The sequence below is a fragment of the Schistocerca cancellata genome, chromosome 2 (assembly GCF_023864275.1).
Source record: "Schistocerca cancellata isolate TAMUIC-IGC-003103 chromosome 2, iqSchCanc2.1, whole genome shotgun sequence".
NCBI classification, from domain to species: domain Eukaryota; kingdom Metazoa; phylum Arthropoda; class Insecta; order Orthoptera; family Acrididae; genus Schistocerca; species Schistocerca cancellata.
Window position 1 is genome coordinate 572492353 of NC_064627.1, and position 72089 is coordinate 572564441.

Genomic DNA, 72089 nt, shown 5'->3' on the forward strand with positions numbered 1-72089 from the left:
TCGTAGCTTGACGTCTGCGCCCTTCCTCCGAGTAAAAGTGACAGATTCCGTGCAATATTCTGTGTCATCCTACACTATTGTTCGGAGACTACCTCCAAACGGCTGGTTTTGAAGTGGCGCCAGGACCGAGAAGCATGGACTACTGATGAACGACGTGCTTCTGCCCTACACTAGACGAAAGTCGTCGGCAGATATAGCGGTGACCTGTGGGAGGTGGATTCTTTCAATATTTTGGAGAGGCGCAGCATTGTTAGTCCCCGCGTCGTAGAGTAGGGAGCCATCAGGTTTGACCTCAGACCACCACTGGCAGTGTTTGAGGAAATTCTACCGGCAGAACAGTATGTTACGGACACCCTGAATTCTCATGTGTTACCTCCCATGCGACAGTGTCGCGGCGGCTGTTTTGAATCGGGCGATGATTGTCACATTCGCGGCTATGAACAGTATTCAAGCTTTTGAGGTATTCCCGTAGTCATCGGCATCCTTGCATCTGTCCCCAATAGAACAGAAACGGACTGGACAAAAATATGGTAACATGTGACAGGTGCATGATTTACCATAAATGAAAAATGAAGCCAAGCCTGCTGGATGCGCTGTTGTATTTGACCACGAACGGCAGCCCGTCCAATGTCTTCAATACGTCGCAAGTGTAGGTCGTGGTGAGAAGAGTGTTCTGTGTAGTTGTGAGAGAATGATGACGGAGCTAACTGAATTGAAACGTAGGCCCATTGTTACTGTGGGTGCTACCGTAACCAAGGTAGCCGAAGTGTTTCGTGCTTCAAGGTTTATACCGCATACAGGGAAATCATCTGCTATGTCACAATGCCACTGGTAGTTTGTGTTAAGTGATCGTGACGAACGGTCACTGAAGAGGATTGTGACAAAAAAATAAGAGAACGACTGCTGAAAAAGTGACTGCACAACTGAGTGCGCGAACCCAGTCAGCACCAAATGCGGGTGGAGGGGGGAGGGGCGGGGGAAGGCGTAGAGTGTGCGGCAGCATGGCCTCCATATTAAAACTCCTTGTTAAAATAGCAGCCAGCATCAACTAATAATCTTCCTATGTAGACGTGGCAGTTTTATGTTGCTAGGCGATATAGTTGGTCAATGGCGATTCGAGCTCACCCATATGTCAGTTATTCATCTGACCCTTGTCAGGATGCAATATGTCTGTTTCGTGACAAAGAGAATGCAGTAATTCATGCTTCAACATCCACATCCATCATAGTTACCGCAACTCGCCACTATTTTGCGACAAGAATTGTTAAGATTCCCTTGATAAACATACAGGACTTGTATTTATCCATTCTGTGACGACTGGAAGCTGTTTTTGAATGCCAAAGAGTTACCATATTGGGCTCCATATTTCCGTCGAACGCCCTGTATGTGAGGGCAGCTCGGATGCGAACCCTGTCCCTGTGCCAGTGCTCAGGGTATTATGGACCAGCTGCTGCAGTGGCGGACCAGTTAGGCTCAGGAGAGAGTAAAACTGCTTCAAGGCACACTTTCCAACTGAAACGACGCTGGCGTCCGGCCCAGAGGTGCCATACTGATAAGTGGGTTCATATTACCAAGATCTTCGTAGATTTGTCTCGATTTTGTAAACAATGAGTTGACACCAAATGCTCTCTCCACCCGCTCGTCACTTTCTTGCTGCTTCACTTTATTTTGGTAAAGCAGTGTACTTCTTCATACAGGTTCCACTTCTATAATTTTTTCTTTCTGTGTAGCCAAATTCATAAAACTTGAGATTATTAAACAGAGGAGCACCCATGTATTCACCTCATAATGTCATACGGGATTTGTAAGCTGACCAAATCTACTGGGGGGAGGGGGGGGGGGGGCGCAAATTCCATAGGAGATGGGCTTTCCTTGAGCAGTGTATATTGTGAGTTTCTCGGTTTGAACTCGAAGAATCTGTAGTGGAACAGAGTTTCATTTAATATTAGTGATGATTAATTAACGCAACAGGCAAAATGTGGAAATGTGATGAAAGGAAGTATATTGTTTAAGCAGTTCAGAGGAAACATAATAATAAGAAGTCATTAAGGAAGTTTCGTGCAAATCTGAATAGCAGAGATGTAGAAAGTTAAATTTCGCTTGTACTCTATGAGAAACAGTCATAAGCATGTAGACGTGAATATAAGTAGAAACTCAGTGGCATTCTGTTATTAAAAGGGAGCAGAATGGAACTAGCGGCAAGACTGCAGTAATATACTACGCGTTTACGTAGAGCAGCAGGTCTCCTCAGCAGTATTTTGCCGTTTGCTATTGTTTGCAGAAATTTATGGTCAAAGTCGTGGCCGTAACTCAGAGCGCCAGGCGAGTGGGAGCAGGTGGCGTGGCGACTGCGGACTGTTAATTACAACGGCGGCCGATTCGGGAGAGGACGACCAACTATTCCAATCAAGAGGCAGTTAGTTAGCGGGCGCAGTGTCTCGGCCGCCGCAGGTAAGCAGATGGCCGCTGCTGGCGCATTCGTCAGCCAATAACCAACGGCGCGGCTCACCCGCCACAGGTGGCCGCAGCCCGGTAGCCTAGACCCTGCGCAAAGTGGCCCCAGTGCGGACGTAGCCGCGCTGCTGGCTGGCTCCAGTACCACCATCGCGGGGCGCGCACAGTGGCGTAGAGCAGGGTAGTGAAGCGTAGCGCAGGAAAAACTGTGCGACACGGTGCGGGCGCGCATAGAGGGGGACACTTTCTTAGGACGCATTCACACAATATAAGTGACGTCACTGGTCATGGCAACGTAAGATACTGTAAACGTAGGATTCCGCCGCTGTTGTTACAGTCAAGAACATTCTTTAGGGTTTGAGTTCGCATTATCAACTATAAAATTCCGACGATTCGACTACTGTTGCAGGCGTCTTCCTCAGGGTGTATAGCTAAATGCTGAATGTCGAATGAGCACTAGTTTAGTTACTTATATGCTATGGAGGAGTGCTGTCAGTAGACTCTGGGAGTCCTTTTGCTTTCCCCTCCACTGCCTTCTCCACTCCTCGCGTCCGCTCTGCCTTCCCCCCCCCCCCCCCAATCATCTTTTTCTAAGTCCGCTCCCTCGATCGGCTCCCCCCTTTTTCCTTTCCCTTCCTCCTCCTTTCCACCCCCCTTCCCCTCATCTGTCCGGGTCCTTCCCCTGACCCCATCTGCCACCTTGTCGCCTGTAGTGCTGCTTTCAGTGAATGTTCAGTGTTGTGTTTTTTATCTCGTGCGAACAGACGCCAGAGTGTCAGAGTGTTTCTTAATTGTGCCTCTCTACTTACTATGTGTCTTCATCCGCATCGTCAACGCCACGTTATTGTACACTACTGGCCATTAAAATTGCTACGCCAAGAAGAAATGCAGATGATAAACGCGTATTCATTGGACGAATATATTATACTAGAACTGACATGTGATTACATTTTCACGCAATTTGGGTGCATAGATCCTGAGAAATCACTACCCACAACAACCACCTCTGGCCGTAATAACGGTCTTGATATGCCTGGCCATTGAGTCAAACAGAGCTTGGATGGCGTGTATAGGTACAGCTGCCCATGCAGCTTCAACACGATACCACAGTTCATCAAGAGTAGTGACTGGCGTATTGTGACGAGCCAGGTGCTCGGCCACCATTGACCAGACGTTTTCAGTTGGTGAGAGATCTGGAGAATGTGCTGGCCAGGGCAGCAGTCGAACATTTTCTGTATCCAGAAAGGCCCGTACAGGATCTGCAACGTGCGGTCGTGCATTATCCTGATGAAATGTAGGGTTTCACAGGGATCGAATGAAGTGTATAGCCACGCGTCGTAACACATCTGAAATGTAACGTCCACTGTTCAAAGTGCCGTCAACGCGAACAAGAGGTGGCCGAGACGTATAACCAATGGCACACGATACCATCACGCTGGGTGACACGCCAGTAAGGCGACGACGAATACACGGTTCCAATGTGCGTTCACCGCGATGTACACCAAACACGGATGCGACCATCATGATGCTGTAAACAGAACCTGGATTCATCCGAAAAAGTGACGTTTTGCCGATCGTGCACCCAGGTTTGTCGCAGGCGCTCCTGTCTGTGATGCAGCGTCAAGAGTAACCGCAGCCATGGTCTCCGAGCTGATAGTCCATGCTGCTGCAAACGTCGTCGAACTGTTCGTGCAGATGGTTGCAAACGTCCCCATCTGTTGACTCAGGGATCGAGACGTGGCTGCACCATCCGTTACAGCCAAGCAGATATTATGCCTGTATTTCTCGACTGCTAGTGATACGAGGCCGTTGGGATCCAGCATGGCGTTCCGTATTACCCTCCGGAACCCACAAATTCCATATTCTGCTAACAGTAATTGGATCGCAACCAACGCGAGCAGCAATGTCGCTATACGATAAACCGCAATCGCGATAGGCTACAATCCGACCTTTACCAAAGTCTGAAACGTGATGGTACGCATTTCTCCTCCTCACAACAACGTTTCACCAGGCAACGCCGGTCAACTGCTGTTTGTGTCTGAGAAATCGGTTGGAATCTTTCCTTATGTCAGCACGTTGTAGGTGTCACCACCGGCGCCAACCTTGTGGGAATGCCCTGAAAGGTTAATCATTTGCATATCACAGCATCTTCTTCCTGTCGGTTAAATTTCGCGTCTGTAGCACGTCATCTTCGTGGTTTAGTAATTTTAATGGCCAGTAGTGTATTTTAGATTCCGCAACTTTCCGCCATTTTAGTGTTATTGACAAAGTCACCGTTTTATCGCCTTTTTTATATTGTTTGTTATCTTACCATTGTTTGTTTTAAAGGAAAAAGAATGCTGTCATTGGATATGAGGGTGAGCATTGGGTATTGCGTATTGTCATTGACAGAAACAGGCGTTTTCCGTTGGAATTTACTTTATTGCTTGCCATTGGTGGAAATCGGCGAATAGTAAATTGAGAGGCGACTGCAGTGTAGTTCCGGCCGGGGTGGCCGAGCGGTTCTAGGCTCTACAGTTTGGAGCCGTGTGACTGCTGCGATCGCAGGTTCGACTCCTGCCTCTGGCATGGTTGTGTGTGATGTCCTTAGGTTAGTTAGGTTTACGTAGTTCTAAGTTCTAGGGACTGATGACCTCAGAAGTTAACTTCCATAGTGCTCAGAGCCATTTTTTTGCAGCGTAGCGTTGTTTACTGCCTAGTATATCAAAGGGCGCGTTAGTACTCTGTGTACCCTCCTTCGCTGTGGCCTATCGCGTGGCTGTTGCTTTGCGAGAGCTGCCCTTCCGCAAAGCTGTATTTGCCGGCAGGCAAGACGCTGGAAGTCGGTACCCGTCTTCTCTATTCATATTGTCGGGTCGCTTGGCTATTTCTATAGCCTCTCTAATCTTCCTCTTCAAACTAAACGGCTGTTTCGCCAGTACGCGGCCCTCTCGAAATTCGTTCTTCATCCTGCAATATTCCTGCTGCCTCTGATTCGTTGTATTGTTTGCGGCGGATATTTCTCTCGTGTTCAGTTAACGTAGTGCTTATTGGACGCCCAGTTTCACCCACATACACCAGTCCACATTCGCACCCAATTTCATAAACTCCGGTGGCACGAAACTTGTCAATTGTATCTTTCGTCAAGCGCAGAACGCCTAATACCTACCCGACCAAGAATTATGCCCTGGCGTTCAGTAACCCCATGTACGTATGGTAGCAGGACGATGTTCTGTGCTTGCCCTCCTGACAACGTAAACAACGTTTCACACTTGACGCCACAAATTCTACACTGTGACTGCTGAGTTTATTTGTGAGGATAACAACGTTATAGGACTGACACCTTTCTGTGGTGAGGAGGTTTTCGCGTCCTGTCATAACCTGAGAGCTATGCTGGCTGAAGCTTAAGCCCCTTGAAGGGACACACGAGCTAGCGACGCCGAAGTGTTAGGGACAGACGAAGAGCAGGCCACCACGAGGCTTGATATCAGACGGCCTCTAGGAGGGCTCAGACGTGGTGCAGGTAGGGCCCTTCGAAATGGTGAAATCAATTTTCCTAGGGGAAATAAGCCAGAAGAAAAATTAAACAGCTGTTGCCTTTCAGTCTAGTGATTGCCTTACCAAAGGCTATAGGAAATAACCTTGATGAGAATTTACTGGCAAGTCATGAGCCAAAAGGTGGCAGCCCCATCGTGTGTTTTGCCCGGTTACGGTTTGGCATCTCGTACCAGGGACTTCCTTTTTATTTATATTCTTCAGAGTAACCAGCTGGAGGTATGAAACAGAATACGACCCAAGCAAGAAAACGACACACTATTCGTAATAGTGGAAAAGCTCAACATTGCGACTTGGAATGTGAGAAGCCTGCACCTAAGAGAAACAGAGCTATTTGAAAAACTGAAGAAGAAACACTAATCTTGCAAAAATTACAGAAACAAAGAAAAAGCTGAGAGGAACATAAATACCTAATGATTTACAGTGGTGTAACAAGTGACAAAAGGGCAAGTAGTGGAGAACCGATATTGGTAGATAATAAATGGGGATCTAAAATTGAAGATTTTAGGTACATAAATGACAGAATCATAACATCGAGATTCAGAACAGATCGAGGACATCTAACAGTGGTTGATGTTTACGCTACTGAAGATGGAAAAGAAGAAGAGACTGAAGTCTTTTAAGAAACCATATCAAAAGATTGGCAATCAATGCTGTACAATCGCAATAAAGTCATGAGATGTTCAATTGACTCTTTTATTAGAACATGTAACGCGTTTCGGGATTACGCCCATCTTCAGACAACACAAGCTGCTTGTGTCGCAATCATATGTTATTCGACACTTTCTTTGAGTTGTCAAGTCTGTACACCTGGTTGGTTAGGAAGGAGGTGAAGTTTGCGATGTCTGAAGGTGGGTGTAATCCCGAAACGCGTAACATATTCTAATAAAAGAGTCAATTGAACATCTCATGACTTTATTGCGACTGTACAACGTCAGTTGCAATCATTAACATAAAAATGATCGCAGGCTTCAGACGGGATTTTATGTGCTGTATATCATATCAAAAGAAGTATATAAAGACAACAAAACGGCTCATATATTAATCTGAGAAGATATAAATGCCAGATTTAAATGCCGGAATAGCAAGTGTTCCAGTACCTATAAAAGCGGAAATTTTTGCGAACAATACATAAATGATAATGGACACTCCCTTATACATTTTGCTTCAAGTGATGGACTGAAAATTAGTGATTCCTTTTTAAGAAGAGAGATTTACATAAATACACTTGGAGCGCAAGGGGACAGAGATCAGTAGCAGATTAAGTGATGACCATCAGTAACATATGCAAACAAGTTCAGTATGTTCGTGTTTTCAAAGGTAGCGCTGTTTATTTTGGCCACTGCCTAGTCGTACAAACAGCTATGCACGCTAGATGGAAGAAAAAAAAGTGTTGCAAACAACAAAGGGAGAAGGTTTTAAGGTCTATCTGTTAAAGTATGAGAGCATAAAACATCTGTAACAAAACAGACTGAAACTCTGCCTAAACCCACAGATACAAGTGACAGTTTAGACACTGAATAACAAAATATAAAGCTTTGTATTGAAGATGCCGCAAATGAATCTCTGGGTAAAAAAATATAAGCGAAGGAATAAGAAGAGCCTTAGAGTACGGGACAAAGATATCACAAAAGCAAGTGAGGAAAATGAACGAGCATATCCGATATATTTACACGCGAAAACAGAATCTGCGAAACAAGAATACAAAGAGAAAAGAAATAGAGTAAAAACTATTGTCAGCAAAACGAATGAAGAATCGTGGAATAATTTTGTGTGCAGAACTGAACAGTGGAAGAAAGACCATAGCTTACAGTATAACAAAAATTTAAATAAAACTGAAAAAGAGAGAACAAACCTAAATGAAATACCAGAATATAAATGGATAGCACATTGTAAACACCTCAGATGTAAAAAAAATCTACGCATTAGAGACTGACCCACCTGAAATGGATAAAGCATATGACGGCGATCTTATAACGATCCAAGAACTAAACGAGACTGTAAATAAAAAAAAAAGACCCTGAAAGCAACGGAACCGGACGGCATAAAGGCAGACCCGTATCTGAGACTCCGTTTTTTTTTTCATTTACGTAACTATGTTCACACACTTGCCGCCATGTAACTTGTAAGGATGCGAAGACGAGAATGAAAATGTGAAGGTGTGGAATGTATAGGAAAACGAAAAGCAATTCCACCGCGCCATATGCATGACGATGATTACAAAATAAAAGAACAGAAACGTTTTCGGCAAACGCAAATATTGTATCAATGGACGATATTAACAAGTTTGTTCTTGATGTCGTTGTTTGGGCTTATTCTTGGGTCACTTTAGGTCTCGCTTTAATAACGCATCGTCACATAGATCTTATTGGTTGTAGTTCGTTACATGTGATTCATTGCCCTCGACGTTACACTTGACTTTTGCCATCGTGTTTGTTGCAATGTTTTAACATAATTCCTTTTGGCACTACGTGAAAAAATTTCGGCCTGACATTCAGAGGGTACTGATATCAGTGCTCTCTTAATTCTTTTTATAATTATAGATCACGCTTCTCAATGACGTACATAGAGTGTTAATGACATATTTGGAAATTTTTATATATATTTTTTTGTCGTCTTCAATTTCAATGGATAACCTGGAATACCATACTCTAAAGAATTCTCCGCTAATGATTAGCTAGTGCTAATGGTTGTTTATCCACAGGTGGCTTTCGAGTAGTACAAGCAGTCTGCTGCACATAACTAAAAATGGGTGGCTGGATGCATCGGTGCAATAAGTTCCTTGAATATGATATACGGAGGGCACGCCTTAAAACTACAAACACCGACGGTTCGATCGATAAATTATACGATACTACAGTTTAAGAAAATAATTCGGGTAAACTGCAAAGATCACCTCAAAATCTGACCTCACTTAAAATTGCATGTTTAGGGAGAACAGGTCCCCATTACAAGAATCCGAACACCCTAACGACTAAATCATAAGTCAGTAGATAGATTTAGAAATATCTTCAAATTCGTCTAGCTATTCTGATGCTTGTGTTGCTGTGGGTTTGGAAATGGAAGCTTCGTCTTCGGAAACGCAGTTTTAAGGAGGAGAGGAGATTACTGTTTAACGTCCAGTCTAAACGAGATCATTTGAGACGGAGCACAAACTCGGACTAGGGAAGGATAGACAAGGAAATTAAACATCCCCTTTCGAAGGAACCATCCTGGAATTTTCCTTAAGCGATTCAGGGAAATTACAGATAACCTAAATCAGGATGGACGGACGTGGGGCCGGCCCGGGTGGCCGAGCGGTTCTAGGCGCTACAGTCTGGAACCGCGCGACCGCTACGGTCGCAGGTTCGAACCCAGCCTCGGGCATGGATGTGTGTGATGTCCTTAGGTTAGTTAGGTTTAACTAGATCTAAGTTCTACGGGACTAATGACCTCAGAAGTTGAGTCCCATAGTGCTCAGAGCCATTTGAACCATTTGCACCGGACTTGGGTTTCAACCGTTGTCCTCCAGAACACGAGTCCAGTATTTTAACCACTGTACTACCACGCTCGGTGCGTGAGTTTTAATATGGTCAGATCATAACGTGGTTGTTAAAGGATGAAGAGAGGAATATTAGAGTTTAACATCGCGTCGACAATGGTGTCATTAGGAGCAGTAAACGTTTTTGGACTATCCCTCGCTACGCGTTTGAGAAATAGCTGCTGTCGCGGGTGTAACAGGAAACGAGTAAAGCTGATTTTAAATTAATACCTTTTTTTAATATGAGAGCAAGAAACAGGATACATTTATTTAATTTTGCTTAGAATCACAAACGAAAAAGCACACTCAGCAATGCTTGAAACATTTTAAAAGAATTCAGTTAATTTTGTGAGCTTATTTGCTTGTGTGGATGAGATAAGAGTTAACAACTTTACGTCATAAACGGAACAGGAAGCAAAGCACTGGCTTGTGAGCGGACACCATAAGCCAAAAATGGCAGTTCCTTTATTGATCACCAAGAAAGGTGCAAAAGAAGATTATGAATTTCAAAGATTTTCGCCACCCTTCCTGACCCTATAAAATTTAACAAATGAACCATAATTACATCGGAATGTGTCAACTCTACACATATGGTAGTACAAAATCCTGTCCTCAGAAAATGTAGAATCCGAGCTAAAACCATCCCAATATTTCATTAAATTGATTCAGAGGCCATCACTGATTTACATTTTTTTCGAACTAACAGTAATTAAGTAGTATTTTATTTACTTTATCGTCTCACTATGTAAACCTGCAATTTATTGCATTCGTGACTTAACTGACGTGCGACTGCGCACAGTTCAACAAAAAAATTTACATATGATCCGAAACAAATCGGAGAAACCCTGGATTACAGGTTTTAGCAATCCTTGTTTCTCTTTCGCCTTTTTCTTTTACAACTGGTTTATTGAACGAGAAAGTCAATTACATGGAGTCAGCGCTACATACAAGCTCAGTCAATTGAAAACTGTGTATTGACGGAGCGACATCAGCTACTGCATCTGCGTATTTTTCCGTGGATGGAAAGAACAGAAATTATTAAAAACGTTATACATCGATTTACTTCATTATTCGTACTTGAGTGGACGGGTTTCTAATGGAATAGCTAAAAGATTCACTTTTCATTCAGTGTAAGTGTTACTCTGAGATGAAGAGGCTGGCATAGGCGAGGAACTCGTGGCGGGCCGCATCAAAGCAGTCAGAAGGCTGATGAGCTGCGTTCTGCGTTCCAACCTCCCCCGCCCCTCCGTTGGTAGGAAAATTACCTACATACACTTACTTGAAGAAAAATTATCGTATACTTTCGCATTCCCATCCGATCGATATTTGTACACAATCTTGCTACATCTTATTCAAGAATTCAAGAGATGTGAGTGTCGATAACATGTATAATATGCTGCCTAGACTCCACACGGACGGTAAATTGCATTTGGTGTCGCGCTTGTGTCTACCCAGCCCCTGAAGATTACTCGAGGAATCCTGGTACATGATCGTCGGATTGGAAGCACTCTTGTTCGACCTCTCCGTTCGGTAGACTGCGTCTTACATTTAATTGGACCCAGCTTTAAGATACTTGTCACGTGGCCATTCGTGGTTATATTCCAAGTAGTACTTGTTGTTGGCTGATACACTCTTCTGATGTTACAGTCAGGCTTGTCCCCATCCTTGACGCTTCTTATAGAGAGGTGTGGCGCCTTAATAAGACACTGGGCTCATATTTAAAGAAATGTGTTTCAAATCTCAGTCCAGGCATCCAGATATCTGATCCTAGAAACTGCTGAAGATAAATCTTGGGATGGTTCCTTTGCCAAAGACATCCCCGGTTCACTTCCCATCCTTCCTCAGTCGGGCTTATGCTCTACCACTGATGAACTCATCGTCGACGACATGAACATACCGACTTACCAGAGGTTGGGCTACAGAACTAACTAGCTTTAGTTTATCATTAGTGGTCTATTATACCCACATCAAGGGACGCAGCGGCCAAGAAAAATCGAAAAACATGAGCGTGACACCAGTAATATTCCATACTCATAAAATGGAATTCATTCAGCCAGAATAAGTCATTAACTGGTCACTGCTTGCCAGGGTTGTAGGGGATCACTTTAGGGGATAACTCTTTTGTCTTTAGATTACTTTAATGGTGCCCATCATCTTTCTCTATCTTGTGCTAAACCTTCATTCCATCTCAATATGTTTTGGTTATTCTAATCTACGTCTCCTCTTGATATTCTCCCCTATACTGCGACCTGCAATACCATATCAATTTTAAGTTCAAATGGTTCTAAGCACTGTGGGACTTAACATCTAAGGTCATCAGTCTCAATTGTAACTGAGTGAGTGGCTGTATTGGCAGATGTAGTTCGGAAATCCCGTACACTTCAATCATTACCTATTGTTTTTAGTGGCTTTAGTTTCTCCATTTTATGTTACAATTTTCTTCGACAGGACTACAACTGTTGCAACTGGTCATTGAAATCCCTCATACTCTTTCCCACCTGGGTTTAATGTCTGAAGTGGACTCACACTCGCCGGTTTGAGTGGCCGTGCGGTTCTAGGCGCTACAGTCTGGAACCGAGCGACCGCTACGGTCGCAGGTTCGAATCCTGTCTCGGGCATGGTTGTGTGTGATGTCCTTAGGTTAGGTAGGATTAAGTAGTTCTAAGTTCTAGGCGACTGATGACCTCAGAAGTTCCAAGTTGAATAGTGCTCAGAGCCATTTGATTGTTGGACTCACACTCTTTCTGTAGGAGATGGATTTGGGCTATCCTGGTGGCCACTGGGGTACCTCAACACCACGCAGACAGTCCATAGAGACAGGGAACATGTGTGGACGAGCATTGTCCTGCTGAAAAATGGCACTGCCATACTGTCACCTGAGAGATAACACACGAGAACGCAAAGCGTTCATGAAGCATGTTGTGCCGGTAGACCTTCCTCAATCACTACCACATGTGGCCAGAAGTCCTCTCACCATGACGACAGTAGTATCACCGCTGCACCTCTCCAAAATATCGGAAGGACGGAAGAGCGGAAGATAGTAGCCACCATACTCACTAATGATGGTCATTTAAGGTCGTGCAGAGCCGCGATTAATTGCTGAACACAATGCAAAGTCGTTTATCAACAGTACATCATTTCTGGTCACGGCCCCAATTCAGACACAGCTGTCTGCTTTGTGGGGATAATGTTAGCTTACACATGGTACGACAACTCCCTAGTCTCGCTGCTGTTAGTTTCCGACAAATGGTGCGCGCATTACAGAATGTTGGAGGGATCCCTTTCCTTGTTTTCGGATGGCAGGCGCAAATGAGAAGATGTTTCTGACATTAGAAATAGCAGGTCAAAGAAAAGGTTTAATTAAGCAGTACGTGGCTGGCAGGCTGCAGTATGCTGGACGGGCCAGACATACAGGCAATACCAGTCGCGCAGTCCAAGGAGCCGCAGCAAGCCGAACGAGGAAGTGAGTGGATACCTGGCAAGTCAGTAAGCAGACATTGTCTGGGCTTTCCGACGGAGGAAATGGGTGAAACTGAGCCACCGCGTAGCTGTGGAGGCTGAGCAGTATTGCGAGATTGTGACTATATAAAACAGAAACGTATATATTCTCAAAATCACTAAAATCACTTCAATAAATGGTCACCATGTTTGTTCAAGAATAATTGATTAAGTTCTTAATATTTAGCGCTGAAATTATTTCCAACTACAGCAAGAAAAAAAAAAATATTCGACACTCCATCCGATATTTCTTCTGACTATGACAGGTCTATCGAACGGAGACGTCTGGAAACAATGCTTCCGATCCAGCGATCATATGATAAGATTCCTCCAGTAATCGTCAGAGGCTGGGTAGACCCGAGCGCGACAGCAAACACAATTTACGGTCTGGATGGAGTCCAGGCAGCAAGCTAGACACGTGATCGACACTTGACTAAGACGTAGCTGCATTGTGTACAAATATCAAGCGGCTGGGAATGCGAAAGTATACCATAATTCTAATTCAAGTAAGTGTAGGTAAACAGAGTGCCTATCAAGTCCTTCATACGAAGTAGACAGCCACTAGATTGAAGAAGCCGTGCCATTTAGCATTAGATCGGAAAATGAAGCTAAATGCATGAACTAGCTCGTGTCAATGACGGATCTCTATATTCCCTGTTAGATGCGGTTATTATATTTCATTTGTAGGGCAACGGGAAGTGAACGAAGAGAGGGTGGGCGGTGGTCATCAGTCTTCTGACTGGTTTGATGCGGCCCACCACGAATTCCTCTCCTGTGCCAACCTTTACACCTCACACTAGCACTTGCAAACTACGTCCTCAATTATTTTCCAATCTCTGTCATCCTCTACGGGTTTTACCCTCTACAGCTCCCTCTAGTATCTCGGAAGTTATTCCCTGATGTTTTAATAAATGTCCTACCATCCTGTCCCTCCTTCTTGTCATTGTTTTCCATATATTTCTATCCTCGCCGATTCTACAGAGTATCTCCTCATTGCTCACGTTATCAGTCCACATAATTTTCTACATTTTTCTCTAGCACCACATCTCAAATGCTTCGATTCTCTTCTGTTCCAGTTTTCCCACAATGCATGTTTCATTACCAGACTACACTGCGCTCTAAACGTATATTCTCATCCCAAATTGAGTATGCAATGCAGCATTTGTATGGACTCGTGTTGTAGGTGTAGCGTCTTTGAGCAGTAATCAAAATATCCTGTATCAGCGATTCGAATCCATCCACTGCCTAAATCTTGAAAAAAATCCTTCAGCAAAGGCGGCCGAACATTTCAGGCTTAAGAAGTCAACCTCGTTTTGTGAACGGCCTGGTCAAAGAGGCCTAAGACGTGGACAGAGTTTCTTGCACGTGGTGCGCGAAACTCTGCAAAAACGTGTGAGAATCAGCAGTGAGGCTCCAAAAGGGAATGAAAACCACTGCATTAAAGGCACACAAACTGAATCCACAAGACATGTGACCTGCAATTCGAAAAGAATCATGATTATATCTACATTGGCAAAAAAATTTCGATCTAGCCCCGATTAGAATCTGCAGGAGGGACTGTCACCACGTGACCATAAGAAAAAGACTGAATAACCAATGAGTCGGCGCATGGGATGTCGGAAGTCTGAACGTAGTTGACAAGCTAGAGAAAGGGAAATGCATGTGCTCAATATAGATGCAGTGGGTGTCAGTGAAGTGAAATGGAAAGAATATGAGGATTTCTGGTCAGAAGAGCGTAGAGTAATCTCAACAGCAGCAGAAATTCGTGTATTACAGGTGATACCCGTTGCAAATAGGAAAGTAGGGCAGAGACTGAGCTACCGTGAACAGTTCAGAGTAAACGTTGTTCTCGTCATACTCGACAACAAAATAACCCCGACAACAATTGTTCAGCTATAAATGCCGACGTCGCAAGCAGAAGATGAAGAGATAGTGAAAGTATCTGATGATATTGAACAAGTAATACAGTACCTAATGGGAGATGAAAATCTAATAATCCCGGGCATCGGAAGGCAGTCGTCCAGGATGGAACAAAAGAAAGATTACGAGAAAATATGGTCTGGTAGTAAGAATGAGAGAGCAGAAAGAAAAGTGAGATCTGCAATAAATTTCAAATGGTAATAGGGAATACACGTAAGAGGAGGACGTATACATGGAAAAGACCGAAGACATGAGAAGATTCCAGCTGAATTTCGTCGTAGTCAGACAGAGATATCGAAATCGGACATTGGATTGTACCCAGCAACAGATAGACTTAGATCGCAATTTAGTAACGAAGAAGAGTAGAGTGAAGTTCAAGAGAATCTCACAGAAGATTCATTGTGGAAAGAAGTGCAATACTGATGTAGGTGCATTTGAAGTTCGCTAAAGATGTGGATACAGCGATACGAAATACCAGAATAGGCAGTTTGGTTGAAGAGGAAAGAACGTGTCTAAAAAGAGCAATAATGGGCGTTGTACAGTCAGACATTGGCACAAGTAAGTTTGATCCAGCGAAATCTTGGATAGCAGAAGACGTACCAACATTGGTGGACGAAAGGAGGAAGTATAAAAATGTTCAGCAAAAATCACTTACGAAATAAATAAATGGGAAATAAAAGGAAGCTAAGGCGAAGTAACTGCAGGGAAAATGTGACGAAGTCTAAAAACGCATGAGCATCGGAAAGAAAGACTGACACACCATACAGAAAATTCAAAGTAATCATCGCTAAAATCAGAAGGAAGAATGGTAGTATTATAAGTATAAAGGGAATTCCACTGTTAAACGCATAGGAGTGAATAGGGGCAAAGTCAACACTGGAAGCCTCTATGACAGGAAGGAACTGTAGGATAATAGAAGAAGAAATTGGAGTCGACATGGAAGACACGAGGGATACAGTTTTAGAACCAGAGTTTAAAAGAACTCTGGAAGATTGAGTTTAAACAAGGTAGAAGGAACACATAACACTTCATCGGAGTTTCTAAAATCCTGGGGAAGGGACGAGGAATGGGGGCGAAATGGCAACCAAATGACTATTTCTGTTGGTGTGTAGAAGGTATGAGACTAGCGACATGCAATGAGACACTGGACAAATATCATCCACATAATTACGAAAATAGCAAGGGCCGTTAGATGCAAGAACTACTGTACAATCAGATTAACATCTCAGGCATCCAATTTACTGACAAGTAAAATATACAGAAGAACTGAAAAGAAAACAGAAAAGATGTTAGATGACTATAACTTTGGCTTTAGGAAAAGGCGCCAGAGAGGCAGTTCTGACCTTGCTCATGGTAACGAAAGCAAAACTGAAGAAAAATCACGATACAGTCATAGGATCTGTCGATCTAGAAAAAGCGATCGACAATATCAAACGCTGCAAGACGCTCGAAATTGTGAGAAAAATAGGAGTAAGCCACAGGAAATGACAGGCGATACACAAAATGTATAGAAACGAAGAGGGTTCAGGCTACCAGTTGGGTAAGACCGGGATGCAGTATTGAGACCCTACTTTTCAATCTATAAGTCGAAGAAGCAATGACGAGAATTTTACCAAAAGTTTCAAGAGTGGGAGTAAAATTGAAGGTGCCATATTATCAACGATAATACTAGTTTATGACGCTGCTATCATCAGTGAAAGAAGAAGAATTCCTGGATCTGTTGACTGGAATGAACAGTCCAATGGATACTGATCATGGATTGACAGTAAATCGAAGAAAGATGGAAGTGGTGGGAATAGCATAAATAAGTACAGTGAGAAACGTAACATCAGAATTGGTGAAGCAGATAAAGTTAAGGAATTCTGGGACCTATTTTCCGAAATAACCCATGACGAATGGACTAGTGGGGACATATAAAACAGACTATTACTGGGAAAGAGCTTTTCTGACCTAGAGATGAAATTTCTGAGAATGAACGTTTCGAGTACAACATTGTGTGGTAGTGACTAATGGACTGTGATAAAACAACAATAGAAGAGAATCGAAGTGTCTGTGATGTACTAGTGCAGAAGACTGTTGAACGACAGGTGAACTTATGAGGAATGAGGAGATTCTCCTCTGAATCGGCGAAAAAAGGTACATATGGAAAACATTAAGAAGATAAAGGAACAGGATGACAAGGTGTATCAGGAACCAGGATTCCCTCCATGGTACTAGAAGGAACTGTAGGTGGTAGAAACTGTAGGGGAAGACAGAGATATGAATACATCCTGCAACTAACTGAAGACATAATGTGAAAGAGTTACTCCAGAATGAAGTGGTTTGCATATGAGAGAAATTCACAATCAGCTGCATCAAACCAATGTGGAAAAAAACATAGAATAGCATATAAGACTGCACAGAATCTCCCCCCCCCCCTTCCCCCCATCTCTTTGCATCGTTTTCAACTAAATTTGACACCTAAATCATAAAATCACAAACGTCATGAGTTTTAACACTGTGGGGTTTATAACCTTGTAGCTCCAATATAGAGGAGGTACAGGCAAAAAGTATTGTTTCCGCCCTTGTCGGATAAACAGGTCTGTTATGTGGGATTAGTATTGGCCTGCCTCAATGACTTGCTAGGGTAGACTACACATCAGGTGAAGGATAGCGTTGACATCCGCAACGTGTGGGTTACTGTGCCCAATTGTTTTTTGGGTTTAGAATCAGCCCGCTTTGTTGAACTGCTTCTCAGAGCGCTATATATGTCAGAGGAGAGAATCGATTTGATAGCCCCTGGAGTGTAGGCTGCCCTGAATGTGTTACAGGAGTACTGTAGTATCAGCACATTTTATCAACATGATTAGCAGGGGTCACACATGTTCATGGGCATGGCTGAAGGAATGTTGAGATGGTTGGAGTAGGGAATGAACAGAGAGGTGCATGAGGATTTGGATGTGAGAGAGGGGGCAAAAGGGCATAGGAAAGTGAAGGGGCTTGAGGGGATGAATAAGGAGAACAGTGGGAAGCATCAGAGGGACAGAGCGTGGAGGGCATGATCGGGTGGATAGCAGGAAGAGATGAATCGGTAGATGGAGGCATGATGGAGAGGAGACAGGACAAGATGAATATGGAGTGGTGAAAAGTAGCAGATGGATAGAGAGAGGGAGGGGTTGGAGGAGATGGACAAATAGAGGGGGAGAATTAGATGGGATAAGAGGAGATGGGCAGAGGGGAAAGGAGATGGACAGAAGGAGAGTGGAGGAGAGGATGTACAGTTGATGATAAGGAGATGGGTAGTGAGGAGGGGAGAAAAGAGATGGAGATCAGTGCAGAGAGAGAGGTCGGTGGATGGCAAAACGGGAAGAGAGTAGATGGTCAGAAATGGGGAAAGTGCTGGACAGAAACAGGGGGAGAGTAGATAGATGGAGAAGAGGGGGAGGTGATGGATGGAGAGAAAGGGAGAAGAAGGTGATGGACAGAGAGGGAGAGAGGGTGAATGTGAGATGGAGGGGAAATGGAGATGGACAGAGAGAGAGGGGGGGAAAGAGTTCTGCTGTATGGGTATTACCAGGACGGCTTCCTTGCAGGGGCTCTAAATGTGAACTGTCACGGAAGAGCAGGGAGAGAGGGGAGGGGAAGGATGGGGAAAGTTGAGGAAGTAAACAAAGAGAAGGGAGGAGGTGAAGGGCAGTGAAAGAATGAGGATGGTGCTTAGCAGAGAGGAACGAAAGGCGACGTAAAGAGTGAGTGGAGAGAAGAAAAAAATGATTAATAAAAATACTGTGCCACATACGCTTAATTAGCTTCGATAGTATCTCGCCTAGGTACGCCTCTGACCCGTTGCTGGAAGACCAGAGGACGCTTCGCCACCCGCCGGGGTGGTTCTAGGCGCCACAGTCTGGAACCGTGAGACCGTTCGGTCGCAGGTTCGAATCCTGCCTCGGGCATGGATGTGTGTGATGTCTTTAGGTTAGTTTAAGTAGTTCTAAGTTCTAGGGGACTGATGACCTAAGAAGTTAGGTCCCACAGTGCTCAGAGCCATTTGAACCATTTGACGCCTCGCCATACGAGTCTTTGCGTAAACAGCGGCAGACATGTAAGCCCGTCCTCGGCTAGCTACAGAGGTGAGTGGCTGGCAGTAGCGACGGCTGAAGGTCCGTGTTTACCATGGCCGAACATTGCTATAAAGCAGGGGTCTCACCTGTCTCCGTAGTCGAGGTCGCTAAAACATTCCTGTGCAGTGATGCTCGACCTGGCGGTAAGCCGGTTCGAATTCTGGTGATCGATGAAATTTTGAGTGCTGTATTTGACCGTTAAATGGAAGAGAGGTGTTGATTTAAAGTTTCTGATCACCAATCTTCGCACCAATGCCCCGAATTCAGTTGCAAACCTCTCCGCAATTTCTCACGAAGTGAGGGCATGTTACACACTCAGATGGGAGCGTTATGCTCCACGACCCCCTGTTATAGGCTACGTGTCGCCAGCAGGTTTCACCTCTCCCTTCTTTCATCACCACCAACACGAACATGACATGGCACTTTGGACCCACTCATTACAGTCACCTACAGTTAACAGACACACACAGTTCTCATAGTATGCGGAGGAAAGGTGCCTGCGATCAAGAAAGGTTAGGAAAAAACCTTTATAATTTAGCGGTTGATCCTGCCCTTCGGGGTCTCACACCCATTCAGGCCACACGCTTTACTTTACTAATTGGGGTATCGCCCGTGGTGTGATCTCGGCGTCATCACGCCAGTTGGGAATTTAACTCACATCTACTCGATCGTTTAAGAAAGTGGACGGGAAAACTGTTGCCTAGCACTATTGTGAACCGTGATGAAGTCCTTTGATACAGACATCAGTTTTGTGCTTCCTGTTCCTTTCGCGCCTTCCTGACACTTTCGTCTTTGATCAGGAGTGGTATTGCGAGCTCTTTGGTGTTATTCACGTAATACACGCATCCGTAAATTATCACAGGCAAGTTTGTTGTGTATTCGCCACGTTACTGGACGACGTAGGCAGCTTGCAGTGCCTTTAAGGCATTTTTATTGACTTCAGTTTGTAAATTTCTTGCTGTAATTAGTGTCACGCTTGGCAGCTCTCTTTAAAGTGCTTGCATTTTATCGCCTGTTACTTACTGATGAGAATTTTAACGAAACAAGTGTGAAGTAGTCAGTCTCTGCTCGCATTGGCTTTTCATTTAAATACTGCTTAGCCCTTAATGCTGGTCCACTTAATTTTACATTTTGATATACTGAAGCTACTGAAGCTCGTGTGTTATCTTAATCCTATCTACATGTATGTGTTGTACTTTAGCTGTTATTTTATAAGTTATTTGTGAGCGACTTCACTGTGACATTCAGTAAATGGTTTTAGTATATGACTGATAAAAGATATCTATTTTTTGGTAAGTCTACTGGCCAGCTGATTACTTTAAGGCCGTATTATTTCTCATTGGTCACGTTATTAAACTAGCCTCCTGAGTGCTGTTACTTGTCGTGCCTGCTTTTACCTTGCTGCCCACCGGGCCTTGCCGATTCCCTTTGTGTATTTGTTTGACTGCTGCCGTTCTTCGTCTCCTTGTTGGGGGTTAACCTCAGTTGAAAATTTTCAGTTGCCTAGATTGTATGTTATTATATAAATTCCTTTATCAAAATGTTTAAGTAAAGATACCCCATTTAGAGGTGACCTGTAATGTAAGTTCCACCTATTGTATGTTTGAGTATTGTACCGTAAAATTTCAGACAAACCTTGAAGTGCTTTCCCCAATTGTAAACTTGCTTACATGGCCGCTGGCCGTTAATTCAAAAATGTCTTTCTCTTAAAATATTGTTAAAATTCCTTGTAAGATAAAATTTGAGGTTTGTTTCTGGCTGTAATTTTAGTTTTAATATTTACGTTCCTACTTTGTAACTGTTCCCGGTATTCTCACTGAAACTACTTAGTTCGCTGTGACAAGCAACTGGCGTAGTTGCTAAAAATATTTTTGGAATTCTCTTGCACTGTCACTGTATTATCTGTACTGTGCTGTATTGTGCTACACTTATTTTCAAGTTAAAGGTTTTTGGTTTATTGATGAAATATACCGTTAATTGGGCCTTAATTAAAATAGTAGTTGTTAATATTGTCAAACTGTTTAACAGCCATTTTTGAGTAATTGTGGTTTAGTTGGACTGATTTATAACTCATTTTTACTACAGCTGTGGAGGACACTCGTCATTTGCTGTTAAGCCATTTTTATTCATTTATTTTTCTTGACTTGTTACGCTTTGATAATTACTTGTACCCCAAGTTGTTTCGAACTTTCAAAATTTAGTTTCCTTTCGTTTGGTTATTGGTGTATTTTTCTAATTGTAATGATTTTGGTAGTTATTAACAATCTGTTGTCAAAATATACTTCATTTTGTGGTCCCTGTACCTTTCTACTTCCCAACCAGCTCTGTAGCCTTTGTTATATATCTCCTTGTCTTAAAAATCGAATGCGTTAAAAATTTGTTAGTAGATACAAATGGTTGTCTAGAGCTTGTGAGATGAAGTGTCTACTGTAGCAGTCTCGTGACAGAGTTGAAGTGGCAGAAAGCAGGGATGGAAGAGTAGTCTTCTGATGTTCGAAGCTGGTTGGGTAAGTTTTCTGGCAAGAATGAAGTCGGCAAAATGCCGCAAATGTTCATATGTATTCAGGGATAGCAATACTTCGATGTGTGTTTATTAAGGACTTAGTCATTTCTCAGAATATCAGTTTACGATTATGAGACTTTTTAATAGTGAGCGCTAATAGGGTAAAGAATGTCTGAACTTTATTATTATTATTCACGTTTGGGCCCTACTGGACCACGCGAAGTACAATCACGGGGCATTCAGTTATTTTCTTTTAGACTTTCTCTCTGCCCAAATTGTTTTCATTCTCTCGGAATGAGCTCTTTTCCTTTCATCAGACCATGTGGTTCCAGTTTTCTTTGGTTTTTCAGCTTGACCAACTACCCAGTCATGAATTTTTTGCCTAAATAATTTTCTGTCTTGAATTTCATCTTGTTTTATATCTGCCTCTTTCATGTCCTCTTTTATAGCAGCAATCCATTTTATTGTCTCAAATTTAGCTTTACTTCGATTTTCGTAGAATTCCACTACTTGTTTAGTTAGTCTGGTAGCATCCATTCTTTTAATATGCCCATAAAATTTTAATCTGCGTTTTTTCATATCCGAATATATGCTGGTGTATTGTTGAATTTCACTATTTGCTCTTAGCCTGTATGTTCCTTCTTCAGTATATTTTGGACTTAGAATTTTTCTGATTACTTTTCTTTCTCTTTTTTGGATTTCTTGAATGTCCTTTTTTCTGTTTAAAATTAGCGTTTCAGCCCCATAAAGGCACTCTGGTTTTATGACCGTGTTGTAATGTCTCAATTTAGAGTACCTCGAGAGACATTTTTTGTTGTAGATGTCTTTTGTAAGTCTAAAAGCTGTCTCCATCTTTTGACAACGAATTTCATTTCCAATTTTTTCTAGACCAGTCTCTGAGATTGTTTCACCTAAATATTTGAATTGCGAAACTCTTTTGATTTTTCCATACTTAGTTTCCAAAAGTTTGGGTGCCAGTTTGTTGCTAGTCATATACTGTGTTTTTTCAAATGAGATTTGGAGACCTACTCTTTCTGCTGTTTCTTTAAGAATTTCTATTTGTTTCTGAGCAATTTGGATGTCCTGCGTTAGAATAACCAAGTCGTCTGCAAAGGCCAAACAGTCTATTCAAATATTTGTTCGTCCTAATTTCACTGGTTGGTCAATTTTGAACTCCAATTTTCGTTCGCGCCACTCTTGTATTACTTTTTCTAGAACGCAGTTAAATAACAACGGAGAGAGTCCATCACCTTGCCTCACGCCTGTTTTTATTTCAAAGGGTTCTGAAATTTCTCCTCTGAACTTTACTTTTGATTTTGTACCAGTTAGCGTGTCTCTGATAATTGCCGTGGTTTTAGGATCCAGGCCTTGTTCTTTCACAATTTGGAAAAGAGATTCACGATCCACTGAGTCATAAGCCTTTCTAAAATCTACAAAGGTACAAACTAGTTTTTTATTGTAAATTTTTTGATGTCTGAGAATTAGTTTGAGGACTAAAATCTGTTCTGGGCAAGATCTATTTGGCCTGAAACCTGCTTGATATTCGCCAATTTTCCATTCAAGTTGTTGTTGTGCTCGGTTCAGAAGACATTGAGAGAGGATTTTGTATGTGACTGGAAGAAGAGAAATTCCTGACTGAACTTTATTATGATAAAATGAACATTATTTACAGACGTGGGTGAATTTGTTGTGCATTAGGTGTTTATGCAGTCTAGTTTGATTAGTGCACAGCTAAACGCCTGTGGTTCACGACAGCAATTGCCAACGGGAGCTCTGCTTGCTCTGACAGGACGGATATTTTTGATTTCACGCACTGCACTGTGCATAATATTATCCTGTGTAAGGTTCCACTCAAAGTAAATTAGTGTCTTCTGTGAATAAACTGATCGTGGGATCTAATAGTGTGTTTAGCCTATATTAATGTAACGATGTATCATAACCTTTGTTTCCCACTTTCATTTAATCACCTGTATTTATTCATGTGTTATATGTATCATTCACTGACTGTTCCCTTAGGGCTTTCAGATAATTACCAGGTGTTTTCGTTGGGCACAGTGCAACAGACTGCAACCGATCTCATATGTATGTTAACGAGCCATCAAACAGTTTTAAGGTTATGCACTCACCCTCAGGTGGATTCGTAATAGCAAATTAATTCAACTGGCTATTAGTTTGTGTAACAAATAAGCGCACGCTTACTAACCCTTCGTTACGTCGTAGATATCTGAAGACGCCTTCTGGGCTTTCCCTTTTTTATCAGGTAATGTCCTTAAGCTCGGATGATTTAACAATGTGCAGACTTTTGTTCCACCACATATTGTCGAAGCCTTACTCTAGGTCCACAAACGCTCAACGTTACAACTTTATATCTTTAAGTTCCATTACAAAGCACTGAACTGCTACTATGGTATCGTTTTCCTTCTTGAAATCAAAGAGATCTTCGTGCAGTTCATCATGAAACCTCCTTTCCATTCTTGTGTATCTTACTCTTACCGACAGTTTAGAAGCACAACGTGTGAGACTTCCCTTGGAGATAACCAAGGAAATGTCCGCCCCCGGTAGCTGAGTGGTCAGCGAGAAAGAATGTCAGTCCTAAAGGCCCGGGTTCGATTCCTTGCTGGGTCGGAGATTTTCTCCGCTCAGGGACTGGGTGTTGTGTTGTCCTAATCATCATCATTTCATCCCCATCGACGCGCAAGTCGCCGAAGTGATGTCAAATAGAAAGACTTGCACCCGGCGAACGGTCTACCCGACGGGAGGCCCTAGTCACACGACATTTACCAAAGGAATCACACTGTTTGGAAAGTATTTCTAGTCAGTTAACTGGATCTGCTGACTAGGTCCGTTGCTGAATAAAAGGCACCGGCAGCTGCTGATCCACGCTGATGGCTAGCAAGAGGGCCTGATTATCATATTTTTAGTGTTGAACGAAGATCGGATGGACACTTTCCCAGATTTTGAAGGACAATCTCAGGAATGAAAGCGCGAAAATCCAGATTTAATAGTAAATTGTTCCACCAAGAATTTAACATTAGTTTATTTGGCCGTCGGCTCTGTTGTACAAAAAAAGTACTAGTATGACATTATTCAGTGCAGGGAAAGTCTTCCAAGACCTGACAGTTCATATCCAGAAATATGTTATGAAATCTGCTATACCCAACATAGCACTTTCTAGAAGATGATGTAAATCTAAGTTTCTTTGACTACCTAAATCAGAATAAGTAGCAAGCAACTCATACGTAGAACGAAACTTTGTGATAACTTCCTCATGTAAAGAATATCCGAAAGATCAATTTCAACAAGTGATGTATATCGGATATAAGATGAAACAGCGTGTGCATAATAATTAGGTTGGCTAAATAAGAGTTTTCTGTGACTTACCTTAAAATCTGGATCGGGAGAGACCCTCTTGAAAGTGCCTATGATGTAGAGGCTGCCTGAGCCAGTGTCCACCATCTTAGCCTGGGCGCTGTACCTGGAACATCAAACAGAGATACTCAGATGCTATGCGTCAGGAAGTTACTCTAGCGCTCATCACACAATTATGAGTGTGGAATGAATCAGAATCTTCGGTTAAATTCAACTTGGTTCTCGCGAAAATTCGTTGGGTAAATTTAGTGTACTGTAGGATAGTATAATTTAGTGCAGTGAATGAATTCAGAGAACGAAGAACGGTGCCTCCAGCGTGTTTACCACGTGACGGACTTTGTTTAGGCCTGATCCTGATGCTACACCGACATGCAAGGTTATCGGCTGTTACGCTTTTAACTTATGAAGTGTGCACATTTATTTTACTACATATGACATTGCAGTGTATTTTTGCAGATGCCCTGATCGTGGCACCCAAAACCCACTTTACAATAATATAATGGTCAATCTCAATGTGCCTTATATTAGGCGAATTGTGTGTCATGAAGTAATAAAGGAATAAAAATATTCCTGCGACCAGAAATGTTGTTCACACCACATTCTGCATACTGGTTGCTGTACCAACAAGCCACGATGTGGAAATTATTTTACAGAACGCCTAAATTCCATCATAGCACTTTTTTTACCGTGGAGGAATTATCAAGCTGTTGCCTCTGGAACGCTCCAGTATCTGCAAGGCTCCTGAATGCTTCATGGAAATTTGTTAACACCGCGCATAATTGAATGTAGCACAATCTTCACCGGAAGTATTTGGCTTTTAGCCTTATATGGATATAAAACGTGGATGATAAGCAGTACCTACACAATGAGAGTAAAGCTTTTGAAACGTGGGGTTAGGGAATATTGCTGAAAATTATATGGGAAGCTCTAATAATTGAGAGGTACTGAACCGAATGACAGAGAGCAAAACTTTGTAGGAAAAACTGGCTGACAGCAGGAATCGGTTGACAGGACACATGCTACGGGATGGCTGGCTTGGTATGGAGGGAGCATGAGGGTGAGGCAGGTAATAATTGTAGACGGAAAGCCACGCTTCACTGCAGGTAGCAATTCCTAGAGTGTATAGGTAGCAGTAGTTGTTTCGCAGTTGTACAGTAAAGACGAGCGCGGAGAGCTATATCAAACCAGTCTTTATACTTAAGAGCACAGCAACTACCATTAAATAATTAACTCACCAATAATAACTGATAATTACTCTGCAGCACAGCACGATCAGTGCGTAGTCATTTCTTGATTACCGACAGACAAGCTGCTAAGATTACAATATTCACTAAACATTGCACTATCGAGTAATAATTTATAAATGATTCTGTCAAGTATGATATATTCTAGTTGAGTTGTTTTATGAAAGCACTGATACGTATGTGTACAAAACTGAGTGTAATTACGATCATTTTCTTTGTGTGGGATAGCACAGTCGTTTTCCACCTTGGCTATTTCTGGCAAGTAATCACTCTATTACATTTGCAAGACTGGCCAATTTCGGCTGTAATTGTGCAATACAATGATATCTACTGCGCTTGAAAATGCCCTATAAGGACCAATTTTCCAATGCGAGGTGAAATAAAGTGAATACTTATTAAAAACAGTTGAGGTGGAAGACTTCAAAATGTTTCCGACGTAATTAAATGTAGGTTTTTTGTGTTGTGTTCATGAGTGTTACTAGCACTGAAATCTCTATTTTAGTAGCACACTACTTCTAAAGCAGTGAACAGCGATCAGTAGGTCTAGAAATTTTGAGCAGCTGGAGGCTGTGCAGATTTTTATCTACAAGCTGTAAGCTTGCAGTGTAGTGCCTGTCCTGTCATTAACATCTTCTGGGATTCCTGACGTCACGGTGCCCACAAATGCTGTTGACCTGCCTTGTATATCCAAGGACGAATAGCGGATAGAGGCGCAGCCGTCCGTCTTTATGGGGAGGTAAAATGTACATACTGGCCGGTGTGGCCGTTCGTTTCTAGGCGCTTCAGTCTGTAACCACGTGACCGCTACGGTCGCAGGTTCGAATCCTGCCTCGGGCATGGATGTGTGTGATGTCCTTAGGTTAGTTAGGTTTAAGTAGTTCTAAGTTCTAGGGAACTGATGACCTCCGAAGTTAAGTCCCATAGTGCTCAGAGCTATTTGAACCATTTTGTACATACTGGCTGTCCTTTTGCGCGTTAACGGAAGTACGGTGTGTCGTCCATTCGTGGAGATCCGACTGAACCAGCTTCAGGTCAGGATAAATATTTCTACAACGTGCAAAATTTCACGGGGAGAGGTTGCTAGTTATAGTGTATAGACCTATGATGCAAACTAATGAGAATTACATAGCAGAGCATACTCCCCATTGTAGCAGTTATTCTTCGCTTTCCATTCATGTACGTATAAAGCACCGGAAAGAATGACTATCTAAACGTCTCCGTAATTAATCTAACATTCTCCTTGTGTTCCCTACGGAAGCGATGCTTAGGAGTTACAGAAGCCTATACTCTTAGATTCATAATTTAAAGCTGGTTCTTCAAACTCGGTTTTTAGGATTTTTTGAGAAATTTAACTTCTGTTTTCAAGCGTCTGTCAGTTCAGTTACTTCAGCGTTTCCGTGACTGTCTGCCGTGGGTTAAACAAACCTTGGACCTTCCGTGTAACCATTCTCTGTATTATCCCCCGTCCGTCCTACTTCGTATGGGTCCTACTCCCCCCCCCCCCCCCAAAAAAAAAATCTCATATGATCTGGAATAAAATTACAGCAACTATTGCACTTTAAGTTTTGTTTTATGTACTGTGCAACAGTTTCTGTAGTGTTGTTCCAAACAAATACTACAGTTACGAAAGCGCATCGCTACGCTCCATATTCCGGACGAGAAACCGTCCGCAGCTCGTGGTCGTGCGGTAGCGTTCTCGCTTCCCGCGCCCGGGTTCCCGGGTTCGATTCCCGGCGGGGTCAGAGATTTTCTCTGCCTCGTGATGACTGGGTGTTGTGTGCTGTCCTTAGGTTAGTTAGGTTTAAGTAGTTCTAAGTTCTAGAGGACTGATGACCATAGGTGTTAAGTCCCATAGTGCTCAGAGCCATTTGAACCATTTTTGAACGGACGAGAAACCAGTTCTCGGATGGATTGTACGAGTCTTTTCTGAGAACCTTATTTGTAGACTGACTGAATTTCCCCATTATTCTCACAATGTCACCTGCTTCGGCTGAGACAGAGCATATACGATCATTTCATTTCACATACGCAGATACTGTTAACACCCACCTATTTATAAGAGTTGAACATTTCCATTAGTAACTCATTAATATTATTGTCATGGGATACTACTTTTTCCATTTTGTGAAATTCGCAATTTTTCACTCAAGAACAGTTAAAGCCATGTGCCAGTCTTTGTATCACTTTGAAATCTTATCGATTTCCAATGGAATATTTATGTAGTTTTCTTCAGAAAGAAATTCATTATAAATAAATGCATTATCTGATAAATGTCTGCCTTCTCTATTAATGTTGTCTGCAAGGACATACAACTTAAAGAGAAAGGATCCCAACAGAATTCCACGTAGCACACCCACGTTATTTCTGCATCTATCGATGGCTCTCGATTCAAGATGTCATGTTACGTCCTTTCTATCAAAAAAATCCTGAATCTCGCAAATCCTGAATCTCGCATTTTTTATAGTAAATGTGGTACTGGTACTGCTCGGAAATCAAGAAACACTGCATCTACATAATTGTCTTTATCCAAAACTTTCAGAATATCATGTGACAAAAGTGCTAGTTGGGTTTCACATGGCTGATGTTTTCGGAATCCTTATGGCTGACATGGTGGAGAAACATTCTGGTTGAGATAACTCATTATGTCTAAGCTCAGAATGTAATCGATTTCAAGAACATTGGACGGTAGTTTCGTGGATCACCTCTACTGTCCATCTTGTAGATGGGTGCGATCTCTGTGTTCCACCAACTCCCGGGCACAATTTTTTGTTCATGGCCTCTAAAGTATATTATAATTAAAACAGGAGCTAAATTAACAGCCAGACCGGTATAGACACCCAGAGCGATTCCATCGGTGCCTGGAACACTGTTCTATTTTAACGATTTCGGTGGTTTCTCAACACCTGACTTCTATGTCTTTCAACTTTACAATGCCACGAGAATTGAAGTGGATCAATGATCCTGAATTTTACTAATGAAACGCTCTCCAGTTTGTAATTAGAACTTTATGAAGTCCACAGCCGGTTTCGGTCTTCAGATTAGGCCATTTCCAAGTGGATGTGAAACTGCCATTCAAGGAAAAAAAATATGGCTACATAAATATTTTACATAGTAGGAGATGAAATACGAAGCTTAAATATGAATAGTACCGGTACACAAGGAATATATAAGTTACACTGTGCCGCAGAGAAGCAACGTCAAACGGCAAAAATAAAATTCAAGTGTTCTTAAAAAGTTGGTTGGTCGTTGAGACCGTGTGAAAAATAAGCATTTCATGATTACAAAAACTGTACAGTTCAAAGTCCGTAGCGACACGTTTAGATTCCCTGCCTCAGTTTTTTATCTCTGACCGTTTGAGTATATCTCAGATGAACGGCTCATGCACAAACAGCATTACTTTTCTATTCTGAGGCGAGACTGTTCACGGCAACAAAGACGCTGCTTCTCCATCGTGAAGTCCTTTAGAGTTACGGGCAGTCACTCTTCGAAGGCCAAGAATATTTGCACTGTGCTTGTAGTATCGAAAGAGAATTTTGCGAAAAAACCATAATGAATCTGACATTCACACAAATCGTGCTGCATGTAACAGACGTCAGAATAATTGTGAGCTTTAACAGTGTGTCTAGTTGTACACGTATAACCAGCGAAGAGATCTGTTTATGTTACTGTCTGCGAAGTATGTGTCCTACACATTACGGACACAAGCAGTATGCAATAGTATTCTCGAGTTTACTCGGAGATTCTGAAATGTGGAAATTGAGTGGTAAACGGACCGGCACGGATGAAGGGGCGAGGTCAGGGGCTGTTTCACCTGGAAATGACAAGTATTCTGTTACCGAGCGGCTCGGAAACGAGAAGGGAGCCGCCTCAAACACAAGGCCGAACAGACGCAGTCAGATACGGGAATTACTCGGAACCAGTTAATTACGAGGGGCTGCCAGTAATTCCGGCAGTTTCTAAAGCACCTTGCTGAGCTGTCAGATACTCGGACATCGTTTTCAACGATATCTCTACAGAACACAGATAGTCTGGAACTTTGCTACTGTATTCCAGTAAAATATCTATTCTGTCAAACTGATTGCGAAATATGTAAAATGTCTTCCTTGTACTCTGTTGCACAAAGTTGTTTCACTATTTAACAAAAATCTGACAATAAACTTATTTTAGTTGCGACAGGGCCACAATAACGATAAACTTCTTGGAAGAAATTAGTTTCTTACATTGCCTGTTTTTTATACCTGCTTTATACACTGAAGAGCCGAAGAAACTCGTACGCCTGCCTAATATCGTGTAGGGCCACAGTGAGTACGCAGAAGTGCCGCAACATGACGTGCCATGTCTGAAGTATTACTGGAGGGAATTGGCTCCCTGAATCCTCCAGGGCTGTCCATAAATACGTAAGAGTACGAGGAGATGAAGACCTCTTCTGAGCAGCACGTTGCAAGGAGTCCCAGATAAGCTCAATAAAGTTCATGTCTGGGGAGTTTGGTGGCCAGCGGATATCTTTAACCTCATAAGAGTCTTACTGGAACCACTCTGTAGCAATTCTGGACGTGTGAGGGGGAAGGGTGATGCATTGTCTTGCTGGAACTGCCCAAGTGCGTCGGAATGCACAATGGACATGAATCGATGCAGGTGATCAGACAGGATGCTTACATTCGTGTCACCTGTCAGAGTCGTATCTAGATGTATCACGGGTCCCATATCGCTCGAACTGCACACGCTTCACACCATTACAGAGCTTCCACCAGCTTGAACAGTCCCCTGCTGACATGCAGGTTCCATAGATTCATGAGGTTGTCTCCACACCCGTACACGTCCATCCGCTCGCGCTCGATACAATTTGAAACGAGACTCGTCCGACCAGGCAACATGTTTCCAGTCATCAACAGTCCAAACTCATTGTTGACAGGCCCAGGCGAAGGAGAAAGCTTTGTGTTGTGCAGTCATCAAGGGCACAAGAGTGGGCCTTCAGCTCCGAAAGCCCTTATCGGTGGTGTTTCGTTGAATGGCCCAGCACTGAAATCTGCAGCAATTTGCGAAAGGGTTGCTCTTCTGTTACGTTGAACGATTCTCTTCAGTCGTCGTTGGTCCGTTCTAACAGGACCTTCTCCCGGTCGCACCGACGTCGGAGATTTGAAGTTTTACCAGATTCCTGATATTCATGTACTCTCGTGAAATGGACGTACGGGAAAATCCACACTCCATGGATGCTACCATGGAGATGTCTTTTCCCATCGCTCGTGAACCAACTATAACACCACGTTCAGATTCACTTAAATCTTGATAAACTGTCATTGTAGCAGCAGTAACCGTTTTAACAACCAGACACTTGTCTATTATAGACGTTGCCGACCGCAGCGACGCATTCAAAGTATTCAAATGTGTGTGAATACCTACGGGACCAAATTGCTGCCCGCATCTCGTGGTCGTGCGGTAGCGTTCTCGCTTCCCACGCCCGGGTTCCCGGGTTCGATTCCCGGCGGGGTCAGGGATTTTCTCTGCCTCGTGATGGCTGGGTGTTGTGTGCTGTCCTTAGGTTAGTTAGGTTTAAGTAGTTCTAAGTTCTAGGGGACTGATGACCGTAGCAGTTAAGTCCCATAGTGCTCAGAGCCATTTGAACCATTTGAACCAAATTGCTGAGGTCATCGTTCCCTAGACTTACATACTACATAAACTAACTTGCGTTAACAACAATACACACACCCATGCCCGAGGGAGGACTCGAACCTCCTACGGGAGATCGCCGTATTCTGCCTGTTTACACACCTCTGTATTTGAATACGCATGCCTATACCAGTTTCTTTGGCGCTTCAGTCTATGAATGTAGTGTGATCAGTTCCTGGAGGTTCACAAGCCGTCAGTTGCTTTAGCATTATTAGTGACTTCTAAGGAAGTAAAAGTGCTGCGATGTGTGGGTCACTCGATTACTGGAATTTGTGACGTAGCTAACCATTAGTAATAAGGAAGATGGTTAGTTACAGAGTAAACATGCGGAAGCAGTCGAAGTTTCTGATAAGTTAAATTAATGAATTAGTAATCACTATCACGTAACCGGAAATTTTAAGATACCCATCCCAAAGTCATCTATGAATAATTATCGTACAGTCTTCTGGACGGATGATATTCGACTACAGCATTCGGCCAAAGTATATCGAACACAATTCTCCACAATATTCTTCGTGAAATGGCCCCTGAGCAAGCAGCCCCACTGAAAATAATTTATTGCCAGGCACTATCTCACCAATATCACCACGATATTGCGGGTTTCGGACTCATTGACAGTGTGGTTTCCGCATTGGTGGGTGTGAACCACGGCAACTGTCATCTCACTTGATGATGGCCGGTGACGGCCGAAGGCTGTTACTTCATTTTGAAATTTTTGGGGAATGTGCCGGACAGTGAACTATTTCCGAAGCAAGTAATCACTGCCCAGCTAAACTGAAATATTCTTCTCTCCAAAACTTAATCTCATTGTTATGCCAGAGAGGAGGAACGTGTCATTTTCTCGTTCTACAATGAATGGCGATCTAGTGTCTAAAGGGACCATTAATATCTTGACGCATAGAGTGAGCATAGAGGGAGCTAAATTTTTATATAGCGGATCCTATTATCGTTAGTAGTGGCGGATTGATGGCGAAATCAAGATTTAGCATTAGCAGAAATTCGAAAGCCGAAGTCATTTGAAAAGATTCTCTGATGACTTCAGTCTCTAGGCCGAGGTAATCCGATCTTCCCGAAACCATAGCCATCACCAATACGTAGTTAGTATATTATCATTTGGTCGTCTGTATTGCCAGGTTGCTCATACATTCAGCGATGGTCCTGGGAGCCTTAGAATCGTAGATTACTTGCGAATTTTAGATCGTTCGATATTCGTTTACGTAATGGTTCTCTACGTGCTTTCATGGTTAACGATGCAGGCGCGAATAATAGAACGGGGTTCACTCGGCGTCGTGAGGTATAACGAGACGTCCCGCAATAAAACTGAATGTCCAAAATCGACACGCAATATCTAGAAGCTGCATCAGATGGAGAGGCTTGCATGAGCCTAGGAGACGCATGACGGTTTCTTTTGGTTTGTATTATGTCTTTTGTTCTCTGTGACGATGCATAACTGTGTGCACGATACCAGCGCCAACGGAGGATTAAAAATAAATAAGGAATGTTACTGTGGCTATGCGCTGAGTTCCTTCGCCAAACTATGGCCGCCTCCGTGTTTTAGTGCCTAGCGTCGCTAGTTACCAATCCCGAGGATCCGAGTTTGGTTGCCGGCAACCTCTTCAGATTTTGCGGTAGAGGCTGACAAAATGATGGGAGCCCCATCACATTTAAATACAGTATAGTTTGCATAGAAACTTATTTGATAGCAAATATCTCCTTACTTCATTCGATAAAAAAACTTTTTTCAATTTTCTTCGAGTCCATCATTACATACAGATGGCCGAGGGATCTCGACTGTTCATTATAAAATGTCGAATCAATACACTTTCAGCCGTCTAAACTTCCAGTTATTTTATTTGAGCAACCAGTTTCAGTACTACACTATGCTACCCTAAAGTCAGGCCAGATGTGGGATTCTTCCTACACGTCGGTGGAATTTTAGACATCTGAAGGTGTTTTATTTCGATTTTCTTTTCCGGTGCCTACGTCAAGAGAGGAGTGATCATTTCTTTTCATATTAACACTAGGTTTTCACGTGGGCTGCACATTTTCATTTAATATGAGTGTACGTGTTTTGTGAATCTGAATTTGTACCTGAGAAGTACGTTGCCGTGCAACAGCCACATTGTTTCTAAATACTCGAAAAGTCCCATTGCTGTTCGAATGCCCCACTGGAGGCTCGTCACTGGAAACCGTCGCATTTTATACGCATAACATGTTACATTGTAGCCTATATACGCAGACATGTAATGTGGATCGATCGATAAAAGTAGAATGAAATTTTCACTCTACAACGAAGTGTGCGCTGATATGAAACTTCCCGGCAGATCAAAACTGTGTGCCGGACCGAGACTCCAACTCGGGACCTATGCCTTTCGCGGGAAAGTGCTCTACCAACTGAGCTACCCAAGCACGAGTCACGCCCCGTCCTCTCAGCTTTACTTCTGCCAGTACCTCGTCTCCTACCTTCCAAACTTTACAGTGAAAATTTCATTCTTGAAACATCCCCCAGGCTGTGGCTAAGCCATTTCGCCCCAATATCCTTTCTTTAACGAGTGCTAGTTCTGCAAGATTCGCAGGAGAGCTTCTGTAAAGTTAGGAAGGTAGGAGACGAGGTACTGGCAGAAGAAAATCTGTGAGGACGGGGCGTGAGTCGTGCTTGGGTAGCTCAGTTGGTAGAGCACTTCCCGCGAAAGGCAAATGTCCCGTGTGCGAGTCTCGGTCCGGCACACAGTTTTGATCTGCCAGGAAGTTTCAGATAAAAGTAGTTGGAAAGTCAGTTACCGTAAAAATGTACGGTGGTTATCTTCAGTAACTTCAGGTAAGGAGGTAGTACACTCCTTACGTACTGGTCGTCATTCTGGGTGGCCTACCAGAAGGTACGGAAGATCCAAAGGACAGAAGATATTTCAAGAGTTCTCTTCGTCAGTGTAAGGGATTCATCGAGAGTGTCATCGAACTCGATTAAGAGGCATTACTAGAGAGGCTAAGTGCGTATCGTATAGGTTGAAAGGGGTACGTTGTTTCGTACTCGCTTCAAAATTTTATCTTTCCCTGGCTAACTGAAATTTTATTTACTATTTCCGTCAGGTTCATATCACATATCACCTGTCGTACGAGGATGATTAGAGCAGGATTTTCCGATGGATTTTATTTTATTTTTTTCGTTTAGTTATTGGGATCAGCAGCCTCATATGTTTTCCTATATCAAGTCCCTATGAGAAGGGAATATTCCCATCTGGCGAAGTTGCTTCAAGTAAGAGGCATTTTGTTTCTTTCAGTCTCTGCGAGACGAGGGAGCAAGACTCAATGCCTGAATCGAAGCTTCACGCCACTTTTAAAATAGAGTCATTTGACTGGCCCTGTAGAATCCTGTGAAGAACTTTGGTTCAAATGGCTCTGAGCACTATGGAACTTAACATCTGTGGTCATCAGTCACCTAGAACTTAGAACTGCTCAAACCTAACTAACCTAAGGACATCACACACATCCATGCCCGAGGCAGGATTCGAACCTGTGACCGTAGCGGTCCCGCGGTTCCAGAGTGAAGTGCCTAGAACCGCACGGCCACACTGGCCGGCTGAACAACTTTGTACAAATTTCTGGGACTTATCTCTAATTAGAAAATATCCGGGGACAACGACCACCTGTGCTTTCCCAACACCTCTGGTTGACTTAGCAGCCCAGACTTCTTACAGTGGCAGGCTCAGAGGAATTGCCATTTGACGCTCCACCATATTGACATACTATAAACACATAGTCTAGGGCAGGCATGAGAAATCTCGACAGACAGAACTGGTGAGTACACACGTTCTGTTGGAACGAGAAGTTGAATGTTAAGTCGGGTTGAGATTTATAGTTAAGTCGCGTTTAAGCCTGCTGGTATCAGTATCATCAGATTTAGGAAGTGATTGCCTTTACTTGCTTTAGCTCGGATTGGCAGCAATACTTTCTCCAGAAGCATTAGACGCAGCTATGTGGACGTAGCACTAATCCATTTTGCGCTAGATATAGTATTGAATAAATTTGTGACTTAACATGCAGTCAGGCGCCATATTGTTACAGGCACTCCAACACTAACGATAAACCCATTAGATGGAGAGATTTTAAGCTCGTGAGTCCAACGAGTAACAACATTCGTTGTCTTAAGTGAATAAATTTCGAGACCACAGAGTTTATAACAGTTTGGAATGGTAAGCATTCCCCTCTTGCTAATTTCTGTCTGTGAAATTCCTGTGTGCGAGTATGAACGAAAATCCATTCTAAAATAGGTCATCACCACGAATTCCCGATTCTATATTAGGTGTAGGTAAGGGAGTAAAGATTATTTTTGTTTTTCATATGTTCAGTATGGTATTAGGCTTAGTACTGAATAACCAGACTTCCGAATCCAGGTTATTCATCATTCAAGACTCCTATATTTGTAGCTGTATGATGTCAGGATACCGCCAAAAAAAATTTTAAAAAATTGGACAATAAATGAAAGTAAATACACACATCAAAAAAAGTTTTGCATCACCCCGGTACCCAGAGCTCCTGAAGATAGACGTTGACTGTGGATATTGTATCACACAGTCGTTTTGACTGTTGAGAGATGTCACTAAACTCGACCAAAGATGCAAAACAACCAAGCACGAGCAGCGCCTATTAGACGGAGGGGGTCCGACAGCCGACCGGTTCCAGTCATTCCACAAGGAAGGAGGTACACTTCTCGTGTTGTCTGTAGTTCAACCATGCCTAGACGGTCAATAACGTGGTTCGATCGCGTCCGCATTGTTACTTTGTGCCAGGAAGGGCTCTCAACAAGGGAAGTGTCCAGGCGTCTCGGAGCGAACCAAACCGATATTGTTAGGACATGGGGAAGATACAGAGAGAGACGGGAACTGTCGATGACATGCTTCGCTCAGGCCGCCCAGTGGCTGCTACTGCAGTGGGTGACCGCTACCTACGGATTATGTATCTAAGGAACCCTTACCGCAACGCCATCATGTTGAATAATACCTTGTCTTGCAGCCACAGAACGTCGTGTTACGACTCAAACTGTGCGTAACTGGCTGCAAGATGCGCAACTTTACTCCCGACGTCCATGGCGAGATCCATCTTTGCACCCATGACACCATTCAGCCTGGTACAGATGGGCCCAACAACATGGCGAATGGGCGATTGGCATCACGTTCTCTTCACCGATGAGTGTTGCATATGCCTTGAACCAGACAATCGTCGGAGAAGTGTTTGGAGGCAACCTGGTCAGTGTGAACTCCTTAGACACACTGTCCAGCGAGTGCAGCAAGGTGTTGGTTCCCTGCTGTTTTGAGGTGGCGTTATGTGGGGCCGACGTACGCCGCTGATGGTCATGGAAGGCGCCGTAACGGCTGTATGATACGTGAATGCCATTCTCCGACCGATAGCGCAATCATATCGGCAGCACATTGGCGAGGCATTCGTCTTCAAGGACGAGAATTCGCACCCCCATGTGCCAATGTTATGAATGACTTCCTTCCGGATAACGACATCGCTTGACTAGAGTGGCAGGCATGTTCTCCAAACATGAACCCTATCGAACAGGTCTGGGACGGATTGAAAAGGTGGACGACGTGACCCACCAACACTTCTGAGGGATCTATGCCCAATCGCCGTTGAGGAATGAGACAATCCGGACCAACAGTGCGTTGATGAACTTGTGGATAGTATGCCACAACGAATACATGCACGGATCACTGCAAGAGGACGTGCTACTGGGTATTAGAGGTAACGGTGTGTAGAGCAATCAGGACCACCATCACTGAAAGTCTCGCTGTATGGTGGTACAACTTGCAACGTGTGGTTTTCACAACCAATGAAACGGGCGGAAATGATGTTTATGTTGACCTCTATTCCAATTTCCTATACAGGTTCCGGAACTCTTTGAACCGAGGTGTTGCAAATGTTTTTTTGGTGTGTCTAGATTTGCCACTGCGTAGTCGTGCCTAATGTTTGAGTATCCGTTGTGTTTGTTCGTTTTTCCTTTGTCAGGTCAATCAGGAAATGTAGGGCTTAAGTGTTTTGCTGTAACGTGTAAGGATCAAGCACGCCTCTTGTACGCATAGTGAACGGTTTATTCGCCCACAAGATCAACTACGACGAGTGAAATCTTGGTCTGTGTGGTATCTAACGGTATTCACCCTGTTTTCGTAAAAACATCGATCATGATTGACAAAATAAAGAAAGAATATACAGTGGTAAACAAAATGTAAGCACACTTCCAGTTACCGGGCCGTGTGCCTCTGATACAGTCATGAAGTCAGGTGCTGTGGTGCAGCGATGGGACCACACTTACTGAACTGCATACAGCTTTCTTCACTTAGCTGTCTAATGCTCAGCTGTATACATGCTCGACGTTTTCTGATGTGACAAATGGTTTTCATTCCACTATGGTTGGTGAAGTAATAAGTATGCAACTCTGTGAGTGTAATCCTCTCTCTGCACCACAGTTCATGCCGTCGTGACTATATCGGAGTCATATGCCCCGGTAGCTCGATGTGGATGTAGGCTTCTTCCGCAGCATAGTTGTTCTACGAATATCTCTCGGTCCATGGTAATGTGATGATGCCCAGCAAAGACTAAACGCGTGATTAAAGCAATATTTTCGCAATCAAGACTGATTTATTCAAGAATATGGTTCTGCTAGGATAGACCCTTCTGCATGCAGCGACTGCTGATTATTCTTACTTTATTATCAAAGGTAGCTGAGGACAAAAAAAAGATACCCCGCCTTTGATGCAGCGGTCCTGCTAGGGATTCCTTGAGATAAAACAGAGGAGCATCGTAGGTCAAACTATGATATTCCCCTTTCAAGATATACTCTTAAAAGTTTTAAAAGAGTCAAGAAAAGAATTATTACCTCACTTACACCTCACGAAATGAGTACGACGATAAGAAACTTGAGCTTGTACAGTAATTTACGGACTGTCTTTCATCTCGCACATTTAGAAGTAGAATTTGCTCTATATTCTCAAGTAGTATTTTGTTCTGTTATATTTTACACTCCAATGTACTTTCCAGATGCTCTCATCGTATTTTTTAGCATCTTATGACGAAAAAGATGTTGGAAAGATTTTGTGACATCAATTTCAGAGCATGTTTCAGTTGCATCAAAATAATTTTCTCTCGTTGCGATATGTAGGCAGATGCTACGTCGTAGGAGAGATACGGCGCTCTAGTGCATCTGCATTAAATTAAACGCAGTAAAGAACGAAGGCGCCTTTATTCAAGAGCAATAAACCCCTGGGAAATCTAATAAAAGAGAAGTCTTACACACGCTCCACAGATCAACACTGTTAAGACTGTCGTCCCGGCACTTCTCATTTATTTTCTCGGAACTTTATTGCTTTCTTGCCATCACCGAGCTTCTGCCTTGTAGCTCATTTCAAGCATTTGTAGACTAAGAGCATGCATATCAAGTAAAGTCACTACAGCAGTTCTCTCTTTTTTAAATGAGACCTCTTGGAAAAATTCCGGGAAACTTGTGACCTTTGCTCCTTTAGAAGCTGCACGTGTTCCACAACTAGAACTGTGACTGTTACCTCTTCGTTTTCGATTGCAAAAGTTGTATGGACGAGGGACAAATTAAAACTGAATAATTCAAAAGATGGTTTCCAGTTGCAATGGCAACAGATTTTATGCTAAGAGCGTTCGTCGCTGTGTGGAAAATAAAGTGCCTGTTAAGCATTTATCGGAAATGAGACTGGAGAAAGAAAGAGAAGGGATGGGCGAGAATTCGTGACCTCCATCGGCGCTGGGCATTGTGGTGATGCAATGGCAAAAGTTGAAAACTTGTCGTGGACTGGTACTCGAACCCGGATTTACCGCTTCTCACGTGCTGTATTGTCTTGACCGCTTTGACTATATTTTTTTCTTTTTTATCTCATGTTGTTCTATCTTGCTCGTTGAATTTGTTCGGGGCGGACGTCCGATGACACCCGTTCAGGTTTTTCGTTGATCGGTTCTCTCAGTGTCTTTTTTTTTTATTTACTACAGAGGGTAGCTAAACTCTCTGAGCGAGCACGCTGACCTACCGTGCCGGTGCTTTACGGACACAGTCCCTCACGGACTCAAACTTCTAACTTACCGCACGTTGAAATACAGCGTCGCTCGTCCATTAACCCCCTACTCGCAAATTATTGATTCCCGTAGGAGTTCGGGCGATGTTAGGGCATCCGCACTGAAACAAACGTCAGAGAGCCGTCGCCCTCTTACAGAAATGTATATAACCGGTGCCTCTTCTGACGGACATGTCCGACAACACATACACCACTCAAAAATATACAGGGTGTTCCCGTAGCAACACGCAAAAACTTAGCGGTAAATAGAGGATGCTCCATTGAACAATTTGAGGTAGGGAACCTGGACTTGGAGAAACCAGCTTAAGGAGATAATAGGGTTGGGTTGTTTTGGGGAAGGAGACCAGACAGCGAGGTCATCGGTCTCATCGGATTAGGGAAGGATGGGGAAGGAAGTCCGCCGTGCCCTTTCAAAGGAACCATCCCGGCATTTGCCTGGAGCGATTTAGGGAAATCACGGAAAACCTACAACAGGATGGCCGGACGCGGGATTGAACCGTCGTCCTCCCGAATGCGAGTCCAGCGTCTAACCACTGCGCCACATCGCTCGTTCAAGATAACAGGAATAAAATCAAATGACTGTGCACAATTTTATTCGCGTTAATTACAGTTAACTGCAAATACCATCACTCACACAATGAACGTACCATTTTCACTGTATCTTACAAAATGTTCTGAAACTGACGGCCATCAACCTCAGTGAAAGAATAACATCGGCGAACAAGATTCTGACGCACCTTGACAAAGGTCCCTCTTGTGTTTTGAATCACATCACAGGCAGGTACAGTTCTGGCAACAAATTCCATCGCCGTATCCACTTGGGTCTCATCCACAAGTGACTTTAGATATCTCCATAGGAAATAATAAAAAAAAAACTGCAGCTCACACTTCGAGAATATTTTGATCACTGAGCGTATGGACCAGAAATAACTGAAGGGAGACATTACTTCCCCCACTGGCACTACTCAGATATTTCGATTACTCGACAGTTTCACGTTGCGGGAACAACTTTTGACGGACACTATACTGACAATACGATAAACGGCTTGCTGCCTTTTCTAAGGAATTACTATGAAGCGTGGTAACGATTCCTGCAGCTGCGAAATGCGCCCCGCCGCTTATGACGGCAGGCTGAATCGCCCTGTGAAGAGGGAGGCGTTGCCCCTAGCAACGATGCTGGCCACCCTCTTTACTGCTTCCCAACCCAGCTGCCTGCAGGAATGCTATTTGTGCTCGGAGGACAAGCCAGCCATAAAATTACACAACCTGCCGAAAGGCACCAGCAGCTTTGCTGTGGTCTAACGTGATTATTACTGAGTATAAAGTACACTATATTCACGTATTAAATATGCCACGAACTTCTACAGATAAGAACACAATCGTCTACTAGCGTCATAAAACATTAGTTAGTAGTATGAACAAATAATATAGCTCGGCAACTACTACTAAACGAATCATATACCCTAGCAAAATGCGTGTTAACTGTGATATCGATAGCTACGATGCCACGGCGTAGGTAGAAGTTCTTAGGTTGGAACTACGACACACACACCGACGACAGCGCCCTCTAGCCGGCGCTGTGCAGCTCTACGAGCGCCGCTCCGGATTCGGCCCAGTTGATCCCTAGTAGACGACCAAGCAACATTGTTTCTACTTCATAGCGGGCGAGTCACTACAGATTTTGCCTGTGTAACTTTTGTGAGCTTTGATACATCCGGCTTCGCACCTACGTCCTCCTCAGTGCAAAGTTAGGTATTCACGTTATTATGTATTCAAGTTAATATTGTTGTAATATAGTAAAACCATTTCTAAGAGCAGTACCGAGAGATTTTTACCTCACCTGCTCCTACTCGTTTCCTACATTCGGCCTTCACTTCAGTTTACAGGAGCAGACCTACGCGCCGCCGTCCTGGCGGGATACAAAATTAACACTGATATTTGTTGTGTGGGAAATGCACGGAATAAACAATCGTAATAAATTTATTAGATTCGCTTTGTCAAGAAACTTACCAATCTTGTGTTTTAGTTTAACGTGACGATCCTCTGCAGCAAGAGCTGCCTGCCACATTTCGAGGAATTTGTCAAACTGTCGTCGAATTTCGGATGCCGAAATTCTTAAAATCACAAGCCGAGTACTGTCTCCGAGCCCTCGCAGCGTATGAAGATCAAATATCTTTTAGCATCTCCCTAATATCAAAATCATATGCATTTGTACCTGCAGAACGAGCTGGACAATCTATCATATAATTACACTACATACTTGTCTCGATCGCCAGTAATTTTTTCTTTACTTTTAACTTCTCATGACGCTTTTCGCTAGATGTGGACTTCGTAAGGCCTCGATAAACACATACCTCCATGGCTTGGGCATAAGTTTCACGATTTTTACCTCAGATCTTCTTGTCAGCCGTGGGGTATGCTCAGAATTGTGGGCGAAATCTGAAGATCAGTGAGTAAAGTAGGACGCAGAATTGACATACGAGATACAGAACTGGGGTAAAATCGAGAGACTTGTGCTCAACTTTTGTAGTGTTGAACCCGTGACAGACTAAAGCATCGTATTTACGTTGTTCATGGCAATGAAGGAAAGAGAGCAAATCTATTGCAGTCACCATACTGCTCAGAGTTTAATGTAACCATGAAACTTCCGACACCATAAAGAGGATATCCAACAAAGTCAAATTGAAACGAAGTGCACGTACTTGGATAACCAAATGATTGGCGTTTCACAGCAATTGCCGAGGGTAGATAGGAGTAACGTCTACACTCTTTATAGGCTATAATGAAAGATTACACAGCGCGTTTTTCTTACAGAAATCCTCTGACATCATTTTAAAGTTTGTCATGAACTGAAGCAGATCACCACACGACAATGGGCTTACGGCCGAAATGGCAGTTGTGAAATAAATAATTACTACAGTCATTAGTGAGTGTAATGTTATTCTTTGACTCTGTCAATGCGGAAATAGGCGATCTGTTCATTTAAGAAATGTGCGGATAAAAATCTTAGGTCAACATCGCGGATTTTCTTTATTAATTACGGGTTTCGGCTCATTAACGAACCATCCTCAGATCAGTCTAAAATGCTATTCAGTGTATGACAATCATTACAAATAGTCGTGTTCTTTGGCGGCTTAGCTGTAAGAATACGACGATGTATAATGATTGTCACACAGTGATCAACATTGTAGATTCATTTGGCAATGGCTCGTGAATGAGCCGAGACCAACAATCAGTAAAGAATATTGGTGATGTCGACGTAGGACTTTTACCCACACATCTTTTAAATATAATGCACTCTGAAAAGTTCTACATGACTGTAAACCCCAAACACGAGAAATTAAGCACTTTTTTCAGAAGAATACGATCTTATCAGGTGGACGAAGAGAAGCTTCCGGACAACGAACGCTCCCAATACATCCAGAAGAGGTTTTGTGTTACTTCAGTACTCACAAGATCGACCAAAGTGAAAAAAAGTACAGAGACAGATCAGTCAACAACGAAGTAAGATAACTGATGTTATGTAGCGAATGACAAGTTGTTTCCTCATGCCAGGAACTTGCAGCTATAGTTTTAACCTTTATGTTTTATAAGTGGAGAATATCCTTTCTCTCGCCGGTCACATAGATTTTCCCGCAACTCCTAATACGTAGTGGTCTGTGTGACAGCCTGCCCCGCCGGTGTCTCAGCGCTCAAAGTGTCCCATCAGACGCAGTGGCGCCGAAGTTTAACGGCGTCGTAAAAACTTTTACGGAAGCTAAACACAGTTCCGGCATTAGCCTCTCAGATGGCAGTCCTGCGGTAACGGCACCTCCCTCAGCAGTACTTCAAAAAAATTAGGGAGAGCTAGTCTCCTTGCGTTTCCGAAACGTGTGTGCAAGGTAGCGCTGAGACTGTGACAGCTGTTACAAAGAGTTAAACCTTCAAGAAAATGAGGCTCCACTGAACCACCTCAGAGTTTTCAGCTTCCCTCGTTGATCCATCTCCGATAACGTATATACCGTGTATATATAGTGCTATGCAGGGTGTCCGAGAAATATTCACACCCCTCTTTATTTCATAGAGTTCGGGGAATAGTAACAGTATTATTGGTGTCTTTTCTTTTAAGTCCAAGAAATAATTTGACAATGAGGGGATTCAGACCGATGTTTGTGAATGAATTAGCTGATAACGACATGAAGCAGCGTGCTGCGGCTACTGTGCTTTTATACCACTATTCCCCATGTTATGTATCATTCAAGGGTGCAATTTTCCGCTGGAGTGCGATATATCTCAGTTCACACAGGAGGAATGTGGTTTTCTGTAAATTATTTCGAAGAGTTGGAAGGGAATGCGCCTCATGTTGTGATCATATACCAGTTCGGCCACATGATTTTTTATGGGTTCTTGTACAGAAACTCTTATTTCAGCTCATATCAAATGTATTTAAAAACTGAAATACACAGTAGTGATTTTGCTCAGTAACATTTATTGTATAGTTCTTAGTGAAGCAGCTAACGGGATTCTAGGCCATGTTCAAACAGACTGAGACTAAACAGATGGTTCACACAATATCGGCGAAAGGTCATAGCTGCACAAAGATTGTTTTTGAATAGATATATGGCCTTTTAAAACTCTACATCCATACAGAAAAACACAAGTATAATGGAATATACAAAGAAACTCTGAAAAAATAAACCTTTAATTACATTACACTCAAAGACTAAAGATGTATTCACAGTAACAGTACCAATTTTTTTGAATGTGGTGTACCAAGTGGGGTTGGAATGTGGAATGGGGGAGTAGTTTGTGTCCACCCTAAGAATTTTTTTTGTAATTCAAATTTCTTTAATTTGTATTGATCTTTATCTCCAAAATGTATAAAGAGCCATTGATGGCTAATAAAGATCCAGAAACTGTAAATTTGTTTTAGCACCCGCTCCAAAACACTTTATTCATAATTTAAGTTTATTTAGTCATATTTTCTTGATCAGTATCTCTTTAAATTGGTGGGTGAAGTTATTACAGAGTTATTGAAGAATGCTGCGTTGTAATTCAAAGACATTACAGATACTTTAGGTTAAATACAGCAGCTTATAATACAAAGTTTCTGGGATCATTTCTTCATGTCTTTTTTCGGAAATATTTACACCCTTGGAACATGTAACAGTTTTCTTGCTGTGTTTACTGCATGTGTCTCTCTTACAGTTGTTACTGATCATTGTTGTTTCGTTCACTTTATTGTACTTCACTGAATTTGACTGCCTATCACAACAGGAATGAAATCTTCCCCTTCCTCCTTCTGCTTGATATTCCGTCCGCAAATATCTCGTATGGCTGCAAGCACAAACTTATGGAGTCCTCTGATATTCGTATTCCTTTATTCAGTGCATGGTTACGTGAGCTGCTGTCGTAGTTCTTGAAGAAAAAGTCCTCGCTTATTAGATTTTACCTTATTTCAGTCTGTGACTTTGAGTAAACACAACGTATAACCATTTAACGCTGCTACGTCGACGACAGTATAGAAAATAGATAGCGGCCGGCACCTTTTTGTAGCCTTCATAATTGAAAATTTTTATCGATTGTGCCATGACCCGTTTCGTCTCATTATAATGTAAATTTATCACTGTTTTCTTCTTAGTATGAGCAGGTGAACCAATTGCAGCGTCATGATGTTGAGTCAACAGCAACAGAAGGTTTATTCTTTTTTTTTTGGGGGGGGGGTTCACGAGGGATGTAAGAAACCATTATGATTAGGGATATCCTTCCAATTAGCTTGTAATAGTTCCACGAGAATTAGCTTGTGATTCCTCCACAAATCTTCGGACAAATCAACTGAAGTGTAATACACTGATCAGTCAGAACATTATGACTACCAACTCAATAACCGGCGTGTCCACCTTCGGCATGAGTAACAGCGACGACGCGTTGCAGCACGGAAGCAATGAGGCCTTGGATGGTCGCTGGAAGGAGATGCCACAACATCTGCACACACACACATGACACATTATTCAAGTAAATTCCGCGGAGGAGGGCGAGGTGGGAGGCCAGCACGTCAAATGGAACTCGTCACTTTGATTCTTCACACTCCTGGCCTTGGGTCACTGCGCATTATCTTGCTGAAAAGTGCCATTGCCGAAAGGATACATGATCGTTGTGAATCGGTGTCCGTGGTCAGCAACCAATGTACGATAATCCTTGGCCGTCGTGGTGCCTTGCTGGAGCTCCACTTGATCCTTGGATGTCCTCGTGCCACAGAACTGGTGTCCAGGAGCTGTTCCCCTGGAAGACGACGGATTCGCGTCCTCCCATCGTCATGAAGAAGACGTTGTCGGGATTCATCAGGCCATGCAACGCTCTGACACTGCGCTAACACTCAGTGCCGATGGTCACGTGCCCATTTTAGTCGTAGTTGTCGACGTCGTGGTGTTAACATTGGCACATGCATAGGTTGTAGGTTGCGGAGACCCATCTTAACGAATGTTCTGTTCGCTGGGTATTCATACCGATGTGTATTCTGGCCAGCATTAAAATCGCTGCCAGTCCTATATTACCAGTGTTTATGTTGTCCGACATCTGTAACGAGGGTTGACCCACAACCCCACGACGTCTTGATTTCGCCACGTGTTGAAGACACTCACCACGGCACTCCTCGCACGCCCGGCAGGTCGCCCATTTTCCGAAGTGCTCGTGCCAAGCCTCTGGGCCATCACAATCTGACCTCTGTCAGACTCAGATAAACAGCACTTCTTTCTCAGCCTACACACGGACAGCACGCTCACTGATACTAAATGAATCATGCGTGTGTCTGATTAACAGTCATTCCTCGCCATCTAACGCTGCTACCATCTGGACGGTTTTATATTGACAGAAGGTCGGTGGTCATAATGTTCTGGATGATCAGTGTATCTGTCCGTGGTGCCAGTGCGCCGTGAATTATGCATAGCAACAACCAGCCGTCCCATTACAGCAGCAGCTGAATTTGATTGTCGCCGATTATCATTTTTCTTCCCTGTATACGGCTCCATGCTGAGAACACATCTGCTTTTAGTCTGTGAGACACTGAAGGAACACATTCCAAGGAACAATGACAAAATTTCATCAGTAATAGTGTGTGTCGCAGCAGAATAATATCGTGGCATTAATTCATTCGTTTTATCAAATACCTCTCCTACTGCAGAAAACTTGTCATGTTCCCTGTCCTCATTTTGCGTCTGTCATCAAATCTTAATATTTTAGTAAGCTGACGGAATCTAGCTGTACTCATAGAAACATTATAAGCAAACCTTCCGAAAATGTTGGACCTTAAATCAGGAGTAGACTACAACTTACTATCGCCCTCCTTCTCAATAATAATACGTAGTCCGACATACGCCCATCCAAGTCTGTCTGTTTTGGACAAGTTCTGTCTCATTTCTCCTTCATGGATACGCTTTCTTATGATGTTAACAATTTCTGGAAAAAAAATCTTTTCAAACGATTCTTTTATTGTTCCTGCTTAACGTTCGTTCTTATACCTTCCCACACTTACTCTACGTTTTGTGCTAATCGACTTGTGATATGAGGAGATTTGGACGTAAAAAACTTTTACAGTGTTTGTAAAATAATTCTCACTGACCTCACCAGCCGCGTCATCATCCGCTGAGGGTGCCTAGAGTTCGTCTTCAGGGTCTGGTTGTACACCATCACTGTCCACATCCTAGCACACAATGCATTCCTCTTGAACTTCACCCACCACTTCATCACTATCACCAAATTCAATTCCAGAATCTGTAGATTCTTCTGAAATATCTAGTACTTCTCCCTCAGTAATAAAGCGACAGTACATTTCCAGTTGAAGTTGGCACCAATGCTGGACAAAACGGCCCTGAATAAGAACGACCATGAAACAATCAGAAACAGAAGAGAATGGAACCGTTGTTGAGATCATTGTTGCTACCCAACAAAGAAATTCAACGCCCAGAGGGTCTATATTGCTGAAATGTTATAATTTATGCAATAAGACATTTTTGTCAAGTCACATCTACTACCATGGAGGTAGATTTTTTCACTTAAATTAAACAATTAAGTTTAGTAGAGAAAATTATGTACTTATAAAACCTGGTAGATAAAATAATAAAAAGCAATGAATATTTTTAATACAATTTTAAATTATGAAATATCAATCGGAATTAAAATATTTACAAAAGGTGGGCACAAAGTAACCCCTCCCCACGCCTTGTATTGTAAGGGTTATTGTACAATCCCAAACAATACAAAAGCGATTACAGTCACAGACTACTATGTTATGTAGACAAAATAACTGGTGATTGTAAATAATGGTCAGAAAGGGATGGGGTGAAGGGAGGTGGAAGGGTTTATGGAATGTGAATGGGGAACAGTTCTACTATCACAATAAGCGTATTATTTGCCGTGAGAAATGTATCAACTGACTGCTGCTACTTTAACAAGAATGATTGATAGAAATGTGCTTGATGATTAAGAATTAAGTCAGGATTCTATGACTAGTTTTATTGATTAAAACTATTATTACTTGAAATTCTTCTTGTCGCTAAACACCAATCACAGAATCCCGACTTAATCCTTAAGCATCAAATACAGTTCCAGTACTCATCCTTGCTAAAGTATCAGCAGTAAGTTATTATGTTTCTCCTCGTAATATAACATGCTTCTTGTAAATAGTATAACTGGCCCCCACCGACATTCTATTGATTCCGTTCTCCCCTCTGCCTCCACCCTCTCCATTTTATCTACTTATGACATCACCAGTTATTTTGGCTATGTAACATAGTACTCTGCACCAGTACCACATCGTGTATTGTTTTGGCTTGTACATTTATGTATTTTTGGTCTTTTTACTGTAATGTATACTGTAATGTATAAGAATTTTATTTGTTCATATCTTCTGTATGTAGTTCATTATGATTGCGTTTTACTTATACCAATATAGTCATAAAAGGGCACATATCTTGGGAAATATCATATTTGTACAGCTACAAACACTCGCTGAAGTAGCGTGGACTTTCTATTTGGTCTGCCAGTGTTGGTCCACTTTTTATATCTTCCTTGCTACTTTTGGTTACTTTGCGGTCTAGGACATCATCTCCGTGATCACCAATTCTGATATTTAGTTTCTCACTGTCCTCAGTTCCACTACTTCTCGTTACTTTCGTCTTTCATCGATCTATTCTCAATCCATATTCTGTACTCATTCGATACAACTCATACTGTAATTCGTCTTCACTTTAACGAAGTGTAGCAATGTGATCAGTTAATCTTATCAACTATAATCTTTCATCTTGGTGGAGCATTGTTAAATCTGTGAAATGCTCCATGTTACTCTTTCCAATGGCTTGTTTTTCTTTGTGACATCTGGTATGTGTGATATTTGAAGTGTTAAAATCTGTCTTATGAGTGATTGTTTAAGTATTTTTTAAACTGCTGGAGATAATCTTTAGGCAGGGGGACATGTTGTCTGAGTTTGCCCTAAAAAGACATACTTTTTCTACCTATGACAACAGTTATTTGACCATGGGCGGCCTGAGATCCACCCCCTATACCTTCAAGAAACAGCTGTACCAATCTTCCCTTCCCAGTACTGTTTAGGTGTATCCCATAGCTAGTGAATCCCCATCTGTTGATAGTCCCGACGGGCACCAGAGCTACATGAGCAAAGTTGGCTGCTCTTATAGCCATCCATAACCCCACACTGATTCTCCTCACAGCTCCATCAAGGCGTGGTCGGACGCCGGAACAGCTCAACAAAGCGTACTTTGGCGCCATGAGTCAGGGAATCTATCTTGTCCAGGTCACCACCTATGTCATATGCCCCATCCCTGTCCAAACTATTTCCCTCCCCATCCACTACATGATCCTCTTTTGTAAATTTCTTACATAAAGGCCCTAGGTCCGCTATCACATGACTTAGCTCTGCATTTGGCTTGAAGATACTGGTGGCCTGTTACGCTGCCCCTAAACTTTCATGTAATTGAGGTCCTACACCTCGCCCATGGCTACTACCTAGCAGCAGCACTTTCTTCTTCCTAACACTTTGTACATTCCTTGGCTTCTTGGCCTCGGTTGAAGTGTGGCGCACATTTCCTGCTCCTTGTTCTACCTGAGCTCTTCTCCACTTAACCCTGGCAGTAGTAGATACCTGTTCATGTGTTGATGATAAAACTGCCAGATCACGTTCTCTTTCTTCCTATCCTCGTACCAGCTACCAGTTCCCAACCACCCTCCTCTCCCCTATCTCCCTGGATCCTTATGAGTTCCTTCCTCGCTTCCTCCAGCTGTCCCTGAAGGGCACGGATTTTCTTTTCCTGTTCCCAATCAAAATGTTGCTACTGCATACTCTGCAGTTCCAGGAGAGAGCCTCTTCTGTTTTCCCAACGCCTGCCGGGGTGGCCGAGCGGTTCTAGGCCCTACAGTCTGGAACCGTGTGACCGCTACGGTCGCAGGTTCGAATCCTGCCTCGGGCATGGGTGTTTGTGATGTCCTTAGGTTAGTTAGGTTTGAGTAGTTCTAAGTTCTAGGGGACTGATGACCTCAGAAGTTAAGTCTCATAGTGCTCAGAGACATTTCAACCACTTTTTTTTCCCAACATTCTCCTCACTGCATCCTCCCTGTGAAAATATTTCCTACAAGACTGGCAACAAATCCCTCTACTCACTACCCTATAGCAGCTCCAACATCTCTCACGCATGGTCAGTTTCGAAAAAATAATTAAGTTAAAGAATGTTTTAAACTTGTCAAGGACGCGAGATTGGCTGAGTATAAACAAAAAACGACACAAAGGACTAGCTGGCCGCGGAGGCAGAGCGGTTCTAAGCGCTTCATCCGGAACGACGCTGCTACCGGGGTCGCAGGTTCGAATCCTGCCTCGGACATGGATGTGTGTGATATCCTTAGGTTAGGTAGGTTTAAGTAGTTCTAAGTCTAGGGAACTGATGACCTGAGATGTTAAGTCCCATAGTGCTTGCAGCCATTTGAACCATTTTGAACACAAAGAACTTACGTGCGGTGGTTGTTTTTGTTCTGATTTAGAGATGTAATGACCGAAGAATTAATTTGTAATTACTTTGCTATTAGAGAATTCACGTTATCATGCGTGTTTGGTCAGGTTTTTAAACGCTTATCACTCGGGAAATTTAGACCCAGATCGCGTTTATCTAACTAGTGAACAGTACGAAATGTGTCAGTTAAATACGATTTAGAAACGTTTAATTACACTTTTATTGCGACAGTGTACACTGATGAAACCAGTAGCTGTTTTTTTTAAACGAATTTGGCACTATCAAGAAAACTTGGTTAGAATTTTTTGTGTTTATGTCATGCAACATTTCGTGTTATGTCGCGACTATCTGGACTTCAGTTAACACGAAGTTTTTTCAAGAACAAGCTCTGCTGGGACGCTAATATTCAGTTGTGTGACAACTACAGCAAGTATACAAAACAAAGAAAATGGAAATTTGACACTATTTCGTCTTAAACAAGTTATTTTAGTGGACGAAGAAAATACCCGTTATCTCACTCGGCGGCCATCTTGGACCCTTACAGTTCTATTATTTAAAAAAGCTTTACTTATATGTCCTAATGATATTAAACTGAATTCATGAATGGATTGTGAATTTAGTGGTAAGATTGTTATTTATTATTCTGTGCGGAGAGTCATTGACAGATATAGACGTAACTTTATGCGTGCCACGGGAAAGTGTGTTACGACCTACGCTCTTCATTTTGTATATTAATGACTTGTGTGATAATATTAATAGGAACCGCGTGACCGCTACGGTCGCAGGTTCGAATCCTGCCTCGGGAATGGATGTGTGTGATGTCTTCATGTTAGTTAGATTTAAGTAGTTCTAAATTCTAGGGGACTGATGACCTCAGCAGTTAAGTCCCATAGTGCTTAGGGCCTATGTTTAATGATCGGTCATGCACTTCAGAAAACAAAAAAACGGTTGTGTTTTATGATTATAATATAAATTAATCAAGTTTTGAATCAGTCAACTAATATCAATATATGGATTTAAATGAAATGAAATGGAATAATTATATAAGCTCAGTCGTAGGTAAGACTTCAATCTATTGGTAGTATGCCGGGAAAATGCAACCACTGTGCAAAGGAGACTGTTTACAAAACACTTGTGCGATTCAACCTAAAACGTTTATCATCTGTGAGAGACCTATACTCTCAGGGGCAGTGAACTAATACAAAGAGGTTTAGCGAGTATGGTCAAAGGTATATTTGACCCAGGGGAGATCGTCACCTTAACTGGCATGTTCGTGAAGACAAACGCTAACTATGTCTCGAAATACTGCTTAAAAAGTTTCTCGAAATAGCATTAAGTGAGGAATCTATGAATTTACTTCCTACTTATTGCGATATTGCAAAAAATGTCTCTGAGCACTTTGGGACTTAACTTCTGAGGTCATCAGTCTCCTAGAACTTAGAACTACTTAAACATAACTAACCTAAGGACATCACACACATCCACGCCCGAGGCAGGATTCGAACCTGCGACCGTAGCAGTCGCGCGGTTCCGGACTGAAGCGCCTAGAACCGCTCGGCCACCGCGTCCCGTGCGATGTTGCAGTGTCTTTGTTATTCAGAAATACGTTGCACAATTCTTTCTGACATGCACGCCTGTTGTGCAGGTTGTAGACACATGGTTCACGATATACGGAGGTTTGGGTCTGCCGTGAGTGGTGCTCGTATAGCCTAATGGTAAGACAACCGGCTCGCGACAAGCGGGAAATCCGGGTTCGAGTCCCGGTCGGGAACACTTCATTGTCGTCAATCCATTTGCAAGTAGGCTGTATAGGTTTTTGTATTGGTAACGCCTCGTAGCGCTCTGTATGAAAATCACTGGTTGTGCTGTGTGCAGTCTGTGGCTGGTTTGCATTGTCGTTGGCTATTGTAGAGTTGGGCAATTGGCTGTTAACAGAGCGTAGCGTTGCGCAGTTGGAGGTGAGCCGCTAGCTGTGGTGGATGTGGGGGGAGAGGTGGCGGAATTTTGAGACCGGATGATCTGGACGTGTGTCCATCAGAGACAGTAAATTTGTAAGACTGGATGTCATGAACTGATATATATTATGACTTTTGAACACTGTTAAGGTAAATACATTGTTTGTTCTTTATCACAATCTATCATTTGCTAACTAAGCCTATCAGTAGTTAGTGCCTTCAGTAGTTAGAATCTTTTATTTAGCTGGCAGTATTAGCGCTCGCTGTATTGCAGTAGTTTGAGTAACGAAGATTTTTGTGAGGTAAGTGATTCATGAAAGGTATCGGTATAGGTTCTTTTGTAGGAATTATTAAAAGTCTGATTGCGTTGCGCTAAAAATATTCTGTGTCAGTTTAAGCACAGTCATTTATAATTTTTCTAAGGGGACGTTCCACATTATACAGCTGACGGCTGTCCATATTCGCGTCATGCCTCCCATCCTCCATATGCGCTCTAAAAGGGAAGAAGCATTATTAAATGGTGTAATGGTAAATGGCCCTGCCTTGTGCTTCACAGTGGTCTGAAGAGTACACATTTAGATTAAAAAAATAATTGAAAAGCACAACATTGTATGACGAATGCACTACTGGGCAGCAGAAATATTGGTCACGAGTTTAATATCCGTGTCTGAAGAGTGTCATCGCATTCTGTTTGCACCGATGCGACACACACACCTCCATGAGGTGCACAGAGATGCCGCCGTCCGTGATTTACGGCGCCTCGTTCAGGACGCGACGAGTGCCAACGCGAGTGCAGAGCAGGGCGTAAACGAGTTTGCGCCGCACAGAGCGGCGCAGTTTTCCCTGCCATTTGCACGGGAATCGCGTTAATAACGGCACATTGGGCGCAGGAGACGGCAGCGCTGCCTGGCTGCGCGCGCGCGCGCGCGCCCGCGCTCCGGGCCCTTCTCGGCCCACAGCCGCGGGTCGCTCTCGATTGCGGAACGAGAGCTATCGATTATCGCCCGTGTCGCGCGATATTAACTCCACCGAATCGCGAAGCTCCGCAGGGCATATGATGGGAAGGCGCCTCAACAGCCTCAGCGCCGGGAGACTTCTGAATGCGGGAAGTTAATAAGGGAGTTACCTGAACCTGAGGGCGGCTCTCCAGCCGTGGCAAAGCCGTCTCTCCCAACTCTAAACAAAGTGCAGGCTCTTGATTTACCTCACTGCTCCCCACAATAGTACGAGAGCGTGCTGAAAACCAATACCTCCGAAATTTTAACTTTTCAAATAAAACAACTTTTGTTAATATGTTACATATTTATTCATGGTGACTACATATTCATTTTTCAACACAGTCGCCCTGGCGACGAACACATTTCTCCCATCGAGAAGCCAGTTTGTTGATACAGTCGCTATAGAATATCTGATTTTGTTGTCAGAACCACAACCTCACATCTTGTTGAACTGCTTCATCACCATCAAAGTGAGGTCCTCGAAAGTGTTCATTAATTTTTGGAATGAGATGAAGAAGGATTGTACCTCCCAGAGTAGCCGAGAGCGCTAACGCGCTGCTTCCTGGACTCGGGTAGGTGCGCCGGCCTCGGATCGTATCCGTCCAGCGGATTAACGACGACGGTCGGTGTTCCGGCCAGCCTGGATGTGGTTTTTAGGCGGTTTTCCACATCCTACTAGGTGAATATCGGGCTGGTCCCAACGTCCCTCCTCAGTTACACGACTCGCAGACATTTGGAACAGATCCACGCTGTTTCACGATTTACATTAGACTCAGACCGCTGGTGTACACTACTCGTATTCCATCCCGGGGGTTATAGGGTGGCGGCAGGAAGGGCATCCGGCCACCCCTTAACATTAACATGACAAATCCGTTTAACCATGGCCGATCCTGAGTCACCGCGGGACACGGCGCAAATGATAGATAGATGAAAGAAGGATTGTGCCAAGTCGAGCCTGTGTGAAGGATGGTCGATGACACTGGACCAAAGGTGTCGGATTGTTTCAGGTGCCGCAGCGCTCGTGTGTGGACTGCATGACAATACTGAAGAACAAGGTGCTTCATTTGTGGACCACCTCTTTGAATTCGAAAGTCGAGTATAGCACTATGTTCCTCACGCGCCGATAGTTACGTTACACACCACCGTGTTAAACGCTGCGGTTGGCAGACCTCTCACAGTAGAGAACTGCAAATATGCAGTCACGAGGAATAAAGATACAGAGTGTTAATAACGATTCTTTTATTTCATAAGCTTTTCACAAAAAAAATTCGGAGACTTTGAGTGTCAGCACACCCTCGGACGTTAGCAGCTACATTTAATCCAGGAAAGATTTTCGAGCCCGTTCGAGGAGGGAAAGCATATCAGCTATATATAGTAAAGTGACACAAAAAGGCAGTCAACCAACTCCTTCTCACAGACAGTGAGATACGCCCCGAATTTTTTTCCGTCCTATCAACTTTAATCTTTCCCGACCTAATCCACTCCACTTCAGGGCTCCTTTTCCCTGTCCATTCCTCTCGTCTTGTAAGCACTGCTCTACAGACATATCAGCCTTTCATCAACCTCCGTCTTTCCCACGTGCATTTCCCACCATTCAACCTCAACCAGTACCTACCATTTCCATAGTTTCCTACTTAACAGTCTATCTTTTTACCCACACCCCTCAACCCTATGAAACATATTCTCTCCTCCCAAAATACTTCGCATCCAGTGTAAGTCCTTCAGATTTTAAGTGACACAACAGTACTTCAGTGATGTTTTCACAGAAGAATCTCAGCACCATGCAATGTGTTTTTAAACTGTATATATTTTCCTCTTTTTAGCTGTCCACCTTTAATCTCTTTAGCTTAAAAACAACAAACAGTCTCCATGTTTTTGTCATGTTTGTAATATTTTTAAGAATACTCTTGACTGAAAAACGGCATATTGTATAGCTCAGACCTCTCCCCGCCTGTATGAGGCGAGGGAGATGAAACAACAATGAAGGGAAAATAAGTGCTAGTTGAAGTTATCTCTAAGGACACTCGGCCCAGTCTTCTCTAAGTCTGTGTGGTATGGTGTAGCTTCAGGGGCACATTTTCGGAGCTAAAATGACTTTGCGCTGTAGGTAATTTCACTACGCCACAGAAAACCTGAAATACAGTCTACTGTAACATCACGTTTGGAAATGTGTGCATTCAAACTCTTCTCATATAAGATTGCCAAGACGTCGAGTGGAAATTGAAGAGTAAAAACCATTGCGTGTTATGGACTGTCGGCACTTTATATCTTCTTCACTTCTGCCGTCGTCAGCCATTTTTCTGCCAGAATAGCAAAATTCGTCTATTACTGACAGTATCATATCCAAACTTCTCTTTCAACACCATCTCATGTAATTAGACCTTTCCGTTGACACTGAAGTGTTTTAACGACTCTGACACGTTGTGCCCTCAGTCTGCATATTCTAGAAAGACGGAAACCTTAAAAATGAATGAGGGAGACAGAAGAGAGGGATGGCAATATTTAATATCTATTATGCTGTCGCATAATCAACGGACACTGTAAAATTGCTATGAAACAACATTACAATACCATGCATAAAGAATTTAAATATTTAATTGACAATAGCAGCAAGCTTTGTGTTACGACTATTGATTATTTGATCTCTGATCGCTGTATGTTCTCAGCAAAGGAGTCGGTTCCCTCAGGGTCTTCAAGATGGAGATAAACTGTCTGTTGACGTATTAGAGGACGAAACGGGTTTAGATCTGACAGACGAAGGGGACCCAGTTACGGAGTTTGGCAGTGCTTTGAAAGAATTGTGAACAATGAAGATTGAAGGAACTGACAGCAGTCTTTTGGAATTGCTAAAATCAATGGAAAAAGTGACAACCATTTGAATATTCAGGTCATAATAAAGGCCTTATACGACCGGAGATATGCCATTCGACATCCGCATGGCGTTACTCGGGAGGGTCATTACCTGTTGTGGCCCGCCGACTTTCAATCACCTGCTGTGCTCCTCCTCCAGTTACACGGCACTTCCGAGCTGGGAAGTGTGGCCGTTGTGGCCGTACGCCATACGGAAACCATGTTAGAAAAAAAGGTCCCTATACTTTCTTTCGTTGAAATGGCTCACTCTTCGCGTTTGCAACTTAGACGCATGGAGGCTAATCAGTTGTAGAAGAACCGGTCGTAGCGTGCCAATCTTCACGCGGGCCATGTGTGTGGGCCACGTGTGGGCCACGGCTCGGCCTGTCTCGCCATCGCTCGCTACTTCTCGGAAGTAGCCGGCGAATCGCGACATTTTATTTGGTGTTGCGGTGTGGCATTTCTGGGTCGGCAAAACTCTCTGCAGTTCGTCAAAATCATGGTGTCAGCGCGGTTGACCTTTCACTGTTTGCTCATGTTATGGACTTTCAGGGGCCAGTGGCTGTCTGCTCAAAAGGCGGCAATCTAGCGATCTATCGTCACAAGCCTTTAAAAAGAATGACGAAGACAGGAGAGACGCATGAAATTTCTTAACATCTATTATGCAGTCGCATAATCAACGGCCACTAAAAATTTGTTATGAAATGACTTTACAATACCATGCAGAAGGAATTTAAATGTTTAGCTGCTAATGAAAGAACAACGACTGACAGATGTGATTTATTGTTCTGTATATTAACAAGTGCTTTGTGCTAATTTTACAAGCATCAGACACGTGAAGAAAATCGTGTTACGAATAGTAAAATTTCAAAAGTCGCACGGATTATTCCAAGGTCAGTCGCATCAGTTTTCGATGGAAATGAAAGAAGAGTATGTAGACTTCATATAGTACTACAAAGTACTTTGAAAGCGGAATGGTAGTTCGAGCTGGACGAATGGGATATTCCGTTTCGGAAATCGTTAGGGAATTCAATAGTTCGAGATTCACAGTGTCAAGCTTCTGCCAAGAATACCAGATTTCAGATATTACCTCTCACCCACGGACAATGCAGCGGCCGAAGATCTTCACTTAACGCCCAAGGGCAGCGGCGTTTGCGTATAGCTGTCAGTACTGACAGACAAGCAACACTGCGTGAAACAACCGGAGAAATCAATGTGGGACGTACGACGAATGTATCTGTTACTCCAGTACGGCGAAATTTGGCGTTAATGGGCTATGGAAGCAGACGAGCGAAGCTTGTGCCTTTGCTGACAGTCCAACATCACCTGCATCGTGGGGTCGCAACCATTTCGAATTCAACGCTAGGCGACTGCAAAACCGTTGCCTGGTCAGGTGAATCCCGAATTCATTTGGTAAGAGATGATGGTGGGTTTCGAGTGTGACGCAGATCCAACGAAGTGATGGATCCAACTTGTCAACAGGGCACTGTGCAAGCTGGTGGTGCCTCCACAGTGAGCATGGTCTGCGTTTACATGGAATGGACTGGGTCTTCTGTACAACTGACGGTCATGTTCCATACTTGCAGACCATTTGTAACCATTCATGGACTTGAAGACAATGCTCCATGATATCGGACCACAACTGTTCGCGACTGGTTGAAGAACATTATGGACATTTTCAGTGAATGATTTGACAATCCAGATCACCCAACGTGAATCCCGTCGAACATTTGCAGGACGTAATGGAAAGGTCAGCTGGCGCTCCAGGTCCTGCACTGCCAACACTTTCGTAGTTACGGACGGCTATAGAGGCAGCAAGGCTCAGTATTTCTCCAGGGGACTTGAACAACTTGCTGAGTCCATGCCACGTCGAGTTGCTATACTAATCCGGCCGAAAGGATGTCCGATACGATGGCAGGAGGTATCCCATGACTTTTGTCACCTGAAGGATGTTACGCCGCATGACTGATCACGCATCCTGCACACCTATACTTCCCTGTTAGAGCCCGAGGAACTCGTTCAGCGCCGTGTTGTAAGTGGAGTCCACGAGACGGGTGTTCTGCTTGAGGAAAGGGATGTTGCTGATCGTGGGTACCAATCGAACGAGTAAGAGTCGTTTGCTGTAGGGCTGCCTAACACTGGCTTCGTGTAATCTCACAGAGCGCGAGAAGCCGTGTAATAGAATATTCGGCTTTTCAGCTCCTTATTTACCTTCAAATGTGCGGTTATTGAAGAGAATCCAGTTTGTGCTTTCCTGGTTTCAAGCAGTTCTGTCTCGTATTCTGCTAGTTCTGTGTCAATTGCCTATGCTGGAGCCATTTGTCTGGATTTGTAAAATGGACAATGATCAGTAAATATATTACTTAAGTGAATTACGTTTTCGATCAGGATTCGTGATTTCACTTAGAAGTTCAGGTTTAAGGTGGCACGCGGTTTAGCAGTTCCAGTTAGCCTTGCGACCGATTTCATTTAGTGATGATGATGTTTGGTTTGTGGGGCGCTCAACAGCGTGGTTATCAGCGCCCGTACAATTACCCAATCTTTGCTCAGTCCAATTGCGCCACTTTCCTGGATGATGATGAAATGATGAGGACAACACAAACACCCAGTCATCTCGGATTTCATTTAGTGTGCTGGCCTTGTGCTGAAGGGAGAGGATATTTACGATCGGCTGTCCTCAAGTAAAGCCATATAGTTTAGGCTAATCTGGGGAACTGTCGGGCTCCCAGCTTAATTTGGTTAACAGTAGCGGCGAGTTTGAACTTTATTACCTCTTGCCGCAACAAGTTACCCAACAGCGGTAGCGATAAGAGTCGTTATCCGATGTTCTTATTAAAAAACTGGAGTAACTACGCGAGCTGAGTACAAAATTGAACTAAAGGCCCATGTACCATTTATCGACTTTCACCACCCCGAAGGAATCAAATGAAGGAATTCATAGACGAGATACTACAGTAGCGAATAATTAGGTCCTTTACCTCAATAGATTCTTCGTCCATATTTTTGGTACCGAAGGGGCAGGACGAACTCAGCACACTACATAAAAGCTTATTTTGCTATCAGTTCCTTACCTGATTAACATTTTCATTTTTAGTGGTTCGGCAAGGCAAAATACTTTATCAACCTTATCTTAAGCGTTCTGGTAATCAGATAAAGTATCAGGTTCCTTAGACAAATGAATCTCGAACAGGAACCTACTTTTGAATAGACTGCGTTTTGGACTATCGACTGGAGCCAGTCGAAATTTAGGTCTCATATCACTATTTAGAATAAAATGCAGTCGTCAGCTGTAAAATATATTTTTAATACGCTTTATTGGTTTCGACATACTAATTTGTGATCCTCATAAGCTTAGTACTGGTTTACCAGATGTCTGTATCTTCTTCATAGAAACGTAATACCTTGATATGTCCAGAAATGTACGTACCGCATGGGGCTATCGTAGACACAGATTGACAGTTTACAATAGTACAGTACTACAATAATCACATACACTATGTACATTTCTCCTCATATCGTGTATTATTCTTCTATAAAGTTGTAACGTCCCCTTAGAAGAATTGTATACGAGACTGTGCTTAACCTGACACACAATATTTTTAGCGCAACGCAATCTGACTTCCAATAATCGCTACAAAAGAATGGTCCTGACTAACATTAACCTATACCTTTCACAAATCACTTACCTCACAAAAATCTTCGTTACTTGAACTACTGCAATACAGCGAGCACCACTACTGCCAGCTAAATAAAAGATTCAAACTACGGAAGGCACTAACTACTGATAGGGATAGTTAGCAAATGAAAGATTTTAATAGAGAACAAACAATGTATTTACCTTAATATCATCACAAGTCATAATATATGTAATTTCAAAACTCCGCCATCTCTCTCCTCACATCCACCACTGCTGGCGGCTCACCTCTAACTGCGCAACGCTACGCGCTGTTCACATCCAGCTGCCGCTGCCCAACACTACAATGGCAGACAACAATGCAAACTAGCCACAGACTGCACACAGCACAGCCAGTGATTTTCATATAGATCGCTACGTAACGTTGGCAATAAGAAAACATAAACAGCCTACTTACAAAGTAGATATTGACATCTGCTAAACCAATACTAAGCTTCTGAAAATGACAAATTAATTTGTCGATACTGGTAAGGCATACTAAAAATATAGGCGTATTTGCCACTGATGACTTAATTTTATTCTGAATAATATATACTACAACTGCCGAAAATTACAGCCACGAATAAAATAATTAATCTCATAGCATTATTTAGATGAACTCGTTATTTTTATTGAATGTTTTGAGAATCATCTACAACAATATATTACCTAAGTTTTGGAGCGACCTCGTCAGGCCGGATTAACGGTTAATCTATCCTAAACCAAGATCGCTCAACCTCAGATTTATTTTTAGGGCATACTATGTCAAATGATGGCGTTAACACTGACCAACATCGTGCTCAAGCTTTTTACGATCATTCTGTGCTTAGCAATACTAACGGTTTTAGCCCGATTTATCACCATGGTAATGTTTTTCGCTAATTTGTACCGAATCTTCCCAGTTGGAAAGCTCTATAAATGAACTTAGGAAGAAGGGAAAAAGTCAGATGGGTTTAGTCCCAATAATTTGTGTTTCAGGGTATAAAGCAATGCCTTTACCAACTCACCAGTCCTGGTGATTCCGGATTTCTCCAAATAATGGGATCTATTGACTGATGCATCTAGGTCACATGCTGCCTTGGTATTGTTGCAGGAATATCCCTTGGGTAGGCGTACGACGACTTGTGCGTCGCGAACCTTAATCCCCTTTGACACGATCGACTTTTGTTGTCTCAATTGGCTACTCGAGACAAGTCAGTCTACTGCGGCACCGCTGGAGCTTTTTTGCTGTACTGAATCTCGAGTGGTCATTTCATTCACACGTCAGCGCCAAAACTGCCTGTGCTCTGAGAGACGTCTGCTATGCAATTTGACATCTGAAATGTGAATGGGAGAGTATGAGGGATTATTCTGTTGAAATATACAGGGTGTTTCCGTAATAGCGTGCAAAAATGGAACAGGATATGGAGAATGCACCTTTGAATAATTAGAGGTAGGGAACGTGGGTCGGAGAAGCCATCTTAATGGGATACAGACGTAAACTACTCTACCAAATTGTCTAGCATATTTTTCAGCTTATTTACAACTAACATGCGTACAAGTTTGCACGTAATGTGCTTTTTATTTACATGTACATTCGTTATTTCCTACAAGGAAGAAAGGAGGATGATCCCGATTACTAGGAAGTCACGATGAGGTAGGCCGTCTGAACGGCCATCTGTACCTGAGGTCTGTGCAAAGATTTCTGCCTGAGTTCTGGAGACCGTACCCTTGACTGTTCTTGAGAGGATGTAGATACAACATTACGTCACACCGCCTCACTTCAGTGTCCGCAACCATCTCAATGCTGCATTTCCTGTTCGCTGGTTGGAAGGGGAGGCCCTATTCCACGGCCTGCGTGGCCACATGACCCGAAAGCCCTTGATTATTTCGTATGGGTATATCTAAAGTCACTTGTGTATGAGACTCCAGTGGATACGGACATGGAATTAGTTGTCAGAATTGTAGCTTCCTGTGATGTGATTCGAAACACACCAGGGATATTTGTCAGGGTGCGTTAGAATCTTTTTCACCATATCATGCTTACGTTGAGGCTAATGGCCGTCAACCGGCCGCTGTGGCCGAGCGGTTCTACGCGATTCAGTCAGGAACCGCGCGATCGCTACGGTGGCAGGTTCGAATCCTGCCTCGGGCTTGGATGTGTGTGATGTCCTTAGGTTAGTTAGGTTTAAGTAGTTCTAAGTTCTAGGGGACTGATGACCTCAGATGTTAAGTCCCATAGTGCTCAGAGCCATTTGAACCATTTCTGATTGGCGTCAGTTTCAGTAAATTTTGTAAGATGCAGTTCAAATGTGTCAGTGACATTTGCAGTTAAATGTGAATAATGTAAATTAAATAGTATACAGTAATGTGTAATGTGTTTTTATTACTATTATCTCCTTAAGCTGGCTTCTCCGAGCCCAGGCTCCCTACCTCAAATTGTTCAGTGGAGCATCCTCTATATCCTGTTAAACTATTGCACGTTCTTACGGAAACACCCTATAGTAAGAAAATGTAGGAATAAGCAACCTTTATAGAGTTTATTAACTACCGAAGAAGAATTTGTAGAGGAAGTTCGGATCAAATGTCGTGTGGTAAATTCTCTACATTCCTGAGAACTGAAAGAATACAAAGAGTGTCATCGAAACATTTAAGATCACATGCATTTCTTTGTTCAAGAAAATTTATGTTTCCAAACACATCAGACTATATCAACGACTCGGTAAACAGGGCATTTCTGTTTCATCCTTTGTATCTTGTTTTCTTGCAAGTGCCAAATAATGAAAATTACTTTTCTCGTACGATAGTTATGATTTTTTCAGTGCTGAAATAATTTTCATTAAAACACGTTTACCTGTTTAAGTTCTTACTAACGCATAGTGTGTGGACGTTTTTGTTGTCGAACGTAAATGCCTTTTTGCTTTCAGATACTTCGACTCCATTGTAGGAGAGCACCAGAACTGCAAAATACAAGAATATTGTGTAACTTTTCAGTATGTCACGAAAACAGAGGCAACAACACAATAAAGATTAAGAAGACACGAAAGTACAAAATTCACTTCCATAATAGGGGTGACCTCGGTCAGAACAAGTTAACTTCCGATGTTAGCATACGCTGCCATAGTACGTTGCTTCTGCGCATGCGCAGTGTAGATCATACTCGGAAATTTAAAAATCAACACTCGACACAGTCTGTATGTCACTGACATCATAGACACACTCACGTCACGTTTGGTTGCTTATTTACACGCAGCTACGAAAGGCGCAAACACTTCGAGAAGTCGATATTGAGCAGAAGATCTCTCTTGTACAAGGGGCTTTCATCTGAATTGGAGAGCAAGCATTCTGGTAATGAGTTGAGATGTTAGAGGTTCTATTTGTCCTGGGAAATTTTCGGATGCACTTCTTCCTTTAAACCTAAAACAAGACCCTTACTTCGATACTTGGCAGACCAAGGCGTACCTTACGTCGATACTTGGCAGACCAAGGCGTACCTTGCGTATTGCCAGATCGGTCATTAGGATCATGGCTTCCCAATTTCAGGGTCAGCGTATCAAGAGCTTAGAGAATGTTATGGGGGTACATCGACCCCGTCTGGGTGGAAGCACCAAACACCAGATAAGTAAAGATATTTCCGAACCATTGGTCGGTCGGTTCAATCTTACACTCAGGGGCTTGCTTCTCTTGTATAAGGATGTGGCGTTGTATCAAGATGAGGATCCGAGCTCAAGCTGATTAAGTTGAAGGCTGGTGAACTATAAAGTGAAAATAATGTGTCGGGTTACTCATGGAATCCAAGATGCTAAGATTACGGCACTTCCCTATTTGTCATCATTTTACATTTACAAATTATCACGAATGGCCGGCTGCTGACCATGTACGAGTTTTTGAATCTAGGATGAGGAGCTGAGAAAATTTTTTTGGGGAAGATGATGGACCACAGATAGAATGTTGGTCCAAGCATTTAAGCTTTGTCGGATGAGTAAGTCTGCGTCGTATGCTCCCCAAGGTTTACTGGCGTCCAGTGTACTGACATAGTACGCGGGAGAGCCTCGACATACCTTAGGGGACGTTCTTTAACGTCAACGCTCAAAAAGGGGAGGGGAGGGCATGAAAAATCTCACGTTACCTTTTTAATACAGAGAATTTACACTATTATAACGAATAACGTTTTGCTTTACAAAATGAATCTCGAGCAGAGACAATACTATAGTGCCCACCACTCTACATCACCTCTCTGAATCGAACTGAATGCTTTACAAATGTGCATGCCCGGGATTCCCCGATCTGAAATAAATTCCGTAGGAGTGTCGGATTTCATTCGCGGAGTTCGCTGCCGCTCCAGTTTAAATCACTGCGTGCCAGTCAGTGAGTCAGTCGTGATATTCTGCTATGCATATAAAGCTGATGAATTGGTAACAGAACTTTCATAACCCGTACGTTAAGCAGAATGCCGACAAGTCGAGAGAGAGGGAAAGAAGCTAAGCAAAGTTCAAGGACAATAATTATCTCCATAATGATGTAAATCAAGAGACTGAAAAGCAGTATGATCATACGGGTTTCAAAGGAAGGCACAAACAATATTGTCTTTCATTTGCGAATTAAGTAAAGGTTCAATGACATAAAATGTAGGTAATAAATAAGGATAGGTCAGTTTTCAGCGGTGCGTCAAAACGGCTGATACTATTGTGGTAGAGCCTTTTTGTCCGTCTGTCTCTATTCTGTCCGTCCGAATACTACTCAGGATTGACATGTTTAAAATAAAGTGTTTTCAATGACGTTTTAAATACACGGTCCAACACACGCTCTAAATGAAACATGCTTTTTCAATCTGATTTTATTAATATGTGAAGCAAATAAAGAAATTCATTTTACGGTATTTTTATCCGGCTACATGGAAAACTTCACGCGATGGAGAAGGGGAGGGGAGTGGGTCCCACCATATCACACCAAATCTCACCAAGGCAGGAGGGAAAGTCCCATTTTTTGGGAAAGAAACCTCACACAGTTAATTGACGACCTCTTGCCAGAGCCTGTCACGATGCAAAGCGCTGACCGCCAACTGTTACCAGCTGCTACTGAGTGGCTAGTTTTTTTTTTTTTTTTTTTTGGTCATCAGTTTACTGACTGGTTTGATGCGGCCCGCCACGAATTCCTTTCCTGTGCTAACCTCTTCATCTCAGAGTAGCACTTGCAACCTACGTCCTCAATTATTTGCCTGACGTATTCCAATCTCTGTCTTCCTCTACAGTTTTTGCCCTCTACAGCTCCCTCTAGTAGCATGGAAGTCATTCCTTCATGTCTTAGAAGATGTCCTATAATCCTGTCCCTTCTCCTTATCAGTGTTTTCCACATATTCCTTTCCTCTCCGATTCTGCGTAGAGCCTCCTCATTCCTTACCTTATCAGCCCACCTAATTTTCAACATTCGTCTATAGCACCACATCTCAAATGCTTCGATTCTCTTCTGTTCCGGTTTTCCCACAGTCCATGTTTCACTACAATACAATGCTGTACTCTAGACGTACATCCTCAGAAATTTCTTCCTCAAATTAAGGCCGGTATTTGATATTAATAGACTTTTCTTGGCCAGATGTGCCTTTTTTGCCATAGCGAGTCTGCTTTTGATGTCCTCCTTGCTCCGTCCGTCATTGGTTATTTTACTGCCTAGGTAGCAGAATTCCTTAACTTCATTGACTTCGTGACCATCAATCCTGATGTTAAGTTTCTCGCTGTTCTCATTTCTACTACTTCTCATTACCTTCGTCTTTCTCCGATTTACTCTCAAACCATACTGTGTACTCATTAGACTGTTCATTCCGTTCAGCAGATCATTTAATTCTTCTTCACTTTCACTCAGGATAGCAATGTCATCAGCGAATCGTATCACTGATATTCTTTCACCTTGTATTTTAATTCCACTCCTGAACCTTTCTTTTATTTCTATCATTGCTTCCTCGATGTACAGATTGAAGAGTAGGGGCGAAAGGCTACAGCCTTGTCTTACACCCTTCTTAATACGAGCACTTCGTTCTTGATCGTCCACTCTTATTATTCCCTTTTGGTTGTTGTACATATTGTATATGACCCGTCTCTCCCTATAGCTTACCCCTACTTTTTTCAGAATCTCGAACAGCTTGCACCATTTTATAATGTCGAACGCTTTTTCCAGGTCGACAGGTCCTATGAAAGTGTCTTGATTTTCCTTTAGCCTTGCTTCCATTATTAGCCGTAACGTCAGAATTGCCTCTCTCGTCCCTTTACTTTTCCTAAAGCCAAAGTGGATAGTACGTGGTGTTAAACCCACAGCAGCTTCCGATTCAGAGGTCAGGAGTTCAAAAGTTTCGGTTTCTCGTAAGCTTGTGTAGCAAAGGAAGGCATTTGCTTCAGCACACCTCGTAAGAAGTATTGACACACAAGAGCAATAAGAAGTATTATATGGTTTTTACCCACAATTGCAACAAAAGTATGCTACATTTTCTAGTTCTTGCATTATACATGTATACATTTCCAACTTTTTCTTACATCATAAATTTTTAAGTACCGGAAGAAGGACTGCCCCAATTTCGGCACTGCATGTAGCATATTCACGAAGGGCAACAACGGGTAACACACGTTGTTTTCTGTGATGTAAGGGGAGTATATCGATGGAGATATATCGGTCAATCGAGATTTATCAATGTATATTTACGTAAGTTGAATTGACACCGAAAGTTCGTAGTTTGAACAGTATATTTTACTTAGCACTTCCAATACGACATATCCACCGACGTATGCCAACGATGAAGGCTTTGTGGTATTAGGTTTTTTATCTGGAAGAAAAGTACAGAAGTCTCTGTGGGCACGCTTAGTTTAAAATTTTTGAATTTAGCATTTGTTGGTTCTTAATTGTTATTAAAAAGTGATTTATTTACTGAATATTTAAATTTTACTTTTCTCGAAGATAACAGAAGGTAATTTAAATTCTGGTAGGAGCATGAAACAATAACCACTATTCACACAACAACTTACGTTGCATTTCGCGCGTAGGAGCTAGTATGTTGACCTGGTTTCATCACTACGAACCGGAACCAAAACGGCAATCCATGGGGTGCCGCCATACAACCCATCATTCAGAGAGAAAGTTCAAAGCCGCAATCTCTGGTGACGGTCTTCTGGAAACCTGAAGGGGTTGTTCTGTTTCATATGCTCCCTCATGCTGCAAGGATCAACAATGAAGTGTACTGTGGTACAGTCAGGAAACAAGAAACAACTTCAGCGGTTGCCATCGCCACGAAAATGGAAACGATCATGACAACGCAAGGCCTCACACGAGACTGCGAAACCGAGAGGAGCTAACAAACCTTCATGTAACTGTTCTTCTTCATCCACTGTACAGCCTGTGTCTCTCACCTTCGCCGGCCGGTGTGGTCGAGCGGTTCTAGGCGCTTCAGTCTGGAACCGCGCGACCGCTACGGTCGCAGGTTCAAATCCTGCCTTGGGCATGGATGTGTGTGATGTCCTTAGGTTAGTTAGGTATAAGTAGCTCTAAGTTCTAGGGGACTGATGACCTCAGATGTTAAGTCCCATAGTGCTCAGAGCCATTTGAACCATTTTTCTCTCACCTTCAGACTTCCACTTACTTGGCCCAAATGAAGGATGCACTCCGTGGGATACAGTATGTGGATGATAGAGAGGCTACTGATGCAGCAACATGTTGGCTCCGACATTGATCAGTGGAGTGGTACCATGTGGGCATGTGACGTTAGGCCTTCGCCCTGAACGAGGTTGTTGAAATATAGCATTTTGTAGCCAAAAGAGTGAGGAATAAAATGATGCACTGGAAACCTGAATACAACCAATCTGCTTTCAGAAAAAAATGTATAGCATTACTTATCGAAGGTCCCTTCTGTTATACTGTAGGCATTACAATTTTTTACTGTGATATTGTTTGATACCCCCCCCCCCCCAAGAGGGTGAAATCACCTAATCGCTGAATAATGAAATGAAGTGGTTATTTCAAAATAACACAGCCTACGCAGTGCAAATAATTACCTCAAGATATTACATCTTTTTCATTACTCGCCAAACAAAAAATCTACAGTCTATTGCAGTGTTCAGGAACTCTGCAATGGATTATCGATTTTTTTTTGTTTCCTTCGCGACTGATGAGAGATGTGTAAGATAGCAGACGCACGTTTATGTGAGAGAAACTACTACTCGAAACTATCACGTATTTGATGCCAATAAATTGTCCTTGATATAGTGTTAATTCACCACTGGGGATGTTCCCTTGGCCAGAGCTGGTAGTCTGTCAGTACACTAGCATTGCAACGGCGCTTGGTGGCTTCCGTGACGTCGATCCTTAAATCGCAACGTGTTTCTCGTAATGGCAACTCCGGTTCTGCGACAGTGACAGGGTGCCATTCGTGAGTTGTGGTGTGGTGGGACGAGGTGAGGTGAGGGGTCCGCCGCGCACAGTGTGTGTGTGTGTGTGTATGTGTGTCTGTGTGTGGCAGCGGCGCCTTCCGTGCGACGGGCCGCCTCGGCCGGAGGATGTATCGATTAGGGCGCAGCGGGGTGGGGCTGTCTGCCGCCCGCCGCCTGCTACTGTACTGCCCACGCCTTGGGGCCGCTTGGAACGCTGCCACCGCTCTCCATGAGGCAAGAGGTACCTCTTGCAGACAGAAGGTTTTGTGTACGGCTTGTTGTTATCTGACAAAAATGTTCAAATGTGTGTGAAATCTTATGGGACTTAACTGCTAAGGTCATTATTCCCTAAGATTACACACTACTTAACCTAAATTATCCTAAGGACAAACACCCACACCCATGCCCGAGGGAGGACTCGAACCTCCGCCGGAACCAGCCGCACAGTCCATGACTGCAGCGCCTCAGACCGCTCCGCTAATCCCGCGCGGCTGTTATCTGAGGGCATGAAATAGCACAAGGTGTGTTGATGTCGACTGACATGAATTTTGATATTGCAGCAGTGTGGGCCATTGCGATTTTGGTGCGTTTCTTTGGTATGGGGTGATTATTAAGTTACTAGTTCGTTTAAAGAAAATGTTAAATTCTTCTGCAATGACGTATATGTCATGCAAGACACAGAACAGTGTGTAGTGCCATCTACATCTTACTGGTCTAATCTCTAATGTTTAAGCGGAGGGAAAACAAGAGTCACTGGAACTTGAACTCTGGGATTTTTCTGAATTTTCATAGCCAAACGAAAACTGGGAAGTGGACAAGAATGTAATAAAATTGAGCAGCGGGAGGTCTAGTTCAGCAAACAAGAGCTAAATTGTTTGAATGTAATCAGTGCAATTAATAAAAAAGTAAATTAGTGAAAACTATCCCGTTTTCATACACGAACGAGTGGGAAACAGACAAGTGCGACACTTAGTTTTGAAATGAAATAAAATAAAATAAAGCTGCTTTAAAGTAACCGAGGTGATTAAGAAAAAAAATAGTTATCTGAGGGTAAACTGATATATTTCGCTAACAGCTGCAGCTACCGAAGAGCATTTCCTCAAGGCTTAGCTATTTTGCGCATAAAATGTTACACTTATATTCAAACCGTCAACTCATGTTTCATCGAAGTGGAAACAAGACTCCCTACAAATTATGCAATGGATTTTTCTCCGGATCTTCATAGGGAAACGAAGATTCGGAAATCGACAAATAGTGTATAAAACTGACGAGCGTGATATCTATCTCTGTCTGCGTGCGTGACGAGTGGTTACGGAGACAGAGCCTCATATGGGCGGGGGGTGAGGGGGTGGGGAGGAGGAGGGACGCGGATTTGATTCTCGGTATTTCTGGGGTTTTTCCTTGGTGGGGGGGTTTGGACCGATTTGCACTCAGCCTTGCGATGGCAATTGAGGAGCTACCTGATTGAGAGGTAATGGGTCCAAAGTCTAAACATCGGCAAAGGCCTGGAGTGCTGTGAGCTCTCCAAGCCGTTGCGATGCTAGTCTACTGACACACTACCAGCTTTGGTCAAGGGTACATCCCCAATCGTGAATTAACAGTACATCTAGGACGATTTCTTGCCGTCTAATACGTGAGAGTTTCGAGTAGCAACTTTCTGTCACATAAACGTGCGTCTGTTGTCTTACACATTTCTCAACAGTCCCGAAGGAAAAAAAAAATCGATAATCCACTGCAGAGTTCCTGAACACTGCAACTGACTGCAGATTTTGTATTTGGTGAATGATGAAAAATTTGTAATATCTTGAGGGAAGTATTTGCAATGCGTAGGCTGTGTTATTTTGAAATAACCACTTCATTTCATTATTTAGCAATTAGGTAATTTCACCCTCTTGGGGATATCAAACTACATCACAGAAAAAAATTGTAATGCCTACAGCATAACACAAGGGGCCTTCAATAAGTAATGCAATACATTTTTTTTCTGAAAGCAGATTGGATGTATTCAGGTTTCCAGTGGATACTATTATTCCCTACTCTTTTGGCTGTATGTCTCTCCATACTGCATCCGATGATGAATGACTGCCGGTCGCGGTGGCCGTGCGGTTCTAGGCGCTACAGTCCGGAACCGCGTGACAGCTACGGTCGCAGGTTCGAATCCTGCCTCGGACATGGATGTGTGTGATGTCCTTCGGTTAGTTAGGTTTAAGTAGTTCTAAGTTCTAGGGGACTGATGACCTCAGAAGTTAAGTCCCATAGTGCTCAGAGCCATCTGAACCATTTTGATGTATGGTTGAAGAGGGCACGGAGGTCAGTCGGCGGTCGCTTAGTATATAGGGCCTTATCACAGAGTTACGTTTTCCGAGGCTAACTTTGCAAAATAAATTTCGTGCTTTCTGAACAAAACTTGAAAATAAAATTTTGCTAATAGACTGTCTATCGTTATTTGCAACGATATGTCTCAAAGTAAGAAATAATATAGACTACAGAAACACTTAACGAGTTTTTAATGATGCTCGAAATCATGTACAGCAAATGAGGTACCAACTGAGAATATTTATTTGGAATGTTAAGAGTTTGTCTCGAGGATTATGAAGACCAAGGAGTAAGCTGAAGCGTTGCCTTGTGTCAAGTGAAGTCAAGCGATAAAATGTATTAGGAACTGAAATACTACTGCTATGGGAAGTCCAGCGGTTAAATATTTTATCGACACACTATTGCTTTGAAAATCATTAAGCGTAAAAGTTGATATGCTCACGCGTTAGTGATGTAAGGTGGCCGCTGAGAGAAATTGGACATCCAATTGATACTGCTGTCTAAACGAAGGTACCAGTTTTTACTTTTTTTATCTGGAAAACTGCTGGAACAAGAACAGTGACGGCGACAGTACTTAGAGGGACATTAATTCTTCCGTCTCATGCATTATCATTCCTGTTATTTGCAGGAATCTCTATTGGAAAACTTTTGAGGCTGAAAATGTTTGAACTTTTTTACACTTAGGTGAATGACATAAAAAAGACCTCAAGGCCACACTGCAGAATATTGCACGTTCTACATAATCCACGCGGCAAATATCTCATAGTATTCTTCACACTTCCGAGTTAGACATTGAACTTCAAAGTCTCAACTTGCACCACATTTGCTGCACATGATTTCGAAAATCATTCAGAGGTGCCTTAAAAGCTTTTCTCATCTGTGTTGCTTCTTATTTTTAGGCAAAAACATATGATACGTCTCCTAAAACAAAAAAAAGAAGTTGTAGATCCTGGACATTACCCATTCAGACAACCTCCAAACAGCGATATTCTCTAAATAGTGAGAGAAACT